General features: G+C 45.9%; 2 protein-coding genes across 2 annotated transcripts; both read left to right on the plus strand.

Annotated features, from left to right (window-relative positions):
• Positions 1–25,038: 25,038 nt before the first annotated feature.
• On the plus strand, positions 25,039–53,453 carry TMEM242 (transmembrane protein 242). Its single transcript, XM_046004936.1, has 4 exons — positions 25,039–25,181; positions 25,767–25,867; positions 31,030–31,167; positions 52,897–53,453. Exons 1-4 carry the CDS (start codon positions 25,094–25,096, stop codon positions 52,993–52,995), a joined length of 426 nt encoding a protein of 141 aa, XP_045860892.1. The 5' UTR covers positions 25,039–25,093; the 3' UTR covers positions 52,996–53,453.
• Positions 44,379–46,772, plus strand: LOC123941597 (L-lactate dehydrogenase A-like 6A). The gene has a single exon (XM_046004934.1). It carries the CDS (start codon positions 45,206–45,208, stop codon positions 46,331–46,333), a length of 1,128 nt encoding a protein of 375 aa, XP_045860890.1. The 5' UTR covers positions 44,379–45,205; the 3' UTR covers positions 46,334–46,772.
• Positions 53,454–71,511: the final 18,058 nt, after the last annotated feature.

Consider the following 71,511-nt stretch of genomic DNA (forward strand, 5'->3'; position numbering starts at 1 on the left):
GAATCATCTAATGCTGCCGCAGCCACACTCCCAGCTGCTAAGCAGCCAAGGAGAACCATTCTGTTCCCCAGAGATCGGTTTGAGGAACTTCAGGTCCTTGGGGACTAATGGAAAGTTACAGCAGCTGTGACGAGAACTCTCCAAATCTGTCTGAGGTCAAATGTCAAATACAGCAGTGGTGCTCAGAAAGTACATACGAATCCCAAGAAGATTTCCATGCTTGCACGGGAGAGAAAACATTCCCTTCGCCTAAAACGTATTTCTGACAACGTATTATTCTTCGTTAAACATTGAAGAACGGGAAACTTCTATTTGCACCTATGAATGAGTAGCTTGTATCAGACTAACTCTCCCAGAAAAACAGCCATAAAAACACTGCCTCTCACTTAAACAGCTATTAAAACAATGGAGAGTAACCAAAACAGCTGGGACTGAAGTGGTCAAGATGCGAAAGAGAAATGAAATATGCAAAGAACTGCTGTTCTCCAGGGAATTTGCTGCAGTATAGAGGCCAGAAAGACATACACACACACACACACACACACACACACACACACACACACACATGCATACGTGTGTATGTGCATAAGTGATCAAGTGTTGTAGGAGCCTCACTGGACTAGGGAGATGAAAAGCAGAATTCAGGGCTATGAAACTCAAAGGATGTGGGGATCCAGCATCCTAGAGAAGTGAATCCCACATTCCCTGTGCAATTTCCCCTCAAGGTATCGACTTCTCCCTAAGCTAATTATACATGGCCCCAGAGGAAGAAACTAAGCAACCATGCAACAGACAACTTCTTGGACTGGAAGGTCCTCAGGGACTTTGGTGGTCTATGATGCTAGGAAGACAAAACTTGGAGTTCAGGATTCCTGGCACACGTTCCAAACTTTCAGCTGAGACCCCTGCAGGACCGTACCTTAGGAAAAGGTGCAATAATTCAGGGATAGAAGAGTCCTTGTGAATACTGAAACTCATCTCCACTCAGCTCAATTCCTGATTGGGTTATGGGGATCTGCTTACCAAAATCAAATTAAATCGTCTGTAGGAAGGTGGTCATCGTCTAGAGTCTCTGTGATTTGTTATACAAAATTCCCATAATTCAATCCAAATTACCAGGCATGCCAGAGAATATGACCAATGACAAAGATTTGAGGGGGGAAAAAAGCCAAGACAACAGAAAGAGAAATATATGTGATTAGATATTAAGGCTCTCAGACCCTGACTTTAAAATAACTGTGATTGAAATGGTTATGGAAATAGATAAACATATGGAGGGTTTCACCAAGAACAGCAATCTATTTTTTAAAAGCATTAAATGGCAATTCTAGAGCTGAAAAGTGCAGTGACTGAATTGAGAACTCTAGAACTGGATTTAATGATGGACCATAAACAGAAGAGAGAGTTAGCAAACTGAGAGATAGATCCATTAGAAAACAAACAAACAAACAAAACAAACAAAAACTCGGATTGAAGCACAGAGAAGCAAAGCCTGGGAAGAATGAAAGAGATGTACAGTAAGTAGATAGTGGAAAACCTGAGTACATGTGTAATTAAAGCCTCTAGAGACGAGAAAGAACGGGGCAGAAACTACTTCCCCCAAAACTGACAGAAGACATGAAGCTGCAGATTCAAGAAGTTCTATGACCTCGAAGCAGGATAAATACAGAACGAAACACACTGAGACATGTCACAATAAGACTGCTGAAAACAAGAGCTCAAGGGGAAAAAAATCATATAATAAATAGAGAAAAAAGACATATTACCCTCAAAAGGGCAACAATAAGGGTACCTGCATGGCTCAGTCAGTTAAGTGTCTGTCTTTGGCTCAGGTCATGATCCAGAGTTCCAGGATGCAGCCCTGAATCAGGCTCCCTGCTCCCTGGGGTCTGCACCTCCCTCTCCCCCTCCCATTCCCCTGCTCATGTTCTCTGTCTCTCTCTCTCTCAAATAAATAAATAAAATCTAAAAAAAAAAAATTCAAAAGGACAACAATAAGACACCTTCGAGGCAAACACTGTATTTCTGTGCATTAGCCAAAAAAAAAAAAAGAAAAGAAAGAAAGAAAGAAAGGAATTTAAAACAAATCACTCACAATAACAGCAAAACTTGTCAAATAGCTAGGAATAAATCCAACAGAACATGTGTGAACTCCCTTTGCTGGAAACTATAAAGCATTCCTGAGAGAATTTTAAATAGACCTTAATAAATGAAAGAATATACCAAGTTCATGGATTAGAAGACCCCATATTTTAAGAGTTAATTTTACTCAAACTATTGAATAGACTCAATGCTCAAAGCAACCTCCATTTTAAAAAATGCTTGAAGGTGGTTAACAAATTAGAAATTGACAAATTGATTTTAAAATTTATACAGAAATGCAAGGCCACCCCCCCCAAAAAAAAGAAAAAAGAAAGGAAAAACGAACTTGGTGAAGAAAAAAAGTTGGAAGACTTACACTACCAGATCTCAAGACTGATTGGAAAGGTAAATTAAATAAGGGAGTAAAATCGGTCACTGCAATATAACAGAGTTAAGTAAAACAGGTGGCCTCTTCAATAAATGGTAATATATCAAGATAGGACAAATTTAACCTTAATCCCCTATCTACACCCCAAAATCAATTCCAGGTGGATCATTAGACCTAACTGGGAAAGGTAAAATGATATAGCTACTCTAACACAACCTAGGGCAATATCTTCATCACCTGAGGTAGGCAAAGATTTCTCAAACAGGACACAAAAGGTACTAAAAGTTTAAAAAAAGGTGAAAAATTGGACTTTGTTAAAATTAAAATGTCTTTTATCAAAAGACACTATTAAATAATGAAAAGGCAAGTGATAAGATGTGAGCATATATAAGTAATGAATCTGTATGTATATGCGTGTATGTGTTTCCTGTAAAAAACTGAGAAGGCAAATTTAATGTCTAATTTAAAATGGACAAAAGTCTTGAATAGGCTTTTCCCCAAAAAAGTACAACCAAATGGACAATCAGGATGAGAAAGATATTTGGTATCAGTAGTTATCAGGAAAATAAAAATTTAAATACACCATAAAATGCCACCACTCACCCAGAAGAGTGGTTAAAACGAAAAGGACCAACAATCCCAAGTATTGGTGAGGACAAGAACACCTGATCTCTCATCCTTGCTGGTGGGGATACAAGTCAGGCCAATGCTGTGGCGTATTTAAAAATGGCCACACACTATATCTATCTGTGTATGCATTTTGCAATTGCCACATACAATTTGCAACTGACTTTGCAGTTCCTCCCTCCAAAAGGTCTATTTCTCCATTCATTCCTTGTATCTGGTTTTGGCCATGTGACATGCCTTGGCCAATGGGACATTAGCAAATGTGACACCAGAAAAGACTTGAAAAGACCTGGCATGTTGGAATTTGTTCCCTTTTATGCTCCTGGCAAACTGCCACCATCACCATGGGAATGAACCCAGACCAGCTTGCTGGATTATGGCTGCCTATTTGCTAAGTGAGCCCCATTGCTCCTACTGATGACCAGCCAGCTTCCAGACAAGTGAATGGAGCCACCAGCCCCAGCTGATTGCTAATGCAGGACTGAATCCAGCTGACATACACGTGGAGCACAAAAGAACTGTCCCAGTTGACGACAGTCCACTGCACTAATCCAGGGAACAATGAGTTCTTGCTTTAAGCCATTGCATTTCAGGTGGTTTGTTATGCAGCAAAAGCTAACTGAAAAAACCACTTTAGGAGAATGATTTGGTAGAATCTGCTAAACACATACAGTATTCCCGAACAATTCCACTCTTAGATATATACCCAACAGAAGTGGATAAAAAGACATATACAAGAAGAATGTTCATTGTAGCACTATTCATAATAGTCCCAAACTAAAAATAACATAGATATCCATCAAGAATAGAATACATAAATAAACTGAGGAATGGAGTACTATGCAGCAATGAAAACAAACAACCTATTGGTAAATGCTCAGCACGGATGAATCTTACAACTACCATGTTAAGTTTAACAAAACAGACACAGCACAAAAAAAATGTATACTGTATGATTTCATTTATAGAAAGTTCAAAAACTAGAAAAAATCCACAGTGAGAACGATCAGAATAATAGTGACCTTCGGAAAGGTTTTTGGCCAGAAGGAAGTATGAAGGAGATTTCTGGGTGCCAGCAATGTTTCCCATTTTGATCTACTCATTTGTGTCCTCTGGGTAAAAATTCATTGAACTGAGTATCCAAGATGTGTGCCCTTTACTGTGTATTATACTTCTATTTTAAAAGTGTAAAAATGAGTAAGAAGTGGTTTTTGGTTCTATATTCTACAATTTCTTTTCCAGGGAATTTATCTACCCTCACACACTTTCAGTGACATGATTTTTCCCGGGTATTTGCTGATTTCATTCTCCAATCCTCATAGAGACACCTGTACTCACATGATCCACTAGCATGGTAAAGGCAGACCAAAACTCAACAACTCACTTACCCCACATATCTGGCCTGGTGGTGCTTTCATGCCTTTCATGGCACCTCTCATCACCTTATCTTCCTTGTTCTCCACATCAAATTTTCAAGTCGTGTTGAGTCTTCCTTTGAATTTTCCTTCAACTTGGTCCCTCTCTCCTTTTTATTATGTCAATCAGAGTTTGGAGGCAGGAGACAGAAACCACTGCAGTTACCTTGAGCAGGAAGAGATTTAATACAGGGAATCCAGGCTGGAAGCCTTCTTCAGGCTGACTTCCAGAAATGACTCCCAGAAGCAAGAATGCTCAGGTAGATCTCCAGTGAAGATGGTGCTCATCTCTTTTCCCCCTTCACTGGAGCACATACATTTTGTAGAATGTAATCTACATGCAGAACACTGGTTGCATGGGAGTCTGGGAATGCAGCCTTGGCTTTCTGGCCTCTGTAGTACTGGTAGGCCACTGGGAGAAATTGAAATAGGTACTAAGGGTCCATCCACCATATCCATTGGACATTCAAACCCATATCTCTTACACCTGGACTATTCCTTTAGTCATACAACAGGCATATTCCCAGTGTCTGCTGAGTATCTGGGATTGGAGTAGGTGCTGGGACTACCAAAAAAATACATAGTTCCTGCCCTTGGGGAGCTCTTGGTCTAGAAAGGAATAGAAACCTAACAACCAGTGATCCCAAGACAGATCAGGGAAGGGATGTGTGAAGTTTGGGCAGCTGCACTTGGAGAATATGGAAAAGATGCTTTTATCTCAACTTGGAGGAATACGGAAGCTTTTCTGGAAGAAGCTCAACCATATTTCCGAGTCTTTGATAACATCAATTCCTCTCTCTGAAATAGATCTTCCATTCCATCTAAATAAAAATCTTGTGCAAGGACTCACTCATGAATCTTAGTAGCTAAAGGCAAATTTAAGTTAGAAAAGCTTTGGGGGTGAGAGGGTAGTATTACGGACTCTGTGAAGTGTGGTCTGGTTTTATCCCATACCTACCCCTATCTCTGAGACCCTCTTTTTTTTTTTTCTTTTTTTTTTTTTTTTTTTCAGAAAAGCCCACCTGTCTTTCTGGCAGTGCACCTACCCCAGAGGCGGAACCAGATCTCCGTTTGATCCTTGAAGCAGGGCAAGTCCCTGGTTCCTTCTAAAGAGGCAGAAACACTTATCACTGCTCATCCCCAAGGCTGTGTGGGCAGCCCCTCCACCGACCTCATAAACCCACAGGGACCCAGAGCCTCCTACACAAAGGCTTTAGGGACTGAAAAGGAGAAAGGCATGCTGGATTTTCAAGCTGAGTTTTCCCTGGGCCTCCAAGTTCAAATTACAACACTTAGTCTACTTATACATCTAGTAAAACCAGAATAAGTTCACATTTTCTTTCATTAATGACCAACTATATCAAGTTGAACAGACTAACTCCCTTAAACAATCACGCCCATTTACATCTTGGTTAATTAAATCCCCTCAAATATGTTCAACTGCGGGTACAAATTTAACATACTCAATTTTCTTTTGAACTACTTCAAATGCCTACCTTAAGCAGCAAAGCCTTTCCGAGTACTTATACAACTGTAATAAATCTATTTAATTAAACCTATTAATACTGTGACTCTCCAGTTCATTTAAACATCCAAATACTGTTTACAAATTTAATCAAATTTTTATACTTTATATAAATCACAAGTCTAAAATCAATTACTTAATTACACAATTTAAATTGGGATCACAAGGCTAGTCTGTCTTTGTTCCAATACATCCAATTCTCTTATTACAATGAAATCCAACTACACCCAGATTTTCTCAATGATTTCAACTGTATTCCTGAACTACACGAAAGTATGAATATTATGGTTTGATTTACTTCGACATCTAATTCTAAACATTCCTAGGGCTAGAAATACAGTCTTCCCATTGAGGGAACAATTTCATCACCCCGAAACAACTTGGGTTGTCTTCTCGACGTTTTGGAATCACTACCGCTCAGGCAGCTGAGTCCCGGACAAGAGTTCATTTGTCGGGCAGTCCTACCTGCATCAATGGTGGACTCGTAAGTCTTTCTTGCAGCCAGACAACAAGGGACTCCAAGTCCTCATCCTGCCTAGGTGGTTAATCTTAAAGCCCTTCCCATCTGGGTTCAGGAGATGGCATGATCTTCCAAAACTTCTTTCAACATTACTAACTGATGGGGCCTGATGGAAACCCACATTCCCATTAAGATTTCAACTAGCCTTGTCTAGTCCCTCACTGCCTGTTTGAATTTGGATTCTGTTCATCTTCCCCAGGCGCCAGGCCACAATGCTTACGGACATTTAACTGATATCTGATTGTTCTACGGTTCTACGCATGTGTCTGCTCCGCCTGGCTCTGTGATCAGGCTGATGAGGCCAGTGTCCCTTCACAGTGCCTTCTCCAGTGGGCCTGGCTAATCCAGACCGGAAGTGGCAACCTTTCTCTCTTTTGATACCCCTGTAAACCACTGATCTAAAAGCAGGTAGGCTTTGAGGTGCCTATAGTTAAGCTTCGAGGTGGATAATTAAGCTATCCAACTCTTGATCTCAGCTCAGGTCTTGATCTCAGCTCAGGTCTCGACCTCAGGGTTGGGAGTTTGAGCCCCGTGTTGCGCTCCACACTAGGTGTAGTGTCTACTAAAAAAAATGAAAATAAATAAATAAATACAAATAAAAACAGGTAGGCTTCCTATGAGAGTCACCACCAAGTGACTGGAGAAATAAATAAACTGAAGGTAAGTTATAAACCTTGATTCTATCAGATGCCAGCCATGTATTAACATCTCAAGTACCATTGAGCATTTACTGTATACCAGGAAGTACAGATATAGTGATGAACATGACCCAGCAGGTTCCTACGCTCATCCCAGTGAGAGAAACCCCACGTAAGCACACCACTGGAACCCCAAATGTCTCCAAGATCCACACAGCCCCCGCATAGCTGTGAACCCCAACATCGACCCTCTGCACCCTGGGCATTTGCACCCTGGGGCCCACTCTGTTCCAACAGTCTACCCTCCAAAAATAGAAGGTTTCTGCCCAAATGGCTAAGTGACCTGGAGCAAGAGATGAACAATTCCTTGGGCAACAGTTTCCTCCTGTGCCAAAGAGAAATAATGGGACCTACCCTACAGGTTTATTTATTAAATAAACTCATTCAGGTAAAGCAACTCAGTATAAAACTTCACACAGAGCGTGTGCTTGGTAAATGACAGCTAGTACCGTCTTCAATACATGCATATTTAACTTGAGGTATGTGTCTTAGTCAGCTCGGGCTGCCATCATGGAATACCACAGATGGAGTGGAGGAAACAACAGGAATTTATTTCTCACAGTTCTGGAGGCTGGACTTCCAAGATTAGGGTGCCAGCATGGTCGGGTTCCGGTGAGGATTCTCTTCCTGGCTTGCAGACAGCTACCCTCTCACTGTGTCTGCGTGACAGAGAGACAGAGAGAGAGAGAGAGCACGCGCTCTGGTCTCTTCATCCTCTTATAAGGACACTGGTCCCATCCTGAGGGGCCCAAACTCATAACTTCCTCTACACCTCATCACCTCCCAAAGGCTTCACCTCCAAATATCCTCACCCTGGGAGTTAGGGTTTCACATGTAAATTTCAAGGGGGACACATTCAATCCTTAACAATATATTTCTCTGAGACTCCACTGAGCTTGAGTTTGAGGTTTGGTTTGGTTTTGTTTTGTTTTGTTTTGGTTGTTGTTGTTCTAATCTCTTGAAAATGATACATTCCTGAAGCCATGCGCAGATGACCCTTGAGGAACCATAACTTTCTGAGTGGAAAGCATTGCCCAAATCATCCTTGGTGTGTTATCTCCTTTCAAGGAACGAAACGTTCCTTCAGGGAATGAGCCAGTCATTCTCCACATGTGCCCACAGATACATTTCTCACCCTTCCTATCTTCTTTGGGCTCCAAAAATGTTGTGTGGGGTCCCTTTCAGTGGATTTCTGTTAGGATGTGGCCAAGGATGACCCCAGAGGACACTGGAGGGCAGGAAGCAGGGCAGTGTTTCCTTGTTCCCTTCATGATGTGGTGCCTGGTTAGGGGGTTGGCAACACCTTTCCACAACCACACCTCCTGTCAGAGAGGGCACCTTCTGCCTAGCTCCAAATCTCACCAGGACCCCTATCTCCCTTCAGGCCTAGGGTTCATCACAGCTTCCTACTGCTGTAGTCTTGGGGTGCCCCGACCTCTCCTAGTCGTTCTGTCCCCTGCGCATTCCTGTGCAAAGAGCACCCCCCTTCATTAAAGAATCTTCTGTTGGAACTACCTGAGAGGTTTCTCATCTCCTGCCGGGACCCTGGTTGATTCATGTAATTATAATACATTTCAATATTTTTCCATGCAGCAGCCTCCTTCCCTCTCAGTCATGCTCTTAGCTTAATAAAATACTTGTCGTCATTAAAAAAAGAACTTCTAAAGAATTTCCAGTTGGCACATGTAGCTTTTGCAAGGTCATGATGAGAATTGCCTTGAGGGAGCAGCCATTTTTAGGGTTACTTGGAAGGGAAGCGGAGGAATCCAGTAAAGGAAATACAATCCTTGCCGGTCCGGCACATGGCTGGTGTATTAAGAAACAGGAAAAATGAGAAGTTAGAAGTCAGCACAGGAGTTCAAAGTCAAGCTGTCAGGGATTGTGCGATCATTACTCCTTCTGCCTTCTCAGAGCTCCCTCCCTTTAAGGCAAAGTACTAATTGTCTTTCAAGAGGAATCCAATGCCTACAGGCTCAGCCAACATTCATAGGAATTACCATGAGGCACACCCGCATCGCTCCCCCTCTCCAGATCTTGGAAATCAGGAAACTAAGATTAATCTCAGAGGGCTCGACTTGTCACATGTCCTGGATCAGAACAGAGAAATGCCAAGTCACCTTACACATTGAAGGGCCCTTAGAACTGGAAGGCTTGGCTTTAGCAGAACTGAGTATATTAAACTACCTAAAGCAAAAATCTATCAGTCAGAAGAGACCAGGAAACGGAGAATCACAGAAACAGACGTCAGCTGTGCTCCATGAATTCGCTTCCAGAAGAACAACCGCGAAGAACTCAGAATGTGCTGATATCCTTCTCGTGAGACAAACACCTCAGCTTAGCTCAGCCAGATACCATTAAGTCATCGATTCTTCTCATTCCCTATGTTTCAACTCTGTGCTCACCAAGAATTGTTTTTAGAGTAATGATTTTCTTATTTCAATACATGTGGGATTTTTTTAAAGATTTTATTTATTTGTCAGAGAGAGACAGAGGCAGGCAGAAGGAGAAGCAGGGTGCGCGTTGAGCAGAGCCTGATGCGGGACTCGACCCCAGGACCCCGGGATCATGACCTGAGCTGAAGGCAGACACTTAACCGACTGAGCCACTTAGCCCGACAATACATTTATTACAAAAATAATCAGAAAATGTGGACCAAGCCCAGGGATGACGTTAATGCCTTGATTTATTTTCTCCCGTGCCATTTTTCACAGGCACAAATACACAAGAATATGTAGTAACAAAAATAGAAATATTTCATCCTTACTGAGGTGTTTTTCAACTTCACTGAAAAATAATGAGCATCTTTGTGTGTTGACAAATATAGCTCTACCGCAGATCAATGAATACATATTTTTCAGGTGGGCAATCCTGTCTTCTCTTCAGCCAGAGACCTGTTACTGCACATTTCTGCCATTTCCATCATTTTTCAATTACCAAAAGCACTACAGGAGACAGATTGGTGTGCAAATCTTTGCACCTCATTAACCATTTCTCTGCACAGACTCCCAAAGGGCATGGGCATTCCAAGACTTCTGATACATTTTTCCAGATTGCTTTCCAGAAAATATAAATGTTCTAGTGTTTGCCAATTTTTATAGGTGATAAATCATTAGGTCATTATTTTAATTTGTATTTTTCTGATTACTAATGCAACTAAATTTTTTCATGGATTTATTAGGCATTTGAGTTTTGTATCTATCTTCCTATTCATCTTCATTGCCCATTTTTATTGAGGGATCTCTTATTTTAGAAGTCTTTATATTAATAGGGGTATTATCTTTTGTGATATATATTGCAAATCTTTGTCCCAGCTTTTTATTTGCCTTTTATTGCAATACGGTGTTTTGCCTTAAGCTCAGACTCAGTTAGGAATGAGTTTGACTTTGGAATGAATCTGGTTAACACTCCTGCTCCTCTTGCCTCCTTCTGCTTATTATCTTACGGTCACTAAATGGCTGCTGCAGCGCTAGCCATCAGATCTGTGTTCCAGGCAGGAGGGAGGGTAGAGGAGGAGACGATGCCAACTGACTCTTGCTTATGCCCATTGGCCAGAACTGGTCACATGGCCACTCCCAGCAGCAAGTGAGGGGCAGGCAATGCAAAGAACTGGAGATGGGAATAAGTGAGCAAATTTACACTATCTGCCACAAAGCAGTTTTCAGATTTATACAGTCAAATTGGTCTATAGACCTTCCTGAACTTAACATGGTTCAACTCGAGATTTTTCGACTTTGCGGTGGTGTGAAAGTGATGGGCACTCCGTAGAAAACAGATGTCGAATTTTTACGTCGGATCTTTTCCAGGGCTAGAGACATGCAGGCGAACCCTCTCATGACGCTAGGCAGCAGCCTCAGCTCCAGTCAGCTTGAGACCTGGGGACACACTGACAACCATTCTGCACCCATACGGAATTCTGTTTTTCACTTTCCGTATAGTAATTCAATACATTATACGGGCTACTCAACACTGTTATAAAAACAGTCTGCGTTTTCCGTGATTTTGTAAGTGTTCTGAGCACAGTGGAGACAGCCCAGGCGAAGCTGTGGTATTTGGTAGGCTGGGTATATCGAATGCATTTTCGACTCACAATGAGTTACCAGGGCATAACCCCGTTGTAAGTGGACGAATATCTGTATTTATTTCTTTGGTTCATGCTTAGAAAGTTGTTCCTCAACCCAAGGAGGTTTCCCACTAGACAGTTATCTTTATTTCCTTATATTGCCTTTACGTTTTCATTGTAATAGGAGATAGAAATCAAAGACATTTTTTCCAAATAATCAGTTAGTTGTCCCTATATTGTTTTGGGGGCTTTCTCTACTAATTTGAAATATGTTTGTTCACCATCCCATGGATCCTGTTGGCTATTCCTGTCTATGGCTAGTGCTTCAATTAAGGTAACATCACGCATTTAACATTGCAGGGCAATCTCTCCCATAAGGTTTTTCCAAAATTTCTTGACTTTTTTGAATGTTTATTATTCAGATGAATTTTTAATCATTCTGTCAAGTTTTCTTTAAGACTGTTCATTTATTTATTTATTTGAGAGAGAGAGTGCGCACAAGGAAGGAGCAGAGGGAGAGGGACAAGCAGACTCCCTGCTGAGCGTCAAGCCCGACCTGGGGCTCGATCCCACAACACTGTGGTCATGACCTCAACTGAAATCAAGAGTTGATGCTTATCCAACTGAGCCACCCAGGCCCCCCTCATTCTGTCAAGTTTTTTAAATGATTCTATTTTGATTTCAGCAGGAGTTGCATGATATTTGTAAGCTGAGAAGAACTGACAACCGGACAGGTAAGTTTGGGGGGAACCAGAGATATGTCATCGTTAAGGCTTCTTTCATGTGTGTCGGTAAAGTTTGTGATTGTCACATAGTGGCATCTTTTTCCCCCTGTTTTGACTTTTAATCAGTTTAGCTAAGATATAGGAAAGCTAATGATTTTTATAAGATTGATTTCACAGCTGACCACCTTATAGAACCCTCAGTTCTTTCTAGAAGTTTTCCTTACTTATTACTTATCTACTTCATCTGCCAGAGCCTGAAAGAGGGGTATCACATGCAGCTTTCTGTTACCTGACTTCGGGTTATGGTTCTTACCATCTTTACACAATATTAAATTGGCATTTGGACTCATGAGCCTGATTAATGTGATCTTTCCCGGAGAGATAAATTTGCTCTCGCCCTGCTGACAAAACCAAGTTCCGGAGACAACAGAGCTCAGTTAGCAGAGCTGCAACAAAAGCCTTCTTGGAGTTTCTTCCTTGTCGCTCAGGCATGAATTTCTTCTATATCATCTCCATTAGATGTTAATCCAGCTTCCACTCAGAAAGTCCTAGTGATGGAAAACAATATAATTCAAGTTCCTCATTCCATTCGGGGGACATTTCAAATTTTTAAAATGTTTTTATTTGAAACAAAATCTACCTAGTCTTTCTTTCCCTCATGGTTCCTGAGAGACTCTTCCTCTTTCTCTAGCACTTACCCTCAGCTCTTTTTTCTGAGACAACATGGTTAAGATTTTCTTTTGTAATTATTATTTTTATGTTACGTTAGTCACCATACAGTACATCATTAGTTTTTGATGTAGTGTTCCATGATTCATTGATTGCGTGAAACACCCAGAGCTCCAAGCAATCCGTGCCCTCCTTAATACCCATCACCAGGCTCACCAATCCCCCCAACCACGTCCCCTCCCCTCTGAAACCCTCAGTTTGTTTCCCAGAGACCATAGTCTCTCATGATTTGTTTCCCACTCTGATTCCCCCCCTTCATTTTTCCCTTCCTTCTCTTAATGTCCTCCATGCTATTCTTTATGTTCCACATATAAGTGAAATTATATGATAATTGTCTTTCTCTGCTTGACTTATTTCCTTAGCATAGTCCACTCCAGTTGTCGATGCAAATGGTGGGTATTCATCCTTTCTGATGGCTGCATACTATTCCATTGTATATATGGACCACATCTTCTTTATCCATTCGTCTGTCGAAGGGCATCTTGGCTCTTGCCACAGGTTGGCTATTATGGATATTGCTGCTATGAACATTGGGGTACAGATGGCTCATCTTTTCCCTACATCTGTATCTTTGGGGTAAATACCCAGTAGTGCAATTGCAAGGTCATAGGATAGCTCTATTTTTTATTTCTCTTTTTTTTTAAGATTTTATTTATTTGACAGAGAGAGATCACAAGTAGATAGAGAGGCAGGCAGAGAGAGAGAGAGAGGGAAGCAGGCTACCTGCTGAGCAGAGAGCCTGATGCGGGACTCGATCCCAGGACCCCAAGATCATGACCCGAGCCGAAGGCAGCGACTTAACCCACTGAGCCACCTAGGCACCCTATTTTTAATTTCTTAAGGAATCTCCACACTGTTTTCCAAAGTGGCTGTACCGACTTGCATTCCCACCAACAGTGTGAATGCAGTTTCTCCACATCCTCTCCAACACATGTTGTTTCCTGCCTTGTCAATTTTTGCCATTCTAAGCCGGTGTAAGGTGGTATCTCACTATGATTTTGATTTGAATTTCTGCCATGGTTAATGATGTTGAGTGTTTTTTCATGTGTCTGTTGGCCATTTATATGTCTTCTTTTTATCTATTTATTTATGTATTTATTTATTTGACAGACAGAGATCCAAGCAGGCAGAGAGGCAGGCGGAGAGAGAGGGGGAAGCTGGCTCCCTGCCGAGCAGAGAGCCCAATATGGGGCTCGATCCCAGGACCCCGGGACCAGGACCTGAGCCGAAGGCAGAGGCTTTAACCCACTGAGTCACCCAGGTGCCCCTATATGTCTTCTTTAGAGAAGTATCTGTTCATGTCTTCTGCCCATTTTTTGACTTGATGATTTGTTTTCTGGGTGTTGAGTTTGAGAAGTTCTTCCTGTCTCCTAGTCACTGTCCCCTACATCTTCCCTGCTCTCCGAGGATGCTGAACGGCCAGTCCTCACACAGGCCAACTAAATGGTCCATGTCTTTTTCACAGGAAGCACTCCAGGCCAAATTTCCCCCACCCTGCACTTGGTTATTTTCTGCAAATTTGATTTGTCTTCATTAAAGTCTGTTAAAGTCCGACTTTTGTGGAGTCTGCCTAAGCCATCTTAAGACATTTCTCTTTCATCTCACTCATTCAATAATTAAAGCTTCCTGTTTTGTGCCATCTGTAAAATGTAATAGTCATTCCTTCCAGGGTCTAGGCTCAAGTTGCTTACAAATGTTGAAAAGCCTGCAGCATGGCCTCGGGGGTTTCCTTCCAAGTGGTATGTAAATTAAGACTCTGGGTACAAGGTGCTCAGCCAACTTGAAAAACAACCAACCTTAGTAATAAAGTTACTGGATTTTAATGAGGGATTTTTGTCAAAAGTCTTCTGAAATACGAGCACAATAGTGCCCAGAGTTCTGGTTGACCTGGTTGCTTACCGGCACAGTGCTGCAGGGGAGCAGGGCAGATGGGGAGAAGCCCCGAACTAGACTAGGGTATGGCCCCTGGAGTGACCTGCATGACAGGCTGGGCTAGGGGAGGGAGCATCAGAATTCACCACAAGTAGGGATACCTGCGTGGCTCAGTGGGTTAAAGCCTCTGCCCTCGGCTCAGGTCATGATCCCAGGGTCCTGGGATCCAGACCGGCATCGGGCTCTCTGCTCCACGGGGAGCCTGCTTCCTCCTCTCTCTCTGCCTGCCTCTCTGCCTACTTGTGATCTCTGCCCGTCAAATAAATAAATAAAGTCTTAAAAAAAAAAAAAAAAAGAATTCATCACAAGTAAAAATGGGTGCTGCAGTCAGTTAAGTGTCCACTTTTTGGTTACAGCTCAGGTTGTGATCTCAGGGCCGTGAGATGGAGTCCTGTGTCCTGCTCCAGGCTCGGGGCGGGGGGGGGGGGGGGGGGGGGGGGCGGGGGGAGCGGGGGGGGGGCGGGGGGGCGGGGGGGGGCGGGGGGGGGGCGGGGGGGGGGCGGCGGGGGGAGTCTGCTTCTCTCCCTCACCACACTCTTGTTCTCTCTTTCCCTCTTTAAAATAAATAAATAAATCTTAAAAAAAGAAAAGAAAAGAAAAAGAAAAATGGGAGGTATAGCCAGCTGCTCAGCTCCTGGCAACCATGAGGGCCTTGGCTTCCAGACGGTGTGTGAGCAGGAAGCGTGTGGTGCCGGGTGGGCAAGTTTTCAGTGGTTTACTCATGGGGGACAATTTTCTGGGAGAGAGGGTGCGTTTTTTCCATTTTGGGCAAAGAGGCATAAGAGGTAGCACCCACACCGTGAAAGACCCCTCTAGGGACTGTGTGGCAGCCAGAGCAGAGAGGGCTGAGGAGGACACCACAGAGGACCGCTTCGGGACAAGGACGGAGAAGCAGAGTTGAGACAGAGAAAGAGAGAGAGAAGCTGAGACATGTGCTACAGATTGGGTGAAGCCGGCAGTAAGGGGCTCCTCCTGGGCAAGTGGCTGGTCCCCAGAAGACTGTCTTTGGGTCTAATGGTGATCCTGGTCCCCTTGGCTTTGGCCAGCACCACTGAACCATGTGATATGGAACACAGGAACTCCCGCAAATGGAACTGCCTAGAGCTAGTGTTCTGAGAAGCTTGAGGATGTGACGGGCAGACTGAAGTCTTCCAGGACCAGCGGCTCCCAGGACCCCAGCACGATGAGCTCCTTTAAGAGAAATCACGTTGGCCTCAGCCGACCGGTTGCTCTAGGATCAGAATTCAAGAGGAGACCCCCTGCGGGATCTGCCATGAGGAGCATTTGAGTGAAATCCTTCCTGGACGCAAGATGATCTGCTCTGTGACTTCAAAAGGTCACTCCCATTTCCATAAAGTCATGCAACTCTGAGAAAAGCAACCAAATAAGGATAAATATATAGCAGGGCTTGAAATAGTAAATCTAATTCTACTGTAAGTCAGTGTATTTTTGGTTTCTCCACTATACCAATTCAGAAATATGCTTTGGGGGCTGCATTTTTCTTCCTAATTGACTGGAATGAAGAAGATTCTTCATGACCATGTTGGCTTCCCCAAACCGCCCCCCCAACCACACACACACAGCTCTCTCTTTCTTCTCTCTTAGAATGTGAAGAACAGCTTTAAATTTGACATGGGAAAGTGAGGCATTATTTCTGGCTTGAGTAGAATGGGAGCTTCGTCCCCGCTGTGAAATCTGGTCTTCACTCTTCCGACCACCCAGAGGGTTCAGATGAGCTGCAGAGTGGAGACATTAAATTTTAGATCTGCCCTTGAGCTGCAAGAGGAAGGCGAGGAGTTGCTTTCTACGCTCTAAACAGAATAACCTCGTTTCTCCAAACTGAGCTAGAATCAGAATTTGGGGGGAGTAGAAACAATCCTAGTGACCAACTAGGTCAGCCTTTCTCAAACTATAGTCTTAAGGTACAAAAGATATTCCTCAACAGAGACTTCTTTGGCCAAATTAGTTAGAGAATCGCTGCTATGTCCTCTGGAGGACTCTGAGAAGCCCCAAAGCAAAGAAACCTGTTATATTTTGTTTGCCAAACTTATTTGATGACAAAACATTTTTTCCTCAGGTAATACCTAACAGCCTTCTGGAACTGGCATGCTACCAAAGCTACTTTCTTAGTGCTGAACTGTGCTGAAGAGTGCTGATGTATGCAGTCCTCCCTTTTATGGAGAAGGCAAATGAAGCCCATATTAAGAGATCCAGAGACAATGATGCCCCGTTACCGGCAGGGCTGGCTTCCAGACAACCTGTCTAGGCTCTTTCTATCTTTCTACCTTGGTCATAGCTTTGATGTATCCCCTAGCACATTTTCATTCTCTGGAATTTGGGGGTTGCATTTATTTATAGTGCATTCCACAATGAATCCATCAAATGCTTTATTAAACATTAAATAATGTTTTATTAAACATTAAATAAACATTAAAATGAATGTTTTTAAAAAGGGTATTGGGTCCTGGTACATTTGACCTAAAAAAGACATCATCTTTTCAGTGGCATGTAATTTACTATATTGTGAAATATTTTATCACACTATATAATCACGTTTTAAGAGGTTATTATTTTTATATGCAAGAATAAATCAAAGGGGTCAAATCTCAGTAAAATACATTACTAAAATGAAAGTATACTGTCCAGTGAGAAGTAGCTGTAGATACTGCTTTTGTAACACAGAGAGAACAGTCGCTGAGTCACAATTTTTTTACAAAAAAAAAAAATTGTTCAAAGGCCACAGATGTATTCTTTAAAAGTAAATTCAAGGAGTTGAAGCATGCTAGCGCTCTTCAGAAGCGACATTTTTCTGACTTATTCTCCAAATTCCAGAGGCACGTTGAATCTCTATGCATTTTAGGGCCACACAGTTCTTTCTGATATTCCAGCCCTGGATACTTTGAAATCTTTCTCATATTTCTTTTTCTGTCTTAATACAAGGTAGACTACCATTAGTTGGGATATTTTTTAAATTGGCTCCTAGCCTCCGAACATCATGTTTGCCAATCCAATACTGGCCCAGGCGGTACCATTTTGTGAACCAGAAAAGGCAGCCCTTTCCAGACGCAGTGGGTGACCTGCACCACAGTACCGGGCTTGTGAGCAGAACACAGGCTGGTTTCCAGCCCCTGTCCTCTGGGTTGGAGGCCCGTGTGCATGTGAACACATCACATAACCAAAGGCAGGGGCCCTGTCTTCTTCCCTCCCTCTCCTCCAGTCCTCGACCTCTAGACCTACTTCTAGGCCCACCTAGAGACCCAGCCTTCACCTTGACCTGACTTCACGGACTCTGTTTATGGATTGCGGACCTCTCAACTCTCCTCGCTGACTCAGCACCAAAAGCCCACTGACTCTGTCACAGCTGGGATCCTGGTCACAGGCTCTTCACTTTGCCTGGGCTGTGCCTTTGCATTTAGGAGTTACAACCTCTAGGTCGTGGGTTCTGTGGAAGGTCAGGATGCTCTTATCCATGGGCAAGTCTCTTGATGACACTGGCCTTCGCCCCTGAAGTTCTGAACTCCCTCCTCTGCCCTGAATTCTGGAACATCATGTTAATTGCTTTGACAGCCTACTTTATCTCACAACCAGACCACCAGGACTGCAGCCCTCCCTTGCCAGGACCCCATAAGCATGGGCTTTGTCCCCCAGGACAAGCCTACTTGCCTCTGAATCATTTGTGGGGCTCCAGTTGCGGAGCCTAATTCTGGGAAACAGCCCCTTCCCTCTAAGTTCCAAGACCTGGACCATCCAGGCTCAGCACAGACGCAGCACAATCTCCTACGTGTTCTAGACCCACGTTATGCAACAACAATTGACCTGAAGCACCTCAGGGGTCTCAAGCAGGAAATAAAAATGTTGCTTTAGTCCATATTGAACTTGTTAAGGCAGAAAATAGAAGACATGAAGTTAGGAAATGAAGTTCCACCTTCCCTGAAGGCGGAAATGGAAAGACGCTTTGATGAAATTGCCAGTAAATTAGAAAATGGAGGATCCTGGAACTCTAAGCTCCCAATGAGCCAAGGGCTATGCCTCTTTCCTTCACCAGAGTAAACCCAGCCCCTGAGACCGTGACAAGTATTCAGTTCAACCTCTCAATGAATGAGAATTAAAATCAATCTAGCCACAGTATTTGGTCAAAAAGTAATTTATCACTCCTCATCACACACGTCATAGAACCTGTTTTTAGTCACTTTGCAGTTTAATAACTTTAATCCATTAGGAGAGAATAATTCACAAAAAAATACAATAAGCATTAATGAAACGTGTGTGCCTGTGTATGAAATACTGGCAAAATGAAATGCATAGATGGAAATATATTTCACTTTTGGCAGTGTTAAAGGGTTTTTCTCTGACTGGGACACACATGGGACTAAAATTAAGAATGCCTTTTATTGCCAGAAAACTTGACAATTTACAAAATGCTTGAACACATGTGAGCATATTTGATCCTCACAAGATCAAGGACTGTCGTTAGAGGAAATTATACGCATCGCTCTTTTATAAGGAAATATCTGCGGCTCGTGAAACAGAACAGCTTTCAAAGAGATTTCTGGTCTCTCATTAACAGTAACAATCCAGCTGCGAGCATAGAAGGAGATAGGAAAGACACTCTCTACCATAAAGACCAATTGAGAGGAGGATACCGGTGATGGCAACTTCCATTTACTGTGATGAAGACAGACTTCTATTATTCAACCTGGGGCAGTTAGATATACTATTCTAAGAGATAAGTAATGAGATGCCGGAAGTGAGTAATGAGATGCAACCTTTGAAAGTCAAGTTTCAGCTCACTGCAGGAATTATTACCATTCTTAGCACTTCTGCTGCATGGTATTGACTGTAGTGCACTTCAAGGCAGCTATAACTCTGGGAGTCTGGAGCAGAGACTGGGAAGAATTCAAGAGACTCTGATAACATCAAGCCCGGGGATATACACTTGGCAAGGGCTCTCCACCAGCCCAAAGTCTCTCCAGGGGACATACGCTTCTCAGTCTTACTTCCTCACTATCCAAGTGTCGTCACTGGATACCTGCTAAAGAGTTTGGTGAGTTACTCTGGAAACCTACATAATATTTCTACTTACACAGGAAAAAAAAAATCTCTTTAAATGACGTGATACATTTTTAAAGTATTTTTATTGTTTTTCTTCCTTGTTTTCCCCCTTTCATAAAGGTAATATAAGTTTCTTGGTAAATTTTTTGGGAAACATTATAGAAATATGTAAAACTGTTGCTTTGGCCAGCATTTTGCTTATTAGGACAGAGAGATGAAATATGATTAGAAAGCTTCACCTCCCCCCCTTCCCTCAAAGTAACCTTTGTTAAGAATTCCACATAAAGCCCAACAGATCTGTTTTCCTAGGTACAGATTTAATTAGGCAACAGCTTTTAAAGATCTCTGAGCTCTATTTTTGACAACTATCTTATATCAAGCAGCGGTGAGAAGAATGACCAATATGTGACATTTATCAGTTTTTAAAAAAGAATTCACCCTCATATTTAAACAGGGAGAAACTGAAGCTCCAAAAGAAATGTTTTAAAAATAGATGGGGAAAAAAGCCGGTCAGTGTTTGGAACTAGAGAGCGAGGGTACCCACGTTCTGGGAAACCAAAATGCTAACAGGTTTTCTCGCCATCAAAACTTGAAATAGAATCTACAGGGGCCCAAAGGTTTGGAATAAGAATGTGGTCGGATGCATAGATGGTATGGACTTTCAGCTGACTAAAACAAACACCAAAATAGCAACAGAGTCGGTCTCAGATGTGCTTGCTTTCCCAGCAGCCTCTTTGCTTGCAAGACATTTCTATTACATTTTCCTAAAAGGGAATCATGCTTGCATTGAAACGCCAGTCCTGCTCCCATCGCACGGAGCACCAAACTTCTGTATGTTTCTGGCCACAGGGCGCATGCTCAGCACATGCCCCAGCTCGCTGCTTCAGAACCAGCAGAGCTGTCTTGTAGAGACACTGTGTTCCAAGTATCTGCGAATCACCTGTTTGGAGATCGCATCACTCCTTCTTGTAGAACCCAGTCTAGGTAGGATTGGAGCGTCCTGAGGGCAGGCCAGGTAATTCGATGGCACCCAAAGTCCCTAACTGTGTGAACCGCAGAAATAGGAGATCTTGGTTAACATTGTCTTTAAAATGCATTTTCTTTAAGTGTCCTCATTGGGGATGCCTGGACTGTGGTTCTAATCTCAAGGCCAGGGACTCCCCATCCTGGTTTCATGCAGGCTTCCCAGGCCTTGGAATCACCATCTTCCGGAATCTGGAACAGAGCAAAGGACAGGAGCCTAGGGCCAGTGAGGAATGGGGTTGGGAGCTCCCCACACAATAAGGTCGCCTTGTCCAAGGGGCTCCCAGTCTCTCCTCTCAAGGCGTGTGTCTGACAAGGATCCTAGAAGTGCAAATTTCTCACCACGGCCAAGATTACCCATGGGTTTGCTTTCATTGCCTCTTTACCTTCTGTATCCTGGGAAACTGAACTTAGGGGTAGGAAGGAGGAACGCTGTCCTCTGCTTTGGGCAATTAGACGTTTGTGAGCAGCAGCCCTTGGAACAGAAGCAGAAAGGGGTCCAGCAGTGATGGCCAATATTGCCTCAGAATGAAAACAGGCTCTAGACGACAGGGTGCTGTAACGTCCCTAAATTTAAACATGAGTTCTCTCTCTTCTGTTCCTTACAGTAAATAGTAATGTAATTCTTAAAAAAAAAAAGTCTGTGGTTTGGCGGGGGGCGGGGGACAGCAAAGACGGGAAACTAAGTAGCCTGGACATGTCCTCTCTGAGCGGTCTTGGGAGAAGAGAATTCCAAGTGCTGAAGTGGACAGTGTGGCTTTAAGAGGTTTAAACTATAAGAGTAAAGCAGAGAGAGGATCTCTCTAACCAGCAGCACCCCTTGTGACCTCGTTAGACATGAAAGTTTTCAGGCCCCACACAGACCCACTGAATCAAAAACTCTGGGGGGTGAGGCCCTTCGGGGGGATTCCAGTTATCAAGCTCCAGCTTAGGGACCACTGGGTAGTGGACAAGGACTTGGACAGAATTGCTTTTATTTGTTTGTTTGTTTGTTTGTTTGTTTTCTACTTACTTTTGACCCCCCCTTCACCCATTTCTCCTACCCTCTACCCCTTCCTTGCCTCTGGCAACCACCTGTCTGTTCTCTGTATCTATGGTCTTATTTTTTGTTTGCTTGTTCTTGTTTTCATTTTTATTTTGTTTGTTTGTTCTTTTAGATTGCACACACAGGAGAGGCCACACGGTATTTGTCTGTCTTTGTGTGACTTATTTCACTTAACATAATGCCCTCGAGGCTCATCCATGTTGTTGCAAATGGCAAGGTTTTATTCGTTTTATGGCTGAGTATTCCATTAAATATGTATACCGTGATTTCTTTATCCATTCATCCACTGATAGACATTTAGGTGGTTTCCACACCTTGGCTATTGTATATAACGCTACAATGAACGTGGGTACAGCTTTCCAAGATAGTGTTGTCACTTTCTTCAGATAAATATTCAGAGTGGAATTGCTAGATCATATGGTAGGTCTATTTTTAATTTTTTTTTAAAGATTTTATTTATTTACTTGACAGAGAGAGATCACAGGTAGATAGAGAGGCAGGCAGAGAGAGAGAGAGAAGGAAGCAGGCTCCCTGCTGAGCAGAGAGCCCGATGCAGGACTCGATCCCAGGACCTGAGATCATGACCTCAGCCGAAGGCAGCGGCTTAACCCACTGAGCCACCCAGGTGCCCGGTCTATTTTTAATTTTTTGAGGAGCATCTGTACTGTTTTTCATTGTAGTCGCATCAGTCTACATTCCCACCAACAGTGCGGAAGGGTTCTCTTCTCTCCACATCCTCAGTGACACTCGTTATCACTTGTCTTTTTAATATGGGCCATTCTAACAGGTGTCAAATGATTCTTACTGTGGTTTTGATTTGTATTTCCCTGATGGCTATTCAGATCCTCTGCCCATGTGATTTTTTTTCTTTTTGCCTTTGAGTTGTATGAGTTCCTTATATATTGGGTATTAGCTCATGTCAGGTACATGATTTGCAAATATTCACTCCCGTGCAATAGGTTGTCTTTTCATTTTGCTAATGGTGTCTCCACCGTGCAGAAGCTTTTGGCCTGTGGTAGTCGCACTTATTTCTTTTTGTTTTTGTTGCTTTTAAAAATAGAGCTGCTTTTATATCCTGGCTCGGCTTTTTAACAGCTGTGTGAGTTGAGCAAGTTAATTGGTCTGAGTTTATGAAGAAAATTAAATGAGATAACATATTTGAAGCACTTAGCACAAAGCCAGACATCTAGAAAGCACTCAATAAATGTTAGCTGCTGGGATCACCTTTTTGTATGAGGGAAAGGAGAAAGAATGAGTCCTTAAGACCTTCAACAAGCGAGCCCAGCATTTACCAGTTTAAAGAGGCCTTTCAGACTCTGGCCTTGTATTTCCAAGGCACCAACAGAGCAATAGTTCTCAACCTGACTGATCATCTGAAACCCTGTGGGCTTTTTTAAAAAATATTTTTTATTTTGGGGGGGAGGGTCTGAGGGAGAGGGAGAATCCTAAGCAGGTTCTGCACTGGGTGGGGCACAATCTCAGGACCATGAAATCATGACCTGAGCAGAAATCAAGAGTCAGACCTTTAACTGACTGAACCACCCAGGCACCCCTAATTTCCTAATTTTTAAAAATAATTTATTTATTTTAATTTAATTTAATTTATTTTTTTTTTTTTTTAGAGAGGTAGAGAGAGCCCCCAGTGGAGCTTTTAAACTGCCCTGCATGGACCTTCAGAGCAATCATCTTCAGCCGTAGGCCCTGGACATCTATAATTTAAAAATTTCCATAGGCAGTGCTGTAAAACAGCTACTGGAATTGAAAGATATGATAGCGGGGCGCCTGGGTGGCTCAGTGGGTTAAGCCGCTGCCTTTGGCTCAGGTCATGATCTTGGGGTCCTGGGATCAAGTCCTGCATCAGGCTCTCTGCTCAGCAGGGAGCCTGCTTCCCTCTCTCTCTCTGCCTGCCTCTCTATCTACTTGTGATCTCTCTCTGTCAAATAAATAAATAAAATCTTAAAAAAAAAAGAAAGGTATGATAGCTAGAGCTAACATGTATTGAGTATCTGTGCCAGGCACTATGCTAACGTCTTTGTTTTTATTGCTTCCTTTAATTCTCACAGGAACTTCTAAGGCAGGTAATGTCAGTTTCTTTTATACATGAGGAAACTGAGGCAAAGAGCCTAAATAACTCAGCCAAGTTCACCTAACAGAGAAGTGACTTAGGACCTGAGCCCAGATTTGAGCTACTAATTGCAATTAACTAATGCATTCAATTACTCATTCATCCAGAATTTATTATGTGTGACCAGGTAAGGAGTTGAGAGCCAGAGAATCTAAAATTGAATTAAAATCTCCATCCCCATCCTGAAAAAGTTCATGGCCTTTGTGAGTGTTCAGAATGAACAAATGACAGATTGTCTCATTTTAAAAGATGATGTCATGCGTTGGTGTTTGAGAGGCTGAAAAGAAAATCTTTTTCTTTTCTCTTCCTCTTCCTCTCGGTGACCATTTATAGAATCCACAACCGTTGCAGATCAGCCTCCCAGACCGAAGCCCGGGCGCATCTGGGGGCCGCCAGCACCAGCGTCTCCCCACAAGAAGGGCTCTGGTGCGACCTTGACGTCCCCGTTAGCGAGCCCTCGGGGTGGTCCTCAGCTGTCCCCGCTGGCTTGTCTCACGCCAGTTCTGCAGGACCGCCGCCCGCCCCTCCCGGTAGGTCCATCCATCAAAGCACGGGGACGGCGGTGATCGCAGCGGAGCTGTCGGGCTGGCTCTCTTCCAGGGATAAAACCTGTCCCTTACACCTCACGTGAGCCCTGCTACGAAATTTCCCGGAAAAGTACAAAGAGAAGACGTAGACCTGCTTTTTAGAATCGTGAAATATGAGCGCTGGTTAAATCCGAGTGGAACGGAAGGCTGATCCGGGAGACGGAGCTCCGGGGTCTCGAACCCGCCGGCCCTGGGCTCGCGGCGCCATCTGCGACCGCTCACTGCCTCCCAGAGTCAGAGCCGAGCACTGCTGCAGATAAGACGCCGTCAAGTTCAAGTGCAGCTTTCGGGTAATGGCTCAATCTGGAGGCGGCCTGGGAGGACACCACCGCGCCCCTCCGCCCCCACCCCGGGGTTAGGGTGGGGACACCACGTGCAGCCACCACGCCTTCCTCGCGGGTAGGGAGGCGAGCAGAGAGAGCTTGGGATCAGCGGCCGGTCCCCGGACCGGTATTCAGAACGCACAGGGAGAGGTGGTAGCGGAACCTTTCTCCTCCGCTTCGCTCTCGCTTCCCCCCGAACCCAGTTGGCGTCGGACCCAGCGGTGGAGTCTTATAAACATGGAGCCAGCAGGTGCTGAACGTGGGCCGCAGTCCTCAGGTCTCGAGGCTCCGGGTTCCACAGACGATCGGCTTTTCCTGGTGAAAGGTGTGGTGTGGTGAGGTGCTGGTGTCGGGGCGAGCTCTTCCCGGGCCTGCGCTGGAGCCGCCATTCCCACACACACCCCGCCCTGGGAGACCTAACCTTGGGTTGCCCCTGAGTTTAGCCGGTGGGGATCGGCCGGTCAGGGGTCGTGCGGGGTGCAGGGTGGAGACTCCCCTGGGCTGGGGGGGCTGGTCCCGTGAGGTGTCCTGTGTGCTGCATTTTCCCCATCCCCTCTGCAGTTTCTCCCGTCCCTTGCCCTACCTTCCACTAGCTCGGCTTCCTCCCCGGGAGAAACTCCCAAACCGTCCCTGGGAAGAGGGAAAGGGACCCTGGGCCAGTTCCCAGCACTTGGAAACGACCCCGCAGAATGATCTCAGGAACCAGAGGTCGTGAGGTCACGCAGGTTTCGCACCCCTATCGTTTACCTTTGGCCAGAGCTGACTAGCTTTCGTTCTCAGATTTCAAAGTGACTTAAAATGTAATTGAAATAGTGTCTGAACTTACTTGGGTATATTTTCTTAAGGTGTTTTTTTTTTTCTCTTTCTCTCTTCCTCGCCCTCCACGCCCTACCCCCAAAACTCTTGGCAGGTGGAGTTTTCCTTGGTACTGTGGCTGCAGCCGGAATGCTAGCGGGATTTGTTACAACATTATCATTGGCTAAAAAGAAAAGCCCTGAATGGTTCAATAAGGTTTGTGACACGGAAATCCATTCATAGCATTGTTATTGTTTACAGATAATTGGCAGCTGTTTCGCATGGGAGAAGTAAAGAAAATGTTGGTGGCCTTTCATATTAAGAAGTAAACCTATATACATAGATTCAGGAAGTGTACAAATTAACCAATCGTCTTTATTTTCATTTAGAAAGAAAGAAGTATTTAGGGAGACCTGAGTGGTTCAGTTGGTTAAGTGTCTGCCTTCAACTGGGGTCATGATCTTGGAGTCCTGGGATCAAACCCCATGTGGGGCTCTCTTCCCAGTGGAGAGCCTGCTTCTCCTCCTCCGAACTCTGTGCACTCTCTCTCTCTCAATACATAAATGAAATCTTTATTTAAAAAGAAAAGTATTTAGTTATGTGCTTTCTTTTTCTTAAATTTTAGCAGAACAAGACTTGGAAAGCTATCCAGTACATTTCCTGTTCACAACATGACTAAGTCTAAATCGGGGTAATTCCCTATCAGTTGTAAGAGGCCCAGTATTGTATACACCCCTGAGAAAAAAAATGATGCCAGTTAAATTCTTGACACAATACTGATTCCCAGCAGCATTTCTATTTACTTATTTATTTAAGCTTTACACCCGGCCTGGGGCTTGAATGATCCCAAGATCAGGAGTCCCATACTCTACTGACTGAGCCAGCCAGGCGCCCCACCAGAGGCATTTCTGTTTCAAAAATGTTCAGTTGTTGAAGTGAAGTGCATTTTACCATTGATGAAAAACATGGGTCAGCTCCTTGAGCCCAGAGATCACACATGCTTTGTGCTGCTGCAGCCCCGCTCCCCAGAAAAGTGCCTGACACATAAGGGCTCAATCAGTTTGGGTTAAATGACCATAAGCTACTTAAGGCAGAAAATTCTTACTCTGTGAGCAGAACTAAGTAATCACTCATGTGGTCATACCCCATTGGGTGAGGATTTTTCTTCTCATTGACTTGTCATTACTTGTTTGCATGTGTCCTGTCTCTGCCCTCTTCGTCCCGTATGATTTATTTATCCATCATTTCATTGCTTCACATGTTAACTTGGGATCTTTTATGTGTCAGGGACTGTGCTAGCTAGGTACAGGAGATAGAAGAATGAACAAAACATCTGCCTTTCAGGAAGCTAGCATCTGGTGCAAGAGACAGATACTAAATATCGACACAATTAACTATATAATTATAATTTGATGTTTGCTTGGAAGAACAGTGTTATGTGAAAAATCATAAACCAGTCAAGTTCCCTCTCCACTTACATTTTTAATAATTGGATATCATACTTAAGCATTGTAAATACCGTAAAGGAAAAAGACCACATTTAAGGTGCTTTTGGTCCCCATCTGCATACTTGAGGCTTAAATGGAACTACCGAAATCACTGTGATGAAACTGTGGTCATTTTCCCCCTGTATTACAGAATATTTTCGGTGCAGAAATACATCTTGTAGAAGGAATCAGTAAGGCCTAACCGATAGCGACGTTTTAACAGTACAATTTGCGTAGATTTCTAAGCCAAAATTACCAGTTAACCTTTGGGTCACAGACCTTTCTGAGAATCTCATGAAAGCTCTGGATTCTTAGGGAAAAGAACTACATACCCACAATTACAACTTGGTATTCTATTTTGTGGTTCTAAGATTTGATCATCACACATGCCCTGTCAAACATGGTAGCTGTCAAGCTGTGGTCCACAGAACCCTAGGATCCTTGAGACTCTTTTGAGGGTCTGTAAAGTCAAAACTATTTTCATAGTAATCCTAAGGCATTTGCGGGGGTAAAACTGCTGGTACCTTAGTGTAATCAAGGCAGTGGCACCAAACTGTACTAGCAGTCATTGTGTTCTCTGTTACATGCCTCTGTAGTTTCAAAAAAAAAAAGCACCTCGTTGCATAAGAATGTCCTTGTTATAGCAGTAAAAGTGTTGATTTTATTAAATCTTAACACTTGATTACTATTTCACGTGAAGAAATGGGAAGTATCATAAAGCCCTTCTGATCTGTACCAGAGACGCTTTTCTCTAGGAAAAGCAATTGTATGATTAAGTTGCATGCTGAACCCGCTGCTTTTTTTCATGTAATATCATATTGTATTTGAAAGAGCAACTGACAAACTACAGTTATTCAGAAGTGGGTATTTGGCAGATGTTATCTTCAAAATGAACAAAATGAGCCTGTCATCTCAAGCAAGCGCTTGACGGTATTTGTTGGCAATGAAAAAAATTGAAGCTTGCAAGGGAAAATTAGATCTTAGGAAACTTGAGTCTGCCATTGGGAGCTTGATAGGTGCTCGATATGTAAGGCTTTCCTGATGAGATTGCTGGTAATATTAATAATATGAAATTTTAAATATTTAATACATGCAGCCTCGGAAAGATCTACATAACTTGGTAAATCAGTATTTTCTGAATGATCCTAAGGCATGAATAAAAGGCCCATTCAATATACAAAAGAGACGAATGGATTTTAATGTAACAAAGTGCAAAAAAATCATCGGTCTGAAATCGTCGGTCTGACTTCGGTTCCAGAGTACATGCAGCTATTTGGGAAGTTTCAGTGGAGTGTCAGAGAAGGGAGGCTATTAAAATATTTGTCCCTTTCCAACCACAGATCTCTGGAAGGCTGGATTTTATTCAGATTCTTCCATCAAAAAACATATTGCAACAGATTGAATACAGAAGCATTTATGAAAATTCATCTGTCCTTTATTAAGCCAAACATTTAGAAGATTAATCAAAACGTAAAACATTGCTTCTTGGCACTAAATTCTTTTGTTTTGTAAGGCAGTTGTTTTCATAAGAATAGGTTTCTATTCATCTATATTGGGTTGATGTTTAAATGAATACTTAAATGAATACTTCTAAATGAATACTTAAAATTAAAATTAAATTAAAAATTTAAATTAATACTTAAAACTTAAGAATTTATTAGTTTTAATTTTTAATATATTAAATATTCATAAGTATAATCCACATAATCGGAAGTCTTTGGGATCCATTTCCGAGACCGGAAAGTTTGAGAACCACTGTTCTGCCTGGTTAAATATGTTGTGTAAAGTTCTGCCTCTCCTCTGGGGGAGCATCTGAATTAGAGCATTACCATTGATCCAGGCCGTGTCTGAGAGGCTCGGAGGTTCTGGAGCAGGTAATGCATTTACACTTAGCAAGCGCCGGTTTAAGAATCCCACTTAGGCAGTGTATTTCCGAGTCGCTGCCTGGCAGTTTTCCCTGACATTAGTAGTGAAGATAATATCCAGCATTTGAATATGCTTACCACGTGCTGGCTGCTGCTGCTCCTTGAACCCCCGTCACAGCCCCATGAGACACTGTTACTAGGTTGTCCCCATTAAACTGAGGCATGCACGGATTAAACAACTGGCTCACCATGGCAGTCTTTCCATCTTTGATTATTCTTGGTGAGGAAATTATACTATTTTTAGCAATTTTTTACTTAAATAGACTTCTGTCCACTAGCCTGAAGTCGAAGCATTCATTATAATACAGACTCAGATTACAACTCAGGACTTTAAAAATGACCAGCTTTAGTTGGGGACTCTCTGCACTGCTATTCTTTCAGGAAGATGATCATCATTTCTTTAAAGTCTTAACTGCGGTGTCTTAGCTGAGTCTCACACTAGTGGAAAGGGAGTAGTAAATGTTGAACGAACGAACATTGATTTTTCTTTGTCCTTCACTGAATAGACAGAGGAAGAGGTAAGCTAAGGTGGCTTTTAAAAACACATGCACATACATAATACATGATTTCTGTCCTTCCCAAGGAAATAAGGAATTTTAAACTTAAGCTTCTAAAATAAAATTTAGGCACTTAAATTGACCCTCTTTTAATAATATTCGGTTAATGGTGTTGCTTCTGGATGAAAATTCAGGCCATTTAGAAGTTAGTGAATTTATGTGAGATCTGTGGTGTCTAGTGAACGGGTCTGAAATTACAGCAACATGAGAAGGGGAGAAGAGAGTGTTGTTTTGATCACAGAAAATAAAGAAACATCTCTTGAAAATCTGGTTGGGTCTCAGGTATATTACAAACAAGTGTTAAGTCAGCAAATACTGAGTGTCTTCTGGGTCAGGGCACGGTGTGAGACCTGAAGATACAGGTAAGCCCAGCGTTTCTGTGTGCCACCAATAACATTCATATCACAACACGTGATACAAACCTTTATCATTCAGTGGGTTGAGCGATATAAGGAAAATTGTTCTTAAAAAGAAAGGCTTTTCCCCCCCAAGTAAATGGAAATTTGTTTCCAGAAGGAAGACCAAACATTACAAATTTGCTATCTTACTACATTAGCTGATCAGTTTGATGGCATTTTAATGAAGATGCCAATGAACAGAACTTAGAACTTGACAGAATGTTGTAGGGCTTTTCTGGGATAATTAATAGGCAAAAAGAACAAAAGTTTTGGAAAAAAATAATCAGTAACCAGTGCTTTCAGTGATGGGATGGTTATATGCTAATGAAGCATGCTTCGCATTCCTGGTCTTCTCTGTCAAGTTCGTATGCTGATAGGCTGAAAGTTGTTCAGTTATGGTTATAGATTTTTACCTTAAGAAGATGCCTTGAAACCCAAAAGGAGAGTCATGGTTTATTTCCTAGTTTCTCATGACTAGCTGCCACAGCTGGCTTTCTACTGTGTGCCCCGCATTTTGCGTACACATTTAAAAGTCTTTGCAGTGACTTCGATTACTTCACCTCTCTGAGGAACCCCTCCTTAAAGCTTCCTCTATTGGCGGCAGTAGCTAATGTATCCTCCTCTGGGACCGTGGTGCCCTGGGTATAGTTCTCTCGTTGCACATTCCATTTAGATCATGGTTAACTTTTATGTGTCTGTGTCCTTCCCCCCCCCCCGCACCCCCGCACCAGTGACTAAAATTTTTAGTCAGAAAGAAGTTATTCTATTTGCCTTTTTCTCTCTAGTACCCAGCCGCAGCTCCTGGCAATGCCCTGCCTACTCAAATATCTGTCAGTCAGAGAAGCCGTGACCTAAGTCTTGCAGTTATTAAGTAACAAAGCTGCTTTTTGAACTTGGGTTGGTCTGGCATCGCAAAATTACGGTGACATTCAGAGAGTCGTGAGCGTCAAACATTCCCGAAATAATTACACTTTCCGAACTGATGCTTCTTCCTTTCCTTCTCCATTGCAGGGAAGTGTGGCCACAGCCGCCTTACCAGAGAGCGGGTCTTGCCTTGCCTTGCGAGCCCTGGGCTGGGGCTCACTTTATGCGTGGTGTGGGGTTGGTGTGATCAGCTTCGCAGTCTGGAAAGCTTTAGGAGTTCACAGTGTAAGTATCTACAGTCCTGTAATTGCTGTCTGAATGTTTATTCTACTTTCTGTGACTAACTTTGCCTGATTTCCAAGAAGTGTGTGTGTGCGCGCACGCGCGTAACTTATACCCCAGGCTAAAGAGCTCCATACTGGGAATGATTGGCTTTTTTTAAACGACTGGTAGGAAGTTCTGTGGACCAGGCGGTGTGTGACAAGTGGGAAATGACGGTGGTTTGGAATAGGTGGCGGCAAGGGAGTTGAAGAGAAGGTTCTGGATATATTTTGAAGGTAGAGTCAACGAAGACTTGTTTCACGTCGAGTGTGAGAGGTGAGAGAAAAAATGAAGTCAGGGATCTCCAAGGCTTTTGGCCTGAGCAGCTGGAAGATGGATTGGGACAGTGGGAGAGGAGCAGATGTTCAGGGATAATGTCAGAAGCTCCATCTGGGGCCTGTGAGTTTGAAGTAATCTGTTAGATAGCGAAGTGGAGAGTCAAGCAAGCAGTTAGATATAGAAGTTTGGAGTTCAGAGGAGAGGTACAAGGTCAAGATGTAAATTTGAGAGGCTTCAGTATGTGGATAGTGGTCAAAGCCAGGAGACCAGATGAGCTCACCAAGGCATTGAACGTAGAGAGAAAAGAGGTCCGAGGAAAGAGCTCTGGGCACTCCCAAGGTTTAGAGGTTGGGAAATACGGAGGAAATTAGCAAAGGAGAAAACCCAGGAGAACCGGGAGAACAGTGACTTGGACGCCAGGTGAAGAAGGTGTATAGTGGGGTGAAATCGTGTAAGGTGACTCAGCAGTTCACCAAGTCAGCGGTGTAGCGGTCCGTGGTGGGAAAAGCCTGGGTGGAGTGGGCCCAAAAGAATGGAGAAGAGAGATTGTCTGTATAGGCACGTCTCAAATTCTGCTTTACAGGTAAAGAAAGAGATGGGGTCATAGCTGGAAGGGGGGACTGAGATCAAGAGAGGCGTTTTTGTCTTTTGTTTTAAGTTGGGAGAATTGACAGCATGTGAGTATGCCGACGGGAGCGATTCCGTAAAGGCGGAGAAGTTTCAAAGGAGGGGGAGTGCTAAGTAATATTATTATTATAGGCATTACCGAAGTTTTCCCATTTGGTTTCAGCATAACTGAACGTAGGCATTATTGTACTTTTTACTCAAAGTATACTGATGGACAGACAGATTTTGCTTTTCTTTTAGTCTGACTAACCTTTATTTTTAAAGTAACTTTGCTGGCTAGTAATTGTTTATAACAATAAAGTTGTGTTTACATGGAAAAGTTAGAAAACCCATGACTGAAGATTTGGGATGATTTTTGTTGTTAACCTCAGTTTTGCTTTTGACCAGTATAAAGTCTCTCCTTCCATTGCAGGCGTTGTACCAGACATTTTAGACATAGCGGGTTATTTAATCTTTACAGTTACTATGAAGCAGATAGTAATATCCCCCATTTTATAAATGAGGAAATTGGGACTCAGAGAGGTTAAGTCACTTGTCCAAGATCACACAGCTTATAACTGACGGAGTCAAGATTTGGATCCAGCTCTGATAGTCTTTAAAACCTAGTATTTTTTTCCGATGTTACCTCCCCTAGCTAAGATAGGAAAATAGAGGAGTAGTTGAAAGGGGCCAGAGTGAGGGGGAAGGAGTAAATTTGGTTTTAATTGTGATGTGATCCACACATTCTTGATAACTTCACTAGTTTTCCTGGGTATCTTCAATGTGGGCCTCATCTCCCGGCTTTCTAATTAATGTCAGTTAGGTATAGGACTGGGCCATTCTTTCCTCATAAAAGAGAAGGCCTCCTTTTAGCCTTCATCTGCAGTAGAAAAATGCTTAGGGTATAATGGTAAAGCAGGATTCATTTGTGTATATAATACGAGAGCAGTTACTTGAAAACAAGTGGAAAAACTGGGGGGAAATATGTGCAGTGGAAACGTGTGGATGAGTTACGGGTGTGGGAGTGAATTTTTTCCTTCACTTTTCTGTATGTTCCTTCAAGACGTATTACTTTAACAGTAATACTGCCATTTAAAAAAATAGTGCTGGATTTTATTTTTATTAATTTATCCTAGAAATGAAGCACAGCTGCTTCGAAGTTCACAGAACTTCTTTGACCATGTGTGAAATACACTTGAGGGCATGAGATACTTAATAGTGAGGTTATTAAGCTTGTAGTTTCTATAAAAATGATGGTCTGTTAGCACTTTCAAGTGACTTGATGGAATTGTTAGGGGATGTTTCCAGAACTTAGTAATGTGGGTCATAAACTGAATAGTAAAGTTTTAAGATATTTTAAAATATAAATAACCTTTGAAGGAGAAGAGTCATAATGAATCCATCCAAACTTTCATAGGCCAACAAAGTTAAGGTATTTAGATTAAGTTATATGCTCAAGAACTTGGGCTTTATGGGCTCTCTGGTGCTATTCTAGCGTCTAGAATGTGAACTTCTTTGTTTCATGGCACCTGTAGGAGGATTATGGCCTAAAGAAAATGGCTGGGCAAGAAAAATTGTTTTCTGATTGGCATTGCTGAATACAAGGACACTTGGAATCTTTTTATATCTTCATGTCTTTAAAACGTGAGAATACGAACGTACTGTCCCCCGACCTATAGGTCGTTAGGAATATCAGATTGCTATCCGTATCTGAGAAGTCTCACAGAAAAATGAACCACTGATAGTTTTTCAAGGGCACACCTTTTAAAAGCAGTAGCGTTTATGAATTTGTTCATTCAGAAGACATTTGTGGGCCTACCCTGAGCCAAGACAGGGCTCCCCAGTAGACCATTACAATGGAAGCCTTCGGTTTTAAGACTCTCTAAGCAAATTCTTATTATATGACCCACTCTGCGTCTTGGGGAGAGCAGTACTACATTTCAGTTCTCAGAAAATTTGGAGGATAATTGTGAGATTGCCCCGACTCCTGAGAAATGTTATCTTTCCATAACAAAAGAAAATAAATCTTAGAAAATGCTGGACAGAAATGGTCCAGATCTATGCACTCAATAAATAATTGGTATGATTATTCTGGGTAAATTAGGTAAATCAGAATCAGTCCCTTTGTCAAATAAATGATGGTAGCAACCTTGAATCCTATTAAAGCGTTATAGACCCAGTTCAAAAAAAAGAAGGGTGCCATCTACTGGCTAAAGGAGAGCAGTGCACATTCCTTATTTTAATTCTCAGCTACAGCTGCTGGCCTAAACCAGGGCATGCTGAAATGCTTCAAGCTAAGCTCTTCAGTTTCTTAGAAATATTTTGGATTTACACTTAGTTTATTTGTAGTTATTATGGAATTTATTTCACATAGAAAATGTATAATACATCAGATATAAATTTATATTTTACCCAATAGTGTTATCATTTAATTAGAGATTCTAACAAAAGGAGAGCTAGTGGAGACTGTCTTGTTAGCGGATTGAAGCCAGTACGTGCGTCCAGGATTTAAGGTGGGAACCTCCCTCCCTCCATGTCCGAGCCAGTCCAGATTCAGCCTCAGACTCACCAGTTCTGGCCTGCTGAACAGCATTGTGGGCCAGCAGGCAAGGCCTCATTGCTCAGTATAGATTCATCCATTACTTTGAATTACGGCATTTTATCATCCAATTATGATTGAGGCAGCATTAATTTTATAACAGTAACTTAATTGTTGAAACAATGAACATTTACTGTGGGGCTGTGGTCTCCTAATGCACCCAGTGATCCCAAATGATCCCAAAGGATCCTGGGAGACTGCCATGTTCAGGCCAGGTTCACCCTGTGGCAGTATGATTAGATTCTTTTTATTAGGGCATGTATTTTAGGTTTAGAGTAGTTGAAATAAATGCTTGTCAGTGAGTAAATAAGGATGTCTCGAGATATCAACTAGTAATTGCCCAGTTATCAAAAGAAGCAGCCAGGGAGCCTGGGTGGCTCAGTCGGTGAACTGCCTGCTTCAGCTCAGGTCATGATCCCAGGGTCCTGGGATGGAGCCCCATGTTGGGCTCCCTGTTCAGCCAGGAGCCTGCTTCTCCCTCTCCTTCATCCCCTCCCCACGGCTTGTGCATTCTCTCTCTCTCTCTCTCTCTTTCTCTTTTCCTCTGTCTTGCTCACACTCTCGCAAATAAATAAAAAAACTTAACCAAAAAACACCATGCCACTTAAAATTATTCACCTGTGACTCAAGCACAAAGACTTCACTTTTGTACCTTTTCTTATTTATATTAAGTATTGATATTTGAAAGAATTTCTGAAAAGATTGAGCATAATTACGATTAGATTATTTTGCCTTTTTTTTTCCCCTCCCCTTAGAAGGAAAAATGTTGGATGTATAAATAATTCCTGATTGATATGACTGGGAAATCTAGGGCTTTTTTTGCCTGGACTCTTCTCTTCTCTTCCAACATTTGTTGGACGTGAGGCTGTCTCAGTACCAGTCGGAATCACCACTGCTAACATTTACTGTGCCTTGTGGTTAATATAGTCATGATACCTGGTGTAGTTAGAATTCACAGATAATTTATAGTCGTTGCCCTCAGAGGAGCTAAAATCTCAATAGTAATAAAACCATGAATGAAAACATTTTAGTTATTGTGAAAAACATTAAATCGTCCAGAGACTTAAATTCAAAAATTAACTTGTAAATAAAGGAAATTTTTAGTTTAGCTTGTCTTTTACCAGGTAATAAGAAGTATTTGTTTTTATTTACATATATTGCTTATTTTTTAAAGAAAAACATGTTTAGGACCTATCTTTTTTAAAACAAAGATGGTTTTGTGTTTATTTTATAAAATTATGTACCCATTTAAAAGAAAAAAAAGGGTAGAAAGTAAAAAAGGAAACAAAAATCACCAGAAATCCTATTGAGTTGTAATCACTTATTACAATAAAAACATCCCTTCAGACTTTCTATATGTCTGTGAATATAATTGTAAGTAAGTGTTTTACTGTTCTATTCGGGAGCCTTTTTTCACTGAATAGCCACAAGAACATCTTTGCACAATAGACTGTATAAATCTCCATCACTTTTAATAGCTATCTGGTGTTCCGTTATAATTTATGTAATCAGTCTCCTGCCAATAGCACTTATATTGTAATTTTTCACTATTAAACACCATAGTGAACCTCTGTAGGTGTGCATCTTTTTATACTTTTCTCAGCCAGGAAATTTATGCTAAAGACAACTGATGTTATTGTTGAATCCAGGGGCATTTAAAAATGTTCTTGATGTCCAAAGTCCAAAGTTTATACATTTAGAAGATATTGACAGTGCATACAGGTTTCCTAGCACCCTGGTCATTAGTGGCTTCTATTTGAAATGTTTTCCAATCTGATAAATGGAAAATAATCTCTTTCTTCCTTTACTGTATCTCTCCGAAGTCCCCCTGCTCTAAAGGCTTTTATGCAAATAATCTGTGATTGGAGTCTTACACATCTCTCCAGCCCCCGTATTGACTCCCGATCTGATATAGTTTACTTCTTTCTCAAGAGCCCAGGCTTCCTTTTCCTTAAAAACAAAAAGTAAAACATGTAAGTAAAACATATCTTAATTATTTCTCCAGAAATTGGCATCTGTCTTTCCTATTCTAAGAAAGATTCTTTAAGAGAGGTAGTAATATATCTTTCTTCTAGGACAATATTGGGTTCATTCTTTTTTTTTTTTTAAAGGAATCTTCCTTCTTTTTTTAAAAAATATTTTATTTATTTGACAGAGAGAAATCACAACTAGGCAGAGAGGCAGGCAGAGAGAGAGGAGGAAGCAGGCTCCCCGCAGAGCAGAGAGCCCGATATGGGGCTCGATCCCAGGACCCTGGGATCATGACCCGAGCTGAAGGCAGAGGCCTTAACCCACTGAGCCACGCAGGAGCCCATATTGGGTTCATTCTAATAAAATGTATTTTCTCCAGCTCTTTTTGGTAGCTGCTGCTAAGTATACTTTTTAATGTTAATGTTTATGCTCATTTCTTAATGACCTTATGACCAGCTTTGAGGGCTTTTGCTAATTACAGTAAAATCTCTTTCTTTGGACTTTTTGCTGATTTCAGCATCTGGTAGATCTTATATTAAATATGTTTATTCTGACACCATTTTTAAGTTATTTGTCTCAAATGAAGCAACATTGTAGGTGAACGCTAGGACCACATATATAAATAAAACTATGAAAAAGCTTAGAGGTTTTTAATATCTAAGATATTTAAGAAGAGAAATAGACTGTATGCTTTGTACTTTTCTTTGGTTCCGGTCAGAGGTTAAAAACAAATTCATTTCCTGGCAAATTGTTTAATGGTGGCCACCTCTGAGGGATCTGCAGGAGAAGTCAGAAGAGTGACTAAAATATGTCCCTTCTGGGGCGCCTGGTTAAGGTTAAGCCTCTGCCTTCGGCTCAGGTCATGATCTCAGGGTCCTGGGATCGAGCCCCACATCGGGCTCTCTGCTCAGCAGGGAGCCTGCTTCCTCCTCTCTGCCTGCCTCTCTGCCTACTTGTGATCTCTGTCTGTCAAATAAATAAAATCTTAAAAAAAATAAAAATAAAATATGTCCCTTCTGCATCCTCGCCTAATCTAATTTGAGAGCTTCCAAACATCTCTACCAGCTTCTGTCCCCAGGAAGCAAACTTCAGTTCCTGACTCTGATTACCATAACATCAGCACACCCAGCTTCACTTCCACTTCCTGATGGATCTTACTAGAACGCGTAGAACACAGAGTCATCATGATCTCGCACAGGTAGTTCTGTCTGTCAAGCTGAGGGCCTTCAAACAGCGTACGCATTGAGGAGTATATTCCTGGAATCATTTTTCAATTAATTGGAAGAGGCACTGTGCATCACTTAAATTTAGGTCTGAGGCGACAAGAACATCTCTATAACCCTTATTTCCCACTCACTGCAGCTCTAATGGGCTTGGCATCCGGTGGTAAGAGGCACTCGATGTAATGTGGAAGGGAATTTGGTGACAGAGAGACCGAATCACAGGCACTTGGTCAGTTTAAAATGGGAGATAATGACCAATGTCGTAGTTTGTTTTCTGAGGGGTTTTTTTTTGCCCCCTAAGCCAAGGGGGCAGGAAAAGAAAAAAAAAAAATCATCTTTTTTATTGGCATATTGCCAAAATACCTCTTCTAAAAACCCACCAGTTTCCTTTTATAAGTAAAATAGGCCCCCAAGCATTTTATAAAGTGGGAATGTGCAACAATTATTAGAAAAGATAAGCTCTGCCATAAAAGCCTTCTTGTTCCAAAGCCTGACACAAATCAGGCTTAATCACCTCAGGAATGTTCCCGGCCTTATTCCACTGGAGGAAAAATATCCTTGATTTCATTTGGGTTTTCTTTTTCTTTGTCCTTATTTCTAATACGGAGCATAGAGAATTGGACTCAGATGAGCCGATCTCTCTGAATAAGGCACTGTGGAATGAAGACCCGATAGCCTACACTTCCCCCTACGCTTTGTTTTAAAAGGTACCTGTTATTGGTTGGTCACTTAGAAATACCTGGGAATCTACAAAACATTTTTATATGTATATGTTGATATATTTATATATATTATTTTTCATGTCCCAGTATACCTGATAATGAAGTGGTCTCTCAAATTGAATTCTCCTGACCGAAATAATTTTAAGAAGAAATCTTTTTTTAATGTGCTATGTATCTTTCCACAGTGTAGACTGTGCTGAACATAATTTCTCTAATTTTTGACGGACCAAATATATATACCGGATATATACCAGTTATTGTTTGTTTCTTGTGCTGGTGGATACTGGCCTTTTATAGTTCTTCGTACTTTTTGTCATTTTTCTCAATCCTAGTTTGGCTCTTATTTTTTCCTTCCCACTATTCCATTTCCTTCTGAAATGCTGCTACCTTATTTTATACATTTTATGCTAGGTTCCTTGCTTTGCCTTTAAATTTGCTCCTCCTTTAAATTTGGTCCGTCTGCTCTAGCTTCATCCATACACAGAAGGCTGTCAGGTCTGCGTCTCTAGTTGACTTCTGAGCTCCTTGCTCATGGACCCACTTGCTGGACACTGATGCTTGGATGTCTTGCAGGCGTCATGTGTGTTCCCACATGAATGTTATTCACTGCCCTCCCCCCGCCCCCAATCAGCAGCCTACTCCTGGATCACTCCTGGTGAGTAGAGCCGCCCAGAAAAGCTGGATTGTGTTCATGACCACACTCTTTCTCATCCCTGTATCTAATCGCTCAGGAAGTCTTGCTTCTCCCACACGCCCACTGCCATTGTCCCTGCCCCGAGATTGACACGGCGGACCTCTGTTCTCCCTGCCTCCCACCCGGCCTCTCCATAGTCCTTTCTCCACACTTTGCGAGAGGGCTCTGGCCTTCATCTTCCCCAGAGTTCATCCTGCATCTGTACCACTCACTCTGCCTTTCTCCATGTCACCGTGGGCGAGGTGTCCATGCTGCGGGTATAGGTCCATCACGGCCATCTGTCAGAGGACCTTGCTCCCAGGATTATCCCAGCCTTAGCTGATTGTCAGTTTTCCACCCACTGCTGTGTGTGTGGACATGTTCCACCTCCTCCCGCCTCTGCACGTTCTCTCTTGATGTTCCCCATCTTTCTCCAGCTACTCCTTTGGTCCGTCAGCCCCCAACTGTGGTCCTCGACATTCGAACACAGTCTGCTCAGTCCGCTGTCGGGTTTGCCCTGCACGTGCCTGTCACGTGGTGTGGCCCAGAGGCACGCAGCAACCTGGATCTCACTCAGAACTCTCGGTCTCCTTGCCACCTCTTGTCGCTCCCGTTTCAGGCAGCGTCCCTCCCGTGCCCGCAGCTGCCCAAGCCTGGAACCCAGCAGAGACTCATCATCTCGGCTTCGCTCATTTCCCTTCATTCCCTTCATGTCATCCACGGGCAAGTCCTGCTTGTTGGCTGTGCTGCCAGACACGGCCTGGCCCCTTTCATCTCTCGCCATTCCATTCGCCTTTTGCCTCGCAGAGTTTTCCGGCCTCTTCTTTACCACCCCCCCCAACCCCGCCCCGAACTCTCCCTCCACACAGCAGCTGGAGAGATTTGTAAAGTGTCAGATGACGTCACTCTGAACAAAGCTTCACAGGCTCCCCGTGAAGAAGTCTCGTGGGATGTAGCCCCACGTGCCAGCCGGCCTCCTCTTGGACCACCCAGTCACCCCTCCTACCCGCCGACACCCCACTGCCCCCCACCGCACACCAGCTTTCCTCCTGAGGGCCCTTCCTCCTGCTGGTCCAGCAGACTCCTTGCCCAGGTGCTGGCCTAGTGGCTGTGTGTTGGCTTGTAGGGCTTCAACCCAGTTTGTGTTCGTCTCTCCCGAGAAGCTTCCCTAGACCATCTGGTCTGAAATATAGTCGCCCCTTTACTCCCACCACTCAGTTCCTCTCTGACAGCATCCTGTTTTCTTCTTTTCACAGCACTGTTGCAACATGAAGTTATATTGACCATTTGCTTGTCTTATCTGTCCTCACATAAAGAATGTAAATTTTAAGAGGATAGAGACCTCATTTGTCTTGTTCACTGTTGCAATCTCAGCACCTGATAGAGTACCTAGCACGGAGGATGTGTCCAGTAGACCCCTGTTGGATGAAATCTGATCGCTGTTTCTGCCATTTCAATGGCCCAGTCTTCCCTGGAGAATAAAATCCAAGTTCCTTGAAATGCTTTGGTTGCTCTCTGGTCTCGCTCCTACTCATTTTTAACCCACTGGTTCTTAATGGGGGCATGTTGACTCCCCCTCCCCACAGAAGAAAGATACTTGGCAACATCCACAGACATTTCTGGTTATCATGACGGTGGGGGTGCTCTGGCATTCCATGGATAGAGGCCAGGGGTGCGGCTCGGTGGCCTGCACTGCACGGGACCGGCCCCAGAAAAGGGATCTGATGCAAATGTCCACAGCGCAGTGCTCAAGACTCTGGCTGGTTCTCTCTTTGTTGCACTCAGAGTTCTAGCCTTGCCGAAAGGCCATGTCCTTCTAGCCTTTGAGCCTTGTCCTTGCTAATGTCGCCACTGAACATTCCTTCCTCTTCCTCTGTTTCTGCTGCTGGCTCTGCTCTTCGCCTAGATGAGGTCTTGAGGCAAACAGGGAGTTCATCTGTTCTGGCAGTTTTGAGACTCTAAAAGATAACTTAAGTTTCCACCTTTAGGTGGAATTTAAGCTTTAGGTAAATTTAAGTTTTTACCTAAATTCAAGGTAACTTCCATGTACAAACATATTCTTCATGTCATTTTTTTTTTAAGTGAATAGAACTGCTCTCGAGGACTAGAGTATTATTTCTATTAATCCAACCGCAGAGAATAATTGCAGTGAATTAACAAAAACACACCTATTTAGAGCCTAAATCCATAAAATTAAGCTTTGTCAGTTTTTAGCTACAATTTGGGATATTTAAACACCTATCAGTGAATTTTAGCTTCTTTGTTTTTCGTGTTTTGTGCTCCGTTAAAATATTTCACTTTTGAAAGATAAATGCATGTGGCTCTTCTAAGTGCATCAAGAATTATGTGTCGATAATGCCCTTAAAGAACAGAAGTGAAATCTCACAAAACAAACTGAGGGTTGCTGGGGGGAGGTGGGATTGGGAGAGGGGGAGGGGGCTATGGACATTGGGGAGGGTATGTGCTATCGTGAGTGCTGTGAAGTGTGTAAACCTGGCGATTCACAGACCTGTACCCCTGGGGATAAAAATACATTATATGTTTATTAAAAAAAAAAAAATTGGAAGGGGAGGCGAACCATAAGAGACTATGGACTCTGAAAAACAACCTGAGGGTTTTGAAGGGTCGGGGTGGGAGGTTGGGGGAACAGGTGGTGGGTAATAGGGAGGGCACGTTTTGCATGGAGCACTGGGTGTTGTGCAAAAACAATGCATACTGTTATGCTGAAAAAATAAATAAAATGGAAAAAAAAAAAACAAAAAAAAGAACAGAAGTGAGATTTGGATACTTTATTAGATGGCCTTGCCAATTCCTGGTACAATATTTGAGTACCATCAATGCAAGTCGATGGCAGTGTTTTGACTTGACAGTCTGCCCTTGTTTTATTAGGAAACAAAGCTTTGTGGCCCTACTTTTGTCTCTCCCCAGCATCCTGTATCACCAACAAAGGAAAATGCTCTAAGGTGCTGGTATTTGTAAAGATCCCCACACAAGGCTTACGAAGTTATATAGATTTTAGCATACGAGCAATAGAATCACAGCCCACTAATTTGTTTTAAAACTACAATTTGCATTTTATGATTTTTAAATCACAAAGAAGATTTTTAAAATAATTATGTTTATATAATGCTCTACTTGCTGGTGAGTTTATAGCTTATAATATTAATTAATAGTGCTTTCATTGCAGCTTCTCTCTCTCTCTCTCTCTCTCTCTTTCATATCAAGGGTTTTGTGCAGTGGTTATTTTATAAAAGCTTTCCAAAGAACAAAACATTTTTTTTACAGGATGAAAATATTCTCTCTGCCATTGTGTATTTGCTTTACTGTGTGTCTAGTGCTGTAGAATTTCTTTTTTTGTATGTTCTGACTTGGTAGGTATTGGCTTTGGCTTTGAAAACAGTTAAGAAATCTTTCAGCTTATCTGTATCTTTATCTGAATTGTATACATCAGCCTTGCTAAGAAACCCCAAACAGGTACGTACACGTTTTACCTACCCCTTAATTTAGAACTTTGGCACTAGGTGGATTCTCCAGTTGTGCCTTTTTATTTCTCTCACCTTTTCAGCGCTCTGGCCTTACTTCACTGGGTTCTATACTCCTTCTTTTCTACCATGAATATTTACCGAATTCACTTCCCAAGCTCTGTTCTAAAGGATCGTGACATGCTCTAAACAAAAAGTGATCTCTTTGGAGTGACAGGTTCCTAAGTAATTACGTTTAATAGTGTGTGATAAATCCCACAATGGAGACAGGTACAAAAGACACTGGTGGCTTAGGATTTTTAAAAGTCACTTCTGCTTGGGGGATTGTAGAGACTGAGAGGATGGAGTATTGGAACCGCACTCCTAGCTAGAAAAAGGGCAGGGGACCTGGGGGGAGAGTCTAGGCAGAAGGAATAGAATGACTTACTTGGAACCACTGCTGGTCCAGAGTCTTGCTGGTCATCTTCATTTCTTGCTTTCTCCCTCCTAAGTGATGTAATCAAGCATAATCCTGCTATCAGCTATAATATTATGCTGTATTTTGAACAGATAATTTGAGTTAGGTTTTCCATTCAAAAGGAATAAATAGCCACCGAAGACAGGTCATTAGGGAGCTATCTGGCTGTATTTGGCTTTGCACATCTTTGAGTAGACCTAAATCTGCTCCGGGGGTCATGTACGTCTCTTTGTCTGTCTTAGTTCTTCTCTTCTTACCTCAAGACTTACTGTAAATAAAAAGCTGCTTTGTTTGAGGTATTTTTATTTTGAGAGTGTTATTTTCTCAAAATTGATTTAGTTGTGGCTGAGGGGAAAAACTGAAGAGGCAGCTGTCAGATTTCATTTCTGAAGAGGTTCAAACTCTAGAAAGAAAATTACTTTAGAAAGAAGTCATTTAGCTACGAGTCTTTATGTGCTTGAATTTCATCCTCAAGAACACTTATCTTGGAAAATGACTTGACTGGTCAAAGGAATCATTATAGGAAGAAGGTGGGAACAGGCATCAGGTTAAAACATTTCAATTACAACTGGGATAAAAGAAACTATCAAAAGTTGGTTCTTTGAAGGGATCCCTCGAAGATGTTAGCCACCATTAAATAAAGATGATCATTTGAGAAATTCCAGTTTTCGATTTGACAAGTGGTTACCATAAATCTGACCGCTATTGTGGAGAGAACTTATGTATACGGTGCTCTCATCATTGTGTGTGTCATGGGGCTTGTGACCGCATACTTTCCAAATGGGGTGTCTGATCCCTGCTAGTGTGCTAAGTCACACTGAAACAGGATGGCAGGAACCCCATTAATAGCCACACTTTTCCTCCGCTCCCCACCTCCTCTGCTTATTATTCCTGTCTTTCTAGACTGCATTTCCGTGGCAGAAAGAGTAAGAATAGCTTTCCCAGTCCTAAATGTGAAATATTTAATAGAAGGCTATCTCCGCACCTTTCGACTTGAGAAGTCATTTATTGTTGTTGTTTTTTAAGATTTTTATTTATTTGACAGAGATCACAAGTAGGCAGAGAGGCAGGCAGAGAGAGAGAGAGGAAGGGAAGCAGGCTCCCCGCTGAGCAGAGAGCCTGATGCAGGCTCCATCCCAGGACCCTGAGACCATGACCTGAGCCGAAGGCAGAGGCTTTAACCCACTGAGCCACCCAGGCGCCCGTAGAAGTCGTTTTTAATCAGGACTCTGAATCACAGCCTTGCCTTTGGCATGAGAAGGAAGTAACAGCATCTCGCGTGAGTTTTCGCTGCTGGACCAGCACGCTGTCGGCCACTTTCCCTTGTTGTCGCTGCTATGACTTCCCAGCAGTTGTGGGTCATGGTCGTGACTGTATAAAGGCAGTGGAACCTTTCCAAATAGAAAGTTCTCGAACTGGGTACAACCTAAGTCAGGAGCCCCACCTCTCCTACAGACGCAGAGAAATGATGAAGGACGCCATTTGGAGACAGCACACACACCTTATTCGTCCCGGCAGGGATACACTTCAGAAAACATAACCCTATTTTTATTTGTACTTATTGGAATTATTTTTACTTGGCATCTGTAGCAGAAATAGAAAATCAGTAATCCCGGGGATCTGGGTTGGCCCATTGTTCACGTTAAAAATTGCAGAGAATTCGTGTTCATAAAACTTGCACTTCAGAATTCATTCGCTAGAGAAGTCCTTTTCCCACCCCAGTCCGAGGCAGGAATTTTCCCCGAGGCGCTGGAGATTCCCGGAACCCGGCCGCCTTGCGCAGCCGCGGTAGTGGGCCGCGAGGCCCGCCGACGCCACGGCCTCGCGCAGCCGCAGTCGTGGACTACGAGGCCTCCCAACCGCCACGGGCTTGCGCAGCCGCAGTTGCAGGCGGAGGGCGCGTCTAACGGTCACTTGCAGCTTTCCATCTCGCCTGGGGGCTTGTCTGCCGCTTCTCTCCTTTCTCCCTCCACTTCTCAAGTGAGTGGCCATGAGTCGGGCGGTGGGAGTCCTGCGGGCCGGCCGGAGAGTGGGCACCGGGAGAGTGACGTGGCTGTGTCCCCGCCGGGCGGCGGGCCTCCCTCTCACGGGCGCCTGGGCCGTCCCCCCCGTGTGCAAGATGGCAACCGTCAGGTGTGAGCTTATCAAGAACTTCGCTTCCGAGGAGGCCGTGTGTCACAACAAGGTCTCCATCATCGGAACCGGGTCGGTTGGCATGGCCTGTGCTATCAGCATCCTGTTGAGGGGCTTGACTGACGAACTTGCCCTTGTGGATGTTAATGAGGACAGACTGAAGGGGGAGACGATGGATCTTCAGCATGGCAGCCCCTTCGTGAAAATGCCAGCTATTGTGTCCAGCAGAGATTACCTCGTCACTGCAAACTCCAACCTCGTGGTCATCACCGCAGGGGCGCGCCAGGAAAAAGGGGAAACACGGCTTAATTTAGTCCATCGAAATGTGGACATCTTTAAATTAATGATTTCCAGTATTACCCAATATAGCCCTCGCTGCAAAATGATCGTTGTTTCCAACCCAGTGGATATACTAACTTACGTGACCTGGAAGTTGAGCGAATTTCCCCCAAACCGTGTTATTGGAAGTGGCTGTACTCTGGACACGGCCCGTTTCCGTTTCTTGATTGGGCAGAAGCTCGGTATCCACTCTGACAGCTGTCATGGGTGGGTCCTGGGAGAGCACGGAGACTCGAGTGTGCCTGTGTGGAGTGGAGTGAACGTCGCTGGTGTCCCTCTGAAGAATCTGAACTCAGACATAGGAACTGATCAAGATCCTGAGCAGTGGAAGAATGTCCACAAAGATGTGATCGCTAGTGCCTATGAGATTATTAGAATGAAAGGTTATACTTCTTGGGCCATTGGCCTGTCTGTAGCTGATTTAACAGAAAGTATTTTGAAGAATCTTAGAAGAGTGCATCCAGTTTCCACCATAGTTAAGGGTCTGTATGGAATAAACGAAGAAGTATTCCTCAGCATTCCCTGTATCTTGGGAGAGAATGGTGTTACGGACCTTATAAAGATAAAGCTGACCACAGAAGAGCAGGCTTGTCTGAAGAAGAGTGCAGAAACGCTTTGGGAAATTCAGAAGGAGCTCAAGCTTTAAAGTTGTTGGAAACGACCTTTCTGAAGTTACTGAAGGGATAGTAGTAACAGGGTTTTGTATGTCAACTTTTTTTTTTTTTTTTAAGCTTGAATTTCTACAAGTTGAAAACAGGAAAGGAAGTAGAGTGAGTTGCCCCCCAAACTTTTTTATTTAGCATCTAGAGGTCAGGATGCTTTTTTCCCCCACAGTTTCTAAGTGACGGCATCGAAGGAGGTGTTTTTGTACCACAGATGTACCAGCACGTGCTGTGTGTGTGTCTCTGTGTGTATTTGCTCTTCGGTCCAGAAAGGATTAGGATATAGGCATTTGTGTTACAGAAATGATAATTTTCATTAAATACATGTTCTTTCATTCTGGATGGCTTATACTTACTATTATTTACCATATAAGACGTTGTAACTTCCTCTAAAATATAAAAATAAATGGACCTACAGAAGTACTTTCTGCAATGAAGCCATCAACTGTCTTCATTCCACTGTGACTATCGCATGGGCCTTAAAAAAAGGCATTATAAAGCGGGAGCTGCGAGTAGGTCGTGTTTAGTTAGTAGGGGCAGAGGGGCACATGCACACACGTACTCTTGTGTGGCTGCCAGCGAAGCAGTATCATTAGGTTAAAATGTGAAAAGAGGAGTGATCTCGTTGGCAGTTGTTACAGTGTTTAATGCAGTAAAATCCAAAGCTTTTAGAAAGAGGCCTGACAGAGATGGCAAGTGTTACTGTCACTTAGCAGGGAAAGGAAACATACTTAGATTTTGGAGTTGTTAAAAACCAAGCCTGACCAAAGTGATTTTAGAACCGCCCCTCAGAACCTGACCTGTTAGCACATTAAATCAGGAAGTGTGTTACGAACTGTCCTTGTTCGGGCCGGTCTCATCAGATTTGGGCCCAGACCCCGATGCTCCCGCGTCATCCCTGCTGCCTAGTTCACTTCACATTAGCAGAAAGCTTTTGTGTTTCAATTTTGCCCTGTTAATCAGTGTCCTAGAAATTGGTTATTTTAATGAGTACTTCAAGGATTATGTTTCTCAGAAAGTTACACATTCACTTTTTATTCCTTAATCAATGGACCTTACTATAGATGCTAAAGTGTATGCATCTGATACAGCGAGGGTTTAGGAGAAAGTGAAGGTGCTGGTCAGGCCTTTACCTAAATGATGTACTAATAACTTAGAAAATAAGAAAAAAAAATTTTTTAAATATCTTTATTTTAGAGAGAGTGAACACACAGGAGGGGGAGAGGGAGAGAGGATCTCAAACCAACTCTGCTGAGCACAGAGCCTGACGCAGGGTTCCATCTCAAGACCTTGAGATCGCAACCTGAGCTAAAGCCAAGGGTCAGATGCTTAACCAACTGTGCCACTCAGGCACCCTGAGAAAGATTTTTTAAATTCATGTTAGCTTTCCTAATGCAATTGAATAATAAATAATACAGTGTCTTTAAACATATTTCAAGATCCATGTGGCTATCAGCAGGGGTAATCAAAATTGAAAGGTACCAGCATCTCCTTTCTAAAGCCAGTCCTGGAATGCCTGGGTGGCTCATTCTGTTAAGTGTCTGCCTTCAGCTCAGATCATGATCCTAAGGTCCCGGGATCGAGTCCTGCATCGGGCTTCTTGCTCAGCGGAGAGCCTGCTTCTCCCTCTGCCTACTCTCCCCCCTGCTTGTTCTATCTTTCTCTCTCTGACATAAATTTAAAAAATAAAGCCAGTCCTCCTCAGTTGAATTTTATCAAGTAGACCTAGGACAGCAGTCTGCCCCCAAAAATGACCCTTTACCTTAGTGATCAGAGCTCCCATACTATTTTATTGGAAACACTAGAAATGTTCTGATTACCCAGGAAGTAGTATCATATAGTGGGACGAATTGAAGTACCAAGCTCTCAGAGAGTGGGAAGAATGGTGGTTTGGTTGTTCCAGCTGATTCGAAGAGCCATTTAAGCTTAACTACACAGAGTTCCTCTTCCCCTTTGCCCAGCGCTTTAGTTTTCATTCAGCCATGTTTCAGCCAAGTTTAACGTAATTTTGAAGAGGATCAGAGCATGCCCTAGGTCTGTTTTGTAATTCTCTTCCGTGTGTCAGAATAGGCTGGGTTATACTACAGTGAAAAACAGTCCCTAAATGTGTGGTTTAAAACAACAAAGGTTTATTCTCTTGTAAAATCCAGTGTGGGTTTACGTGTGTGTCTCTAGGGGAGCTGTCCTACACAGGGTGGCTTCGAACCTCAGATTGTTTTGATCTTGAGGCACTTCTGTAGTAACACAGGTTTCCTTGTTTCCATGGCAAGGTAAGAGTGGCCTGGAAACAGCTGCGCTTAAATGCTTCACCCTGGCCGTGATGCCCATTTCTTCTGCCAGAACTAGTCACATGGTTACCTAACTTCAAGAGAGTGGAGAAGTTTAACCTCCCTATATCTAGAAGTCCACGACTTCTGGTTTTCGGTGAAATTGCTAATAATCTGCCATACCATTCTAAATAAAGTGGTAGCCATTGTAGGAGTGTATATGCTTTTGAAATCCTTCTTAGTGAAAGCTGGTGTGTGATTAGAGGTTCTAGAGGTACCAAGTTTTCCAGGTCACGGGACCAGGATGGCTGTGGTGAAAGAGCCCAGGGCGTCAGTCAGTTGTACTTAGAAAATATGTCACCATGGCTGGTTTAACCTCTCTGACCTCTGGTTTCTCATATGCAAAGTGCTGGCTCTCATTTCTGCTGCATAGAATTGTAAAGACTAAGTAATAGCCCCGTGCTTGGTACAGTGCCTGGCATCCAGGTCATGGCAAATGGCAGACATTTTTATTCCCGTTCAAGTAACAGAGTCTTACTCTACTCTATGGAGAAGAAGAAGTCTTACTCTATTCTATTCTATGAACTTGAATTTCCAAGTTCTTCAGAATTACTCTTGGTACCATCATTCTTGACATATCCGAAGGCTTTCTCATCACTGGGTCCGAAAAAGCTTTCGTCATGCTACCTCCAGCACTGACGTCCTGCAAGAGGCCATTGAAGTAAATGAGCTGGTGAATGGCAAAGACATTTTACAGCTTGAGTTATTTATTCCAATAAGTGCTTTTTTTTTTTTTTAAGAATAGATGCTGTAAGGGGCGCCTGGGTGGCTCAGTGGGTTAAGCCGCTGCCTTCGACTCAGGTCGTGATCTCAGGGTCCTGGGATCGAGTCCCACGTCGGGCTCTCTGCTTAGCAGGGAGCCTGCTTCCCTCTCTCTCTCTCTCTCTGCGTGCCTCTCCATCTACTTGTGATCTCTCTCTGTCAAATAAATAAAATGTTTTAAAAAAAAAAAAAAGAAAGAAAGAAAGAATAGATGCTATAAGGGTTTTCTAAAATTAATTGGGTACATAGCAGCTTTTAAGGAGTTTTTCAGCACACCATACATTAGACCAAAGTCGTCTTTTTTTTTTCCTGCCAAGACACGCATGATGAATGCGCAGCAGTATCCCATGTCTCCCTGCTGGCATCCTGGCTCTATGGCCCTTTAAAAAGCTGCTGCGGTGTGAATGAGAGTAACATTGTTAGAGGCACAATCTTGAATCTGTTCTGATGTCTGAAAAGGTGCTCATACTCAGTCTTTGGAATGTCCATATTATGACAAAGTACTTACAGTAGGTTTCCCAATTGCCATGACATCGTATTTGAGAACTGCCTCTAGGAAGTAGTACTTTCCAATAACATGACAACCCATCACTGCTGGACACAAACACTGGAACTTAAGGATGAGGTTCTTGAGCAGTGGACTTGTTGCCCAGGGGGTGCCATCCCTGTCTTAGTCTTTGTGGAGCGCAGCCCCTGGAGCTGCACAGTGCACAGTGGCCCTGCTTTGAAGGGCAGCCCTGTGACCCCTAGCCAAGGTCAACTTCTCCCTGGTCTGAGGGACGAGGAGGGAAGAGATCCCAGAATTTGCAAAATGCTGCAGAGTAAAACTGAGTTGCCGGATGGAGACTAGTTCCTAGCGTGCCGCATCCTCACCAGACTGTTGGGATGTAGTGTAGGGAATGGGTTTATGCCAGTCGCTGTCAGTGTTATTGTGGAATCTAGTACATTGGGGTTATAATCAAATTTGCTTAAATTAACTCAACCCCTAAATCTTTTCAAGCACATTTTTAAGCAGAAGGTTCTGTTAGCCTGTGATAGCGTATTACTGATAGACCCACACCTCTAAACTGCATATCAGAAATTGACAGAGGTGAAAAAAAAAACAAAACAGCAACAACAACAACAACAACCAAAAACCCTGAAGGTTTTCATTTCCTATCCATATAATAAAAGTAGCACGAACTTAAAAACCTGCTGTGAAACCCTTGCTTAAAGCAACATAAGGCCCTGTTTATAACTTAAATGTGGACTCTGGGTTTCCATTTCCACAGCTGTAAAATTAAAGAAGAGGCCTGAATGGTCTACTTGCCTCCCTTCCTTTACATCTCTTTGAAGCCTGTCTATTCCTAATTGGCTCTTTCTTCAGATGACTCCTTCCGGTGGCTCAGTAACTCATTTATGACTCTGGGAGCAAGTACATGATACAATACTTGGGAAATTAAAGGCAAGGAAGAAAAAAATCAGTCCAAGAGGAGGAAATGGGAACACATTTCCCCCATGCTGAAGTAGAATGCCTACCCTTTACTCCTCCCCAGACCTCAGCTGCTTTCCCCCACCCCCCCTTCCCTTCTCAACAACTGCCTGTGTCCCACATCCCTGAGAAGGTGAAACGGTAAATGATTCATGTCCTCGCTCTCTGACACCCCACTTGAAAACTCATTAGGTTTAGTTGTGACAGATGTTCAACCAGTAAAGGCGAAGGGAAAGAACTAGGCAGCACATCGTAGACCCTGACCGGAGATGTCTTCGAACTGAGAAAGTGTATGCAAAAGATTCCTCAGTGGGGCCATGTTGGTATTTTGGGCAAAGCAATTTTTTTTGAAGATTTTATTAATTTATTTTAGAGAGAGCCCGAGAGAGAGGGAGAGGGAGAAGCAGGCTCTCCACTGAGCAGGGAGCCCCACGTAGGGCTCAATCCCAGAACCCTGGGGTCATGATCAGAGCCAAAGGCACCTGCTTAATGGACTGAGCCACCTGGTGCCCTCAAAGCAGTGTGTTAGCTGTTTAGAATCTTCCCCCACCCCCAAGCAAATAGCAATTCCCTGTGGTTATGGCAACCAAAATGGCATGACACGGTTTGAGAACTGCTGTTGGTAACTACCGTTCCAGTTCCTCCCCAGAACTACCTCTGGTTGACAACCTCTCGTGGAGGATTCGCCGCACTACAAGCTGGAGAGTTGCATGGAAGACTGCACTAGGGAGAGGCACACATGCCATGGACGTGTGTGTCTTGGGTACTGGTGTCTGGGACCCAAACATTGAGATGGTTGGCATGGACCTCCTACAGTCTACATAGAATAGGTAACCTCCTGGATCTCCCGATGTCAGAACACTTAGACCGAAATGATACTGAACTATAATGTTTTTAGAGATCTTCATGTCTGTGCACGTGAGCTGTGTTCTTGCAGCGCAGCGCTGGTGATGCTGTTGTGACAACAGCTAGCAGGTCACCGAGCACCACGTGTCGGGTGCTGTGCTCGCGTCCTCACCACCGTGTAAGCACGTGATGATCTCCATTCTACACACGTGGGATCTACCGCTTAGAGACAGGAAGCAGTTTTCCCAAGTAGCGGAGTTAGGACTTGAACAGAGAGGTCTATCCAGTACCGGTCACAGTGCTGCAGGGACTGGAGCGCATGCCTAGCACTTGAGGAGGCCTGAACACGACACACTGGCGGAATGTAGAAACGAGGGAAGGAACCAGCTTCAAAACCAAGTGAAGTAAGAAAACCTCAGCGGACTCTCAGAACAACCCATCAAGAGATGACTTGGTGCTGTCAAGGAGTCCAAGGTGCTTCACAGCTCTCAGGGGGTCTGTATCCTTGAGAAACGCAGTTCGGATATGGCTGATGAGAAAACCGTAAGGCCATGCTGTAGGGCTGAAGCGGTGAATTCACAGCAGGCCCGGATAGATTAAATAATGAACCAAACCGTGTGTAGCTTGAACTATCTAATGGAAAGATGATCGAGCTCCTGTAGTGAGTGCTGCCCTCCCTTAAGGCAGCGCCCTCCATCCGTGGAGCGCCCTGCTGGGTCTCTTCTCTCCATTTCTTCCTTTTGGCTCCAAAATTCTTGGTGTAGTTAAGATAAACAGAACTCCCCCGCCCCCCAAAAAACCCAGAACTCCCATTCTTAGCTGTATCTTTATTATATGAAAGCCAACAATACATAGCACTCTTCTGGTAGGAAATAAATATTACGGAGAGTTGACAATTTAAAATATGTTGCCTTCCAGATTTAGAATGGCATTTTATGTTATTTAAAGCCCAATAGATGAAAGCTTGGAAGAAGAAAAGAGGTTTCTCATTTCCTTTTAAGGTAGCAAGAACAGTCCTCACCTTTTACTGTACCCACAAGCAATGCAGTATCATTGGGGCAGCAACAGGGCCTCTCTCATTGCTTTGGCTCTTTTCCCTTTCTTTTAATTTTGATAACTGATTTTTTTTTCCTTCTTTCAGATGAAAGACTTTCGAAGTAAAATGCAGTCAATATTTCCAGCAATTCCCAAGAACTCAGAATCACCTCTTGAGTGGGAGGAAGCATTGAAATCCAAATGAGATGAGCATGGTCGGGAAAGTCTAAAACAACCGTCATGGAGAGTGTGGCTTTGGGGATGCCACAGAAGCAAAGGGAATCCCCTGATTGATCATCATTGATCATTGATCACATCATTGATCACATGCATTGCTGACCGAACCCGTGGGACGGATGGCGTTCAGTGCTGGACAGGAGGCCCACAGTCTGTGCGCTTTACTTTAAAATTGGGGTGTGTGTGTGTGTGTGTGTGTGTGTGTGTGTGTGTGAAGTTTTCCCCAAAATTAGGAAGATTCTTGCAAAATAATTGTATGGATAACCTCTCGGAGAAGATCCCAAGGGAAATCCTGTGGATAAGGGCTAAAACCAAGTTTTGTACCTGGGGAAAAACAACGTGTAGTAACAGATGATGGAAAATCTTTATAGACAGACCCCTAACGCCACTAGTACCCCACTGTGCCTAATTAAATGAGTTTCCACAGCCTGTCTTGTTGGATGTGATGGTCAGGGCGTGGAAGGCTTGCTGCTGTTAGGCCCACTCCGCAGTGACAGGTTCACAGGGAAGCCCTGTCAGGCAGCGGTGTGGCTCTGTCCTCCGGACACAGCCCTACGTTTGCTCCTGCTCGCCAGTTAGCTGATGAGCTCACCCCAAGGCCCTGGAAATTCTCAGACATAGAGAAGAAGCCAGGAAGAGATTATGATAACCCGAAGAGACAGTCATGCTAAAATAATAATTGTGGATATAAATTGTGCTTTTTTTGAGGAGTCGGTTCTGTGTTCCTAAACATTGACTAATAGTTTGTAGTTTCACCTCAGTTGTTAATGTAAAAATAGGCCAGTTATCACCTAGCTTAACAAATATTTTTAACCAGAAAGTTACTGGGGTATTGAGTCTCAGTATTAAGTACTGCCTCCGGACGGATTCTTACACACAGGCCCAGCCCTTTCCTGTCCTCCATGACCTCTCAGAGAAAACAGAGGATAATGTCTACATGCAATTATTTTTACTGGAGATGAGCATTTTTTAAAGATATTACTTTAATATGTCAGCATGTCCCAAAAAATATGGTTGGATATCAATAGTGCAATTTCTTTATAATTAATCAGGCTTCAATTAACAATCAGGTTTAATAAAGTACATTTGAAATTTTTCTGTTATAATGAAACCTTTTAGTGCTAAGGAAAATTTTTAAATGAAATGTCAAGTGCATAATGTAACATTTTTCTCTGGACCACGTTACCCTGTTAAAGTTGCTGTATTGTTAATTAAACAGGTGTAAGCAGCATCTGGGATCATATGTAACCTGTTACAAATCCAGGACTAAAAGGAAAGAACTGTGGAATTTATCAGGGCATATGGAGTAGCAAAAACTCTTCGCCCAACTTCCATTTTTAACTAAATCTCTGTTAAGAAAAGATTCCTAGCCTCTGAATGGGATGAAGGAAGGAAAGGCCAGAGCCAAACTGAACAGTTTGTGTTCCTATTACTGGCCTGCGTCTAGGAGCATGGTGGGTGTGCTCTGTTCCCCCATGGCCTGGCACATGGGAGGCCTGAGGAATGAATGTTTGGACACATACTTCTGAGGCATGACTCATGTTTACAAACCCTTTCTGTACATCTTTTGTCCTTGAGGGATGGCAGGGTGGCCCCGTAAGAATGATCGTGAATGACCTGCTGAGGGAACGTTGACATGGGGACAGACTCCCTAGGATACACCAGGCTTGGGCTCCAGTCGCATTTGAAAAGCAGAAATGGAGTAACAAAACAATGACTTAAATGGAGTCAAAACAAAAACTTAAATGGAGTTTAAAGGAAAACAAGCAGTGTGATCGAAGTGGTATTTTTCTATAGTCAGAACTCAGACATCAGAAGATTTAGTCATTTGTCTATTCCTTTATACCAGAGGCATATTGTTAAATTGGTTAATGGAAAGGAAAAATGTTGAACAGATAATGTTATTCTTTATGTGAAGTACCATCTGTGTATTGAGTTCTGAATGTTCCTGGATATGGAAGAGAGGAAATGTTATAGAATTTCAAGTTTGCCTTCTTTGCTGTCTTTATCTTGGGTAGAGTATGACAAACATAATCACATTTAGCTCCTGGAGCCTAAAGAGTTTTAATCACCCTATTAACCAGGATGACATTTTTCACAGACTTAAAAAGGAATAGAACAGACATTATCTCCCCATAAGCAATCCATTTCATGGAGGCTGAGCACTAGAAATTTTTTAAAGGATGGATAACACAAGCCATTTCCATTTCATGCGTAAGCCCACATTAAGGCGGCTTTCCCTAAGAATGTTGCTTACCCTGGTTGAGTGTTAAGCTTTACGTTTAGAATCTCAGCACCACAAGAGCTATTAGAGAGAGCAATACAGAGAAAATGTGATGGGCAGGGAGGGGCCACTTTCCAGGCCTCAGGATTCATTCATGGGAAAAAAAAAAGAAAAGAAAGAAAAACCCAACATGTATTCCAGGAGGTTATTGCTACCCTGCAAAAACGTGTCCTTGGGCTGCTGTTACCTTCAGAGTCAAGAAAATACGATTTCTAAATAACCCCAGACTGAAAAACAAGGCACGGCAAGGGCCTCATGCGATGCCGAGCTGCCTTTCTCTACAAGAAACGGGGATTCTGATGATCCGGAGTTGGGAGTGAACCACTGCGCGGCCCAGCAGTGCGGAGGCGTGACCGCGGGTGACCCTCGTTCCGTGTCACTGACTCTGGCGACATCGGAAAAACCTCGCTCGGTGCTCAGTCAAAAGGTGGCATCTGGTCACCTCAGCTGTCGTACATGCTTTGTTTCGTGGACAGTATGGGACTCCTCTTGCAAATTAATCATGCAACCTAAGGGGAAAATGAAAGAAATTAAGAAGAAAAAAAAAAAAGCCCATGGGGACAAAAGTAATTAAAATCCACTGAATTTAGCTATTTCACTGGGAGCAAAATTTAATCTCTCCTAGGTTTGGTTCATGAAGAATGTTGTATATTGTCACCAATTTTCATGTATCTTCTTTAAAAATAGAGCAAACAAGTATAAAGTAAAATCAGCCAAGTAAACTATAAAATTATTCAAATCGTTAAATTTCTCACGAAAGGCAGTAAAATACAGATTTTTATAGCATATTACCATATTCAAGTGAGATGCTTTTCCTTTTTTCCAAGAGTCATTGAATAATATGTCAAGGATCGGGGTCTCTATATCGGTGTTATCAGGATTAATTATCAAAGGCGGCGCTTTTATAAGGGGAAGGTGGCATCTCTTGCAGGCAGTGACATTAATCTGTAATAATGAGTGAGGCTGTAAGCAACTTTTGTCTGAAGGCAGGTAACTCCGTTTGGGAGAAAATTAGACCCAGAAGCACGTAGAGCTCAACTTTCCTGCCCAAGCATGGAGTGACTCAGGACCCAATTTGCATTTCTCGAATAAGCGGCTTGCCTCATTTTCATTTGGTGAGGCACGATCCCTAAGTAGAAAGAAAGAAAACAAAACAATGGTGAACACAGGCAAGAGATCATGTAAATGTTCTCAGTGATGAAGGGTAAAGGCCATTTTTTTCTTAAGATTTTATTTATTTTGTTAGGCATTAGGAGCAAGCATGAGTAGGGGTTGGGGTAGAGGGGTCAGAGAGGGAAGCAGGCTCCCTGCTGAGCGGACCCCCCCCCCCCCCATGCGGGGCTCGATCCCAGGACCCTGAGGTCATGACCTGAGCCCAAGGCAGAGGCTTAACCCACGGAGCCTCGGAGCCTCCCAGGAGCCCTTAAAGGCCATTTGTAAGGGACTCTCTTAGGAAGGCAAACCGAGGTAGCTTGGCGCAGGGATACAGCAGCTACTACCCACTCGTCTGAAAACGCTCCAAAATCCATCTTCCTGCCGCCCCTGCCTGATGCCTGTGCTTAGCACGGGAGTCCAGGCGTGCAGCCCGGCAGACGGGCCTCCAGCACACAGCCCGGTGACTGCCGCGAACTCGGGGCTCCCGGCCACAGACTTGGGGCTCCAGCGAGCCTGGGCCCGTTGTCCAGAGAGAGCACACGTGGCCACACTGACTTGGAGGTCGCTCCGTTGGGACAGAGGTTCCAAAGCTAAGAAAAGTCTAGCGTGGTGAATCTCACGCCAGGCTAACATAAGAGCTCCCGTCGAAAGATCCGAATGATTGAGGAAACCCTTTGCTCCGAAGCTTGCCTGTGGGCCAGCCCCAACTCTCTTCTCATAGATTTATTACAGAAGATCGCAGTCGAGTGTGGGAGCAGCACGACAGCAAGCCCACCGCATCCTCGTCTAAGAGGACGACTTTACGCAAGTCCCTAGCGGTCCTGGAGACACGGCCGGGCCTTGTCCGGGCTGACCCGGAGCTGGAGGCAGATGGTCCTTCTCTCCCTCCACAGATCAGCACGTGGAGCGGTTCCCCGTGTTTTCCCGGGTATCGCTCCCAGAGACGTTCCCATGGGAATGGTCCGCGTTCGTCACAGGAGGACCTTTGCTTTAACTCCTCGGTATCCCACATGCTACCGAAGAAGCAGGGAACCAAGGGCCAGGTTAAAAACACAGGCCCGGGGGCGCCTGGGTGGCTCAGTGGGTTAAAGCCTCTGCCTTTCGCTCAGGTCATGATCCCAGGGTCCTGGGATCGAGCCCCGCATCCGGCTCTCTGCTTGGCAGGGAGCCTGCTTCCTCCTCTCTCTCTCTCTGCTTGCCTCTCTCCCTGCTTGTGATCTCTCTCTGTCAAATAAATAAATAAAATCTTAAAAAAACAAACAAACAAAAAAAAAAACACAGGCCCGGGGGCGCCTGGGTGGCTCAGTGGGTTAAGCCTCTGCCTTCAGCTCAGGTCATGATCTCAGGGTCCTAGGATCAAGCCCCGCGTCCATCTCTCTGCTCAGCAGGGAGCCTGCTTCCCCCTCTCTCTGCCTCCCTCTCTACCTACTTGTGATCTCTCTGTCAAATAAGTAAAATATTAAAAAAACAAAACACGGGCCCTTTGAGACCTTAGAGAAGCACTTGCTCCGCGACAGGGAAATGGGTGTCATCCTTGCATGGTCTCTTCGGGGCACGACTAAGGCCGTAATAGGCCCTCAGGGACTCCCAGATGTGAGGGAGGGAAGAAGGAAAGAGGTGCGGAGGGAAGGGGATGGGATAGCGAGGAGGGAGGGAGGAAGAAAAGAGGAAGGGGGCAGGGGAGGAAAGACCCAGAATGGGGAGGGAGGGACACCCTCACTGGGAAGAGGGTCCCTGCGTCCAAGACCACACATCCAGCTCCTGGCGAAGCTGACCTATGACCGTCCCCTTCTCACCCGTGCTGACCACATCGACCTCAGCCACCAAATCTCGAGAAAAATAAAAGTCACGTCAGAATGATGAAAAAGTAGCATCCGCACGGGGTCCTGGGACCTGGCCGCGGCTTCTAATTCCCAGTCTTAGGACCAGACGGTCCAAAATTAAAAATCAGAAGCAAAACCCTAATGCATTTACTTTCTCCAACACACGGAGCAAGAAGGAATAGAAGATGAGCCCGACAAGTAGTAGTAGCCGCAGAGGTGGCCCGGCAGAGCCCGGTCAGGCTCCCAGGAGTAATGACAGTGGAACATTCTCTAAACACAAAAGATCCAAATAAGCAAGCAAGCAAGCCTGGCGCTTCTCACTTCATTTTAGAAACCTCACTCTAGCAACATAGCAACAGCCTCTAGACCTAAGGCTCCCCCTCACCTCTGGGCGGAGGAGGTTTATTTGGTAGTGGGAGCCCCGAGCTGAAGTTTGGCTCCGAGTCCCCAGGAGCGAGACTTGCACACATGCCCCGCGGGCTGGGCACCCCCCCCCCACCCCACCCGGAGAAATGAGACCGAGACCACCCCCCCAGCCACCTCCCCGGGACCCCAACCCCACTTAGCAAGAAGTCTAATAATTCTACCTATTCTACCCAATTTGTGCCTTCGGGGTAAGCTCCCGCGCCCCCCTCTCTGCTCAGCCAGTCGCTAAGTCGGTCACACGCGAATGACCCCGCGTGACAGCCCCGCGGGTCACCCGCTCTGGGTTGCCCCTGTCAGGAGGCCGCGGCCACTGCCAGCCAAGCGCGGGCTGACAGGCTAGCATCCTCCCTCCCGGTCGCCACGCGTGACGCCCCGCTCCGTGCCTGGGCTGCCGGACTGGAAATCAGGAGCATCTCAGATACGCGACAGCCGAGAGTCCCAACGGGCCCGCGCCGCCCTGACCCGGTGCGGTGACTGGATCCGCGGTGGCTCCGGACGCGGACATCACCCTCGGAGCAGCCGTTGGCCCAGGTGCGAGGTGCGCGCAGCCGGTCAGTGCTCGCCCCCGGGCCGCAAGGCGTTGCCAGAAGGTGCTGCCTCCGCCTCGGCCTGTCCGCTGCCTCCCCGGGACTCTCCCCTGTCTTCCAGGCGCTCCTCCACCCCTGCACGAACACCTGGGGAGCAAGACCGGAGCTGATCCTGTGCACAAGCGGAGGAACGTTCACTCCAGCCCGGGGAAGCCTTCCCAGTGCCTCACCTGGCACACGGTCAAGGCCGGGGGCGGGGTGGTCAGTCCCTGGGTTTTGGATCCCTGCTCATGTCGCCCAGGTGTCCCGCACCACCCCCTGCGGAGACGTGTTCCGTCTGTCTTCTCCCGGGCTGCTTCTGGTGGATCCAACCCCGGGATCAGCCCCAGCTCTCCGAAAGGAGACGCAAGTGAGCCACATGTTGGCGGGTTAACTTAGCCTTTGCTTTGTCTTTTCTTTACCTTTTTCCTTTCAGAACAAGGGTCAGTTTATGTGGATGAGAGATTTTGCAAACCTCTTTGGAGGCTCATGTTGTGGGATCCCGGCGGGGGGGGGGGGCATGAGCACAGCCCAGAGCCCTTCCCCAGCTAGCGGCATCCTTCCTGTCCTGGGGAGTCACTTCCCGAACCTCGTCGATTCAGTACTGCCATAGGCCAGTAAACATTTTCTCCGCAGCTGAAACTCCTTTATGACCAACGCCAGCATAAACGTTTAAAAAATCCTTGACAAAGTACCCATGTCACCAGGCTGTCCTCCCTGAAGGGGGTCTCCAGGAGCTTGGGGTCCTCCCCACCTGACTCCACCTTCCAAACCCCCTCCAACCCTCCTCCAGCCTCCTAACCTTAACCCCAAGCCCAGCTCCCCCCACCCCCCCACTTACACCCAGGATGACTTTGGGCAAATGACCCGTGCAGGCTCAGTGTCTCCATCTCTAAAATGGGTTCAAGAAGCACGTCCACATCACCATGTTCTGGGAGCGCTTCACAAAGCAGCCAGCCTGTGTCACAGGTGCACGTGATCTGACCCTCAGTGACAGCCTGGGACTCCTCCTGCAGGATACTCCTGTTCACCTCACCCTCCCAATGCTCTGCCTCCAGATCTCACCCTCGGGTGGAGATCTCTCTGGCCTGGGCTTCCGAGGCCACACCTGCTGGTGAACCAGGAACTATCAAGAGAGAGTCCGCCCTCCAACCTGGCACGTCCCCTGAGCCCTCAGGGACCGCTGGGCAGCCGCAGGGGGAGCAGAGAAAGACTCCGACTGGGGAAAGGAGGGCTCGGGGCTCCTTTGTTACTCTGCCTACACCCACGGTGCTCAAATCTCACTCCAAGCCCTTGTGAAAACCCAGGTCCTGACCCCACCCCCAAGTCCTCCAATTCAGTGGTTCTGGGCGGGGCCTGAGAGCTTGCCTGTCAAGTTCCAAGGGATGCTGACCTGCTGGTTCAGGCACCACAGTGAGAACCAGGGCCCATTCTGTCTCTCTCTCTCTGAGGACCGTGCTAGGGAGAAGAGGTGTCGTGGGAAAGCACCTTTGCTAATCCCTTGCTTGCGTCCACAGACCACCTTCTCAAGCTCCTGCGAAAGCTACAGCTCGTCCCACCCTCCTGATTCGGCTCCCACCTACCTGCAAAACACAAGGGGGGCTGTCACCCTCCCAACCCCGTCCCTGCCCCTTCCCCTCCCTCGTCGCCTTAGAATCGCTCTCCTCGGCAGCCTGGCAGGAGTCTCACTGTCATCCAGATGCCATGTGCCATGGGCACCTCCACTCCCTGCCCCCGGGCGTGCCATCGTTACAGGCAACGCAGACCCCCAGACACGCTCAGGGGGTCGTGGAAATGAGCTGGGAGCTGACTGTTTTCAGTCCCCGACTATTCACATTTTAACTGGGGAAGCAGACAAAGTCACGGGAAATAACAACTAGCCGAGATGGGTATGAGAGCCCCAAGGGGAAGGGAGAGCAAGGAGGAGAGTCCTTCCCCCAGACCTGGTCAGAGAGGAGGACTTGGAGAGGGCAGGGGAGGGAGGGCCTTGGAGCTGCGTGCAGAGGGAAGGAGAGGTTTGCAGGAGACAGGCCCCAGCGAGTCTGCGGTGCTGGGACCGGAGCCTGGGAAGTGAGTCAGTTTACCCAAGGCCTGGGCTACCAGATGAGAAGTTTGGGTTTTGCCTCCAAGCAACGGGTAGTCCATGAAGTTTTCTGAGCGTGTGATGTTAGGAAATTAGCATTTCCTTCCACTCATTCATTCATTCATTCATTCCACTTAAAGCACAATCATTAAGCGGCGGGTGGGTGCTGGGTGGGAACATAATCAGCTTAGAGGCCCTCCTTTAAGACTGGACTGGAAGCCCGCTGCGGCCCGCACGCGGGAGGCGCCTCCCCCAGGCGGCCAGCAGGAGGCGCCAGGGACCGGAGACCCCGCTGAGTCCCGGGCTGGGGTCGGACAGGGTGCGGGCTGAGGGCGGCACGTTTAAAGGTCTCGTTGACACTAAAACTCCTCTTTTTGAAGAGAAGATGAGAGCGCCTGGCAGAGCTGTACCCGAGCGGGACCCCGCGTCCTCTCTGGGGTGAGGTGTCTGAGCTGCCCGGGGGTCCATGGAGGGTGGGGTCTGGTCCCGCAGGCGGCGGCGCCACACGTCCCCCCCCCCCCCCCCAGCCCCGCGTCTTCTGGCCGCTGAGCACGGGGTCCGGTTCCCTACTCCGGGGTCCCGCAAGAGGGACAGCCTGGCAGCTGCGTGACATTTACAGGCGGGGGGTGGGGAGGTGGGGGGGGGGGGTACTGTTCTGAAGACGCACATGTATAAGCTCATTTAACTCTCAGAAACGCCCTGGGAGATGGAGCGGAAACTAGGGCCTTGGGAGGGAGGAACTGTTCCCAAGGTCGCAGGCTGGAGCTCAAGCCACGAGAGATAACCTGCCCAAGGTCACACATCTAATTGACGCCACAGGTAGGATTCTTTCGCGCGTCTGACCTGCAGAGCCCCCTCTCCCCTTCCCCTGGCGGCCACCCGGGGGGAAAGGCTAGGGACAGAGCACTAGGAGGCCAGCGATCCCCAGTCCACCGCACCGGGGGCCTTCGTAAGGGCTGCCGGGAAAGCAGAAATCAAGCTAGAAAGTTGCTAAGTGAAATGCATTTAGTCTCTGCTGGATAAATACAGCTTCACAGCCGACGGGAAACCAGGCTCCAATGCAGAATTCTCGAGGTTGGGGGGGAGGACCCCGCTCCCTACCCAGTCCCGGATCCAGGCCTTCAATGCCAGCACCTTGCCCGCATACGCATGTGGACCCCCAGGCTACCGTCCAAGCGCCCCCGGCGTCCCACTAGCCACCCTCACATCCGACCTGGGGCTGTGAACACTTGCGGGGAGGCCTCCGGGAGCAGATGGGCCCAGGGCTAGGCTGGTTGCCCCTTGCAGTCCCCTGCACCCTGGCTGAGCCCAGGCCCCCTCTCAGCTTTGCACTGTGCTTGCGGGACCCTGTCCCCTCCAACCGCTCGCTGTGGCAGCTGGACCCTCCTGGCACGTTCCTCCCAGGCCCCTGTAATTGTCACCAAGCGAACACAGTACCGGAGACGCTGATGTCCCTGGGAGGGCTAATGCACCGCTTGCAATGTCCTTTTCTTTACTCGGATGAGGAAGCTGACAAACGGCTTCACGTTTCCATCCTTGCTTTAGCTGCCAGAAAGCTCGATGGGACGCTGAACCTCGAGTCACAGCAATTTTTTTTTTAGGATTTTATTTATTTATTTGACAGAAAGATAGAGAGCACAAGTAGGTAGAGCAGCAGGCAGGGGCAGAGGGAGAAGCAGGCTCTCCACGGAGCAGGGAGACCGATGTGGGGCTGGATCCCAGGACCCTGGAAATATGACCTGAGCCAAAGGCAACGGCTTAACCGACGGAGCCACCCAGGAGCCCCGGGTCACAGCAATTTTATCACCTTCCCCGCTTCCTCCTCCTTCCGTGTGACTTTCCCATTTTCTAGTCCCATTTTAGCAACCTGGTTGTGCACATGTCTTTTATCGGATGCTGCCTCAAATCCTTTTTAGAAGCTGACAGGGTATAAATTATAAATAAAAAATAAATACAGCTGAAATCTTCCCATTGTCGCTTTCTTATTTCTGGAGTTATCTGAAGGCCTGACACGGCATTTGTGATCAATTCAACATAAAACCTTTTACCCACCAACACGTTTTCAAAATTTCTGTTTCTGCAGGAGACCCTGGGTTGCCATCATCCTGGACTCACGACTGAAAATTTTTCAAGGGAAAGCAGTTTATAAACATTGTCACTTTGAGCAGTGGCTGTTTGCAACACCTCAACTAAATCTTAACACGTATTGTTTAAAATTTGGGGGTGTGTAGCGTAGAGTCACTTGTGGTTGGAGAGGAAGGGTCTTGGGGAATTTATACTGTAGCAGAGAGATTCCGATGTCATTCCTTTTCTTTCTGTCGCCCTGAGAGGGACCCAAGGAAGGAGGGACGTCCAGCTAATAGGATAGGGCAGGCGTGCAGAGAGGTAAATGAAAGCTGCCGTTAACTCTAGAGGGAGTTCTTGTTCTGCTTGAGGAGAGACCTCTGAGTTACCCAGGGTCAGGACAAAGGCACCTTCTGACCTAAGGCTGGGGAAAGTGAGAGAGGGACGGATAGGCCTTGGTTATAGGCTTAAGTTTTTGAAATCTTAGCCTGTGAAATTCGAAATTTGACCATTTTGTGTTATCAGTATTTCACAGTTGTAATAGAAAGCAATAATGGAATGAAATGGAATAGTGCAGCACAGCATAAAATATGATAAAATAGCACGGGGTAGAAAGTGGTTCAGAAGAAGTAGTAAGTGTGCGCGTGTGCGGGAGAGCTTGCCATTGACAGTTCTTCCACGAGCCTGGTTCTGACCTTCTCGCCTCAACTCCTGTCCACACCCAATCTGGCCCTGCTCGAACCCCCTAGACCCTGGGGTCTCTGTCCCCATTCCTGTCCCCTCTCGACACTCTGAAATTGAAGTGGGACCCTCTCCCTCAGTCGCAGACTGGTTCTTCGGGCCATGACTCCGATTATTCACGCTGGAGGTATCTCCTGTTTCTGTCCCTGGCCTCCTGGCCCCGGGTCCCCCTCCCACTGAGCTTACCGAGGCTCGCTGGGAAAGATGGCATGTTTCTCATCTTCTGGGCTATATGAGCAAAGCACTTTGCCCCTTCAGAAACAAGTCCTAATTGCCGGTCATATTTTGAGAGAAGCATAGTCTGAAAAAGAACCTACAAAACCAGATTTATTCAGTGCTGGCAAAAGCCGCAGCCCCAGCAGAGACTGGCCAGTGGCATTCTTCTCAATGTGAAAAGTGTCGTCTATTTCCATACAGTTACCACTGGGTGCTGAGCTTTGGGTGATTTTTTAAAGCCTTCTTTATACTCTTTGTACTGTTTGATTTTTTTTTTTCTCCTGTGAGCATGGATCACTCTTCCAACTAGAAGAAGTGATTAACCTTTTTGAAAATTTTATTTTGAAAATAAAAAATTATTGCCTAGAGGATGTTGTTGATCTAAACCCCAAACAGTCCCCAAGTCCAATCCCTCCTGGGGAAGGAGACAGGCCCCAACTGCTTCCTTCCAGAATCATAGCCTCCACCTGCTGGAAGCGTGTCCCCTGTGGGTCCTGCCTACCAGGGCCACTCCGATTAGGTGTGACCATCTAGCTTTCCCTGTTTTCTCTGCCTCTGGAGTGGAGCCCAGAGCTCCTCTCTGGACATTCCTGAACACCCAGAAAAAACAGGCTGCACGGGTGTTACCAGGTATGGCTGCTGTGCTGAGAAGAGGGCACGAGACGGGCACACAGGAGGAAGCAGCCATGTGAGGCTGGAGACCAAAATGGGGAGATGAGTCTTCAAGTCACTGGACGTCAAGGATTTCTGGGAACACCATCGCTAAGAGAAAGGCATGGAACAGAGTCCGCCTGCAGACCTCAGAGAGAGTGTGGCCCTGCCGGCAATTTGATATTGGACTTCCGGCCTCCAAAATCCATTTCTCCTCGAGGAAGTGCCTTTTCAGGGCTGAAGGGGCTACAGCGCCCCTTTGGCTCCACCCCACCAGCTGACCCAGAGCCCGCTCCGGGCAGCCACCAGCGCTACGACCCCATCCCACTGAGCGGGTTTGCCTGGCCGTCCCGCCCATAGTGTGCAGCTCCCGGAGGAGGTGGGGCCACGTCTCTCTCCTCTGCCTCCCCGCACCCCCACGCACTCAGCACTTTGCACGCAGTGGTAGCTGAGCAAACGTCCTCCTGTCGGGGAACCCTGGGGACGCCGAGGTCAGCCTCTCCTGCCCTCCCCTGATGCACCGCGAGGCCCTTTCCTTCTCAGACCGGGGCACACTTCCACCCCTCGGGCCCGCCCCCCAGCCCCAGGCACCGTCCTGCCACGTTTCCGCGTTCCCAGCACTCGCGAGCCCGGCGGGTGCGGGGCGCGCGGGCCGGACGGGAGGCTGCCGTGCGCGCTTCGCCCAGCAGAGGGCGGCCGAGCCCGGGCCCCGGGGCCGCTGCGTGAGGCTGACCCGCGGCGCCGACGGGCGGCGGGGCGGGGCGTGGCTGTGCTTCTCCGGACTCGGCGGTCGCGGCGCCCGCTCCTGGCAGTCTGGGTGTGGGGTGCGGGGAATGGGGAGCCCCGCTGCCGCCCTGGTCCCCGCCGGCTCCTCCGCGAAATGGGTCGGAACGAGGCCTTGCTCTCCTTCCTTCTTCCGCCCCGTCCCCCTGAGCGGGACCCTCCCGGGCTCCCGGCGCCCACGGGGCACCCTCCAGACCCCCGAGGCCCAGAGGCGCGGCCGCGTGCTCGCGCGTGTCGCCCTCGGGGCGTGTCCGCACCCTTCGGCCGCCTCCCAGGCCGGGACGGAGGCCCCGGAGGTGCGCAGGGTCCTTGTGGCCCCCACAAGGCTCCTGGGACCACTCGACCCAGCGCACTGCCCTCCGCGCCCTCGGACCCGCTCCCGGCTCTCCCTCCCCAGACCTCCCCACCAGCCCCTTCCCCCCACCCCTGCAGGGGCGGCACCCGCGCTGCCTCCGCACTGAGGGGCCCTAGCTGCAGGGGCAGGCCCTTCCCTCTTGGTGTCCCAGGAGGTGTTTCTGGCCATTTGGGTGTTCACGTGCCTTTTTCCAACTGTTTGCCTTTTAGCGATTGTTTTGCCTCCTACCAGTGACTACAGTGTTCAATGCAGAAAAATGACAGACAAGCGAATGAGAGAAAAAAACCCCGAAGTCCCAGCCTCTGCCCCCAGCCCCACTGCCATCTTGGAGGATGTGTGTGTGCGTGTGTGTGCGTGTGTGTGTGTGTGTGCGTGTGTAGAGAGATGCATATTATTTTTCCAAAATAGGAATCACATCCTCTCCCTGACCTCTGTCATCTACTTTTTTTTTTTTAATTCTATTTATTTTTTTATTTGAGTGAGAGAACGCGTGGGGGGAGGAGCAATGGGAGAAGGACAAGCAGACTCTACACTGAGCCCAGAGCCGGCCAGGGGGCTCCATCCCAGGACCCCAGGATCGTGACCTGAGCTGACAGGAAGAGTCAGGGGCTTAACCAGCTGAGCCACCCAGACGCCCCTGTCACCTGCTTTTCCACCCAATGCAAGGGGAACATATCTCCACGAGGGAGCGGCGGTGGAAAACTCACCCTGGAGTGCAAAGGCCCTGCGCATCTGAGGGCTCTCACTGGGAAGTTTCTGGAAGCAGGAGGGTCATGGGGCCTCAAGACACGCATTGCTCACACCCTCGTCCTCTCTGTTGGCAAAGTCTCCCCACCGCAGTCCCCAAGGCTTCATTCTGTCCCTTTTAAGAGCGCTCTGAAGAACAACCCGTTCCTGTCCCTTTGCCCTTGTCTTTCCTGCCCCCACCTTTGAGTTGAAGCAACTCTGCCCTTTGTCGTGGGACTTTAACTATGAGCAACACGAAATGAATCTTACTGACACGGGAAGGAAGATCATTCTTTCTGCATGTGGGACAGAAAGACGGGCCTCCAGATCAGCCGTGGGGAAGGGGGTGGGGTGGGCGTGATTCTGCCCCCTCCCCCCCCCCCCCCCCCCGGGGACATTTGGCAATGTCTGGAGACATTTTTAATTGTCATGAGGAGGTGCTGCTCCTGGCATCCAGTGCAGAGATGCTAGTCCGCAGAGATGCTAGTCCACAGAGATGCTGCTGAACTACCCGCCATGCACAGGACAGCCCCGGGAAGTAATTAGCCACCGCAAAGGTCAGCAGCACGGAGGTCCAGGACCCCTGCTTCAGATGCTCGTCTGCACCCTCTCTTGGGGTCCAAGAGCCTCCCAGCCTTGGTCTGCCTGCAACACTGCCTGAGGGGCCATGGCCTTGACTGGTCACTCCTAGGCCCTGTCCATTCCACCCCAGGCATGAAAGGCCAAGAAGGGCAGGAGGTGGAGAGGCGAGGAAGTGACGGGCCCGCAGCACTCGGGGAGGTCGCGGGGGAATCACTCAGTAGCCAATGTGCCCTGTTTTGCTTTATATATTTTTTAAAGATTTTATTTTTTCATTTGACAAAGAGAGACACAGCGAAAGAGGGAACACAAGCAAGGGGAATGGGAGAGGGAGAAGCAGGCTGCTCCCGGCTCAGCAAAAAGCCTGATGCGGTGCTAGACCCTAGGACTCTGGGATCCCAGGACCCTGGGATCATGACCTGAGCTGAAGGCAGACGCTTAACAACTGAGCCACCCAGGCACCCCTGTTTTGTTTTATTTTGCTGAGCAAGGATTCAGATCATTTTCTCAGGGTTGTTTTTCTTTCTTTTTTTATTTTTCTTTTTTCTTTTTGGAGCGGGGTGGGGGGAGGAAGATATGACTCATTTCAGCCCTTTTGACTGCAGAATCCCAGAGTGTTCAAGCTCTAAGGAATTGGGGGCATTTTCTTATCCAACCATTTCACTTTCCACATGGGAAACAGGACCCAGACGCAGGTGTACACCAAGCCCCTGTGCTCCGTTTCTTAAATTACAAAAAATAGCATCTCCCTTTCGCCAGGTACCACCTGTGCCTCAGGCGTGTTCACACATTCCCTGCACTGCCCACGACAAGCCTGTGACGGAAGCGTGACTTCACAGGGGAGGGCACTGAGCCTCGTGGCTTCCCGGAAGCACAGAGCCAGCAGGTAGAAGGGGAAGCCCAGCAAGTTCCTCCCACCCTGAACGTGACCAGGCTCTCAAATTTGGCTGCCCGTTAGAATCATCTGGGACATTTGGCAATGCACGTGCTCAGGTCACCCCGCAGAGATCTGATTTCATTGGTCTGGGGTGCATTCTGGGCACTGAGATTTTCAAACCCTTCCCTGGGGTGGGGTGGGAGGGTCCAGGCGCAGCAGGTGTAGGGAACCCACTCAAGCAGACGCCTTCTGTCCCATAACCCATGTTATTAACCTGGGTTAACATCCTGGACATGATGTCAGGGCAAGGAAGGGTCTGTTTCATGAAGTGTTGAGGTTTTAGGATATCTTCTTGGTAAAAGCCTCTATTCTGTGTGTCTAGAACCATTAGGATTGGCTTCGAATGTGGTTTCCTTCCATCTGAATACTGAGGTCCCCACATCTGGTCTGTTTGGAGACCTGTATTTTCTGGCCACTCCCTGGATGTCTGGAGGGTTGATTTAACAGCTTAAATACTACCCCTGGCTCACAGGGCAGGGGGCTAACCCCAACATCCCAGATTGGTGTGGGCACCAGGGGGACACAGGCCTGGGAGCCACAGGCCAACATTTACCCATGCACTGCGGACACTTACTTGTACCTTTAGCAGAAGGTCTGGAAATGGAAAGGCCCTCAGATGAACAGCGTGCCAGAAGGGGCATCACAGGTGCTGGGGGTGGGGTGGGGGACAGATGACTCGGGTAGGGCAGGGGCCGAGTCATTGGCAGGGGTCATTGACCCCCTAGCCCTCCCACACCTCTTCTCTCAAGTCTGGGCCACGGAACACACGGCTAATACGACTTTAAGCGGCCTGTTCCTCCCTGGACCTGTGGACATCTGCATTTTTGCCCTTCAACCAGGGGAGCACTTTAAAGCCCGACAGAGGGAGCCGAGTCATCTCACTTAATCCTGGCAACACCGTGGGGGCAGCTGGAGCCCAGGCCAATAGAGGCCCCCCAGGAAGGCTGCTGACTCAGTTGCAGTCCTGTCCACCCACAACCCTGGGGCACTTCTTGTGCCTGACCTCGGGTTCAACGTATTGTAACGTGGCCAACCTGGTCTGCACCCCTGCAGCTCAGCCCTCCACGCCTCCTACTTGGGCAGGAACCCTCCCTGCCCTCGGCCTCAAGCCCGCCGCTGCCCGTCAGCCCGTTTGGCCTCCATGCTCCAGCTGTTCTAGAATTTTCCATTCTCCTCCTCGGGCAGCTTGTTTCCTTTAACAAACCTTCATATTTTCTGTGGAAGCCCCAAATTCACATCTCTGGGCCAGTATTAGAACACTCTTCTTCTCGGCTGGCTAAAGCGATTTTAATATGCCTATCTCATCCGTTTATTGTATTTTTATTTCCTCACATTCCAAGCTCTATGTTGACAAGCATTTTGACATAAAAAAAGGATTGCTCCCTTACGTAAGTGTTTCTGTGTGTGTTTGCAGTGTGTGTGCGCCCGTGGGAGCCGTGGGAGCACGGGTGTGTTTTAACCGCTAATTCTCAAGTGTGGTTCCAGAACCAGCAGCTAGAGCACCTGAGAACCTGTTAGAAACGCAAATCATCAAGCCTGACCCCAAATCTACTGAACAGAAAACGCTGGGGGGGAGGCCTGGCCATCTCGGTTGTAACAGAACCCACTGATCCTCCGTGTAATCCAGTTTTTTTAGGATCTTCTTAAGACAGAAGCTTACCATGGGCTCTCTTAAGACACGAATAGGTAAACAGTAAGAGCTCTGGCGTCCCTGGAGAGGGGTCAGTAGACCGTGCCTTTTTTCAGATTTCTTTGTTCATGATTTAATGATTTAATGGATAAGAAGCATGAGTGTGCCCGTGCATGTGCGTGTGTGCGCACACACTCATTCCAACTCTCCTCGGATTGGGGGAGGCCTCCCCCTCGGCCCCTGGCTCTGCTCCTGGGGACATTTAGCCATGGAGAAAAGCAGGTCTGAGTCTCCCTGTCTGACACCAAGGTCATGGTGTCAGAGATGGCGGAAGGAAAGCGAGAATGAAGTCAGAGGACTACAGCTGCGGCGGTGGAATTTCAGGCACCGCGGCCAGTGGCGGGGGCGTGGAGGCGACGGTGCTGATGGCGCTGAGGGGACGGAGGTGGCAACGAACGTGGTGTTGGGATCGGTGGTGGGGCTGCTGCTGGGCTGCTTACACGGCGCTCGGGTCACGCTGCCCGCCGCCCTCTCCTTCCCCAACAGGTGCGCCGCGCGTGCATCCGGCGTGTGCCGCGGCGTGTGACGGCGCACCCGCGCTTGCACTTACGTGGGCCCGCACCTGCCACCTTGGCTGGAGGGCCTCCGACGTTTACAAAACCCCTAAAGCTTTTAAAATAAAAATAGGGGTTAAACCATTTGGATCTTCCAAATTAGAAAGAATAAATGAACCACCCAGCTGTAGTTATAGGCAATTAATGGGATTCTGGGAGGGCTTCTCTGCAAGATAATGGAAAAGCTGATTATAAACGAGCCAGGAGTAACGAGGGAGGTCAGAGCGGTCCCTGAGCTCTGAAGGAGAAGCCGGAGCTCGGCTGCGTCCCGCGGTGCGGGTCTCCTTCCGCTCAGGCTTCCAGACCCCGCGGCCCCGCTCGGGCCCAGGCCACCGGCGCGGGGCCGAGGAGCCGGAGGGCGGGAGTCTGGGCTCCCTTTTGCAGCCCCTGCAGCTTCAGGAAAACGGCTGAAAATAAACCCAGAGAAGGGCGAGGAAAATGAGGGCAGAAAGGGAGAGAGCAAGACTAAGGTTCCCCGTGAGAACCGACTAAAAACAGGACTTCTGACCTGGAAAGACAGCGGCAGGGGCGGGGAGAGGGGACGTGTGTGAGCCAGGTGGCACTTCACCCCTGCCAGCAGGCATCCCGGAACCACCACCCACCGCCGACCGCCGCGCTCCGTAGGCCGAGCCCCTGGCTTGCATATTTGCGCTCCGATTTTATCTTCGTCTTGAGAGTTGGTTTTCTGTTTGTTTTGTTTTGTTTTTATTATGCTCCTAGGTCTTTTAAATACATATACATTTTATGTTTCCTTTTCTTATATCCTACTGCAAATTCTTTTCTTCATTTTCTTTTTTTATTTTTTAATGCAGGCTCCACGCCCAGTGTGGAGCTCCAGGCAGGGCTTGAAC

This window comes from Meles meles, chromosome 5 (assembly GCF_922984935.1).
Source record: "Meles meles chromosome 5, mMelMel3.1 paternal haplotype, whole genome shotgun sequence".
NCBI classification, from domain to species: Eukaryota; Metazoa; Chordata; class Mammalia; order Carnivora; family Mustelidae; genus Meles; species Meles meles.

What these genes read in the sequence shown, in the direction of transcription:
- TMEM242 (XM_046004936.1), top strand. Translation starts at nt 25,094, where the DNA reads ATGGAGCCAGCAGGTGCTGAACGTGGGCCGCAGTCCTCAGGTCTCGAG. An exon ending in GCCCTGAATGGTTCAATAAG is followed by an intron (nt 25,868 to 31,029) that starts GTTTGTGACACG and finishes TCTCCATTGCAG; the next exon opens with GGAAGTGTGGCCACAGCCGC. An exon ending in AAGCTTTAGGAGTTCACAGT is followed by an intron (nt 31,168 to 52,896) that starts GTAAGTATCTAC and finishes TCCTTCTTTCAG; the next exon opens with ATGAAAGACTTTCGAAGTAA.
- LOC123941597 (XM_046004934.1), top strand. Translation starts at nt 45,206, where the DNA reads ATGAGTCGGGCGGTGGGAGTCCTGCGGGCCGGCCGGAGAGTGGGCACC.